A 64951-nucleotide genomic window follows, 5' to 3' on the forward strand; every position below is an offset into this window, starting at 1 on the left:
AGCTCTCCCACTGTGCCGACAGAGGGGCTGTGACCACACGCCCACGGCCCCGCCTCGGAGGAACCAGACAGGCACAGGGAAGCCCTGAGCCCCAGCCGTGGCAGAGCAGAGAGGACTTTCCTTTTCAGGCCCTGCTGCTCCACCGAGGGCTTGGCAGCTCCGCCACGAGGCTCAAAGGCCGGGCCCTGTGCTCAGCACTGCCCCTTAAGCCTCACGCTGCCCACTTCCAGGGGTCCGGAGTCAACAGGCTCGAGAGGCGAGCACATGCTGCCTGAGGTCTCACAGCCAGGAGGCACCACCCCAACCGCCCCTTAGCAAACAAAGAACCTTAGAAACTGCAGGGAAACCCCACGGCTACAGGGACTGCCAGAGCTGAGGACGCCCCAAGGCGGCCCAGCCCCAGCCTGGCCAACAGGCGCTCTGCTCCCCTGGACTGTGGCCCCGCTCCTAAGGGAGACAAGGCAGGCACAGGGCAGAGGCCCCTCAGACGGCTGAATGCTGGGGGTGGGGGTGGGGGGCAGGGAATCCCAGTTTGGGTCAAAATCAGTTTTCCAGTGCCCACCCAGCACTGCTCTGCTCCTCCCTGAGCTGTGCCCAGCACAGGAAGGGCCAGCGCCACAGGGGGACGCAGCCTGCCCCAACCATGGAGACACCTGTCCCTCAGGGGCCTTGGCTCTCAACTCCAGCGCTGTTTATTTCACTCATTGACCACAGACAGGTGCTCACCCCACCCGTGCCCCAGGGGAGATGACAGCCCGGTGGGCGGCACCTGCTGGTGACCTCAGATGTGGGGGTGGGGAAGGCCAGGGACTGGCGTGCTGGGCCCCAGGGGGCCGTCTGCTGGCCATTTCCTGGAGAGTGTAAAGTGCCACGAGTGAGTCCAGGGACTGGAGACAGGGCTATGCCACGGGCGGGAGACAGGACACGGCCAGGCCCTGCCCTGGTCCCTCGGTCCTCCTTCTACACCTCACTCCTCCCCAGCTCTTCCTCTGGGGCCCTGGGCCAAGTCCGCAGGCCAGTACTGGTCTTCCATGTACTGCTCCATGTCAGTGCTGCTGTCAGGGTCCCCGTCCTCACGGTGGGCCTGGAGGCCGCTGGCCACTTGCTGCTCCCACTGTGCCTCCACCAGTCGGTAGAGCTCCATGGCTGCTGTGGCATCTTCCACAGACGAGTGCCCGTGCCGGCCCACCTGTGGATGAGACATCTGCCTGCAGCCCTGGCCAGAGCCTCCTCCTGCAGCTCTTGTACAGGCCTGAGAACACGTGCCCACCTCGGGGTGCAGAGAGAAGGGCCAGAGCGCCAGCCATCCCCCCAAGGCCGCCCGGCCTCTCTGAGCACCAGCCATCCCCCCAGGCTGCCCGGCCTCTCTGAGCGCCAGCCATCCCCCCAGGCTGCCCGGCCTCTCTGAGCGCCAGCCATCCCCCCCAGGCCGCCCGGCCTCTCTGAGCGCCAGCCATCCCCCCCAGGCCACCCGGACTCTGAGCGCCAGCCGTCCCCCCCACCCAGGCCACTGGCCTCTCTGAGCCTGTTCTCCTGAGACGGGAGCCACGACAGAAATCTGCTCGAGGCTCAGGCTGTGGGGCAGGGGCAGGGGCAGGAGTCAGGAGGGGGCTCATCTGAGACCAGGCTGGAGGAACGTGGTGATCATAGCATGATAGGGAAGGGCTGAGAGACACCATGGCTGCTCCGCAGGGGGACTGAACCATGTGCAGGGCCCCCAGACCTGGGCTGGCAAAGAACCACAGGAAGTGGGGCTTTCTCCCTCCACGTACCTGGATCCTCCTGTGCAGCAGCTGCAGAGCCAGGTCCTTGAGAGAGACCCGCGCCCGGGCGTGGAGGCTGGGCTGGCTGAGGAGGCTGGGGACACACGTGGTGTCCCGGGTCTGGCTCCGAGGGTGCACGTACTTGAGGGCCTGGAAGTCGTTGTGCAGGGCGTGCCCCACCACCACCTTCCCCTTCAGGAGCTTCAGGATCTGAGGGTGGAAGCGGGAGTCAGAGGCCCCGGCAGCGGCCACAGCCAGGCTCCGAGCGGAGGCTCGGCACAGGAACCTGCACCTGAGGCCGGGCCCACGACCGCGCAGTCTCCTACAGGACCAGCACAGCAAACAGCACCCGTGTGTGTGGGGGGGGGGAGGGGGTTCGCGTTACCGGACTCCAGCACTCCAGGCCTTCTACATGCCTGGGCGCCGCGCCTCACCTCGCCTGCCTACTCTACACTGGGCTCCTCATTCTCCCCTGCAGTGGTGCCAGCACCCGGCTCAGCCACCCCATCCCCTCCCGCACGGCAGGAGCCGCATCTGACTTAACCAGTGAGGCTCCAACAACAGCACTTCACCTGATCGCTGATTACTCACTCGCCTAGCGGGTGAAACCAGAACCGAGCCTGGCGCAGTTCTTGGGTAGCCAGCAGCCCGGCCCTGTGGTTGGGAGTCTGCCCCAACCCTCCCCATACCCAGGGAGGCCAGGGCAGGGGCCTGTGCCCCATCTTCACATCAGGTGTCGCTCTGCTCTCATTCAGGCAGCTGTCCTAAGACTTCTTTTGAAAATACGCATCTGTGGGGCTGGCGCTGTGGCACAGCAGGTAAAGCCACTGCCTGCAGTGCCAGCATCCCATATGGGTGCCGGTTCGAGTCCCAGCTGCTGCACTTCTGATCCAGCTCTCTGCTATGGCCTGGGAAAGCAGTGGAAGATGGCCCAAGTGCTTGGGCCTCTGCACCCACATGGGAAAACCCAGAGGAAGCTCCTGGCTCCTGGCTTTGGATCGGTGGAGCCATTGCAGCCAACTGGGGAGTGAACCAGCAAATGGAAGACCTCTCTCTCTCTGCCTCTCCTTCACTGTGTAACTCTTTCAAATAAATAAATAAATCTTCAGAAAAAGAAAAAAATACACATCTGTTCCAAGGCAATTGACATGCTGGGAGGAGACCTGCACTCTGCTCACACCTGCCTGCATCCTGAGAAACACCCAGCAACGCTGCCGAGCCCCACCCACAGCACCCCTCCATCCAGGGAACCGCCCACCCACAGCACCCCTCCATCCAGGGAACCGCCCACCCACAGCACCCCTCCATCCAGGGAACCGCCCACCCACAGCACCCCTCCATCCAGGGAACCGCCCACCCACAGCACCCCTCCATCCAGGGAACCGCCCACCCACAGCACCCCTCCATCCAGGGAACCGCCCACCCACAGCACCCCTCCGTCCAGGGAACTGCCACCCACAGCACCCCTCCGTCCAGGGAACCGCCCACCCACAGCACCCCTCCGTCCAGGGAACCGCCCACCCACAGCACCCCTCCGTCCAGGGAACCGCCCACCCACAGCACCCCTCCGTCCAGGGAACCGCCCACCCACAGCACCCCTCCGTCCAGGGAACCACCCACCCACAGCACCCCAGCAGCAGCCCTCACACCTGCTCTCACAAGCAGACAGGTAAAGGGTTAATGCATTTCCTAACCACTTAACAGGCCCAAAGGGTGCCCCATTGTTATCAGGGTTCTTTTCATCCTGGGTGTCACTGACAGTCCTGTGAGGGTGTGCCCAGCCCAGTTCCCACGTGAGCCTGTCTGCTCCGTGTGCGACCTCAGGGACACAGAGTCACAGCCCTCTCAGGACAGCTGGGCTTGGAGCCCACCAGTCGGGTGCTTCCTGCGGTCGGGCATGGCTGTAGTCACAACCAGCAGAAAACAGAACCTGACCGCCGGCACCGCCTTTGTCCAGATCGCCCACGCGGGCCCCGGCTGAGTGGATCAGGGTCAGGGACTGTAGTCACAGAAGCCTTCCGAGGACTCCGCCCACCACCAGACCCCCGCCGGCCCCCAGCCCTGACCTCCTTCTGGGCCTCCTTGAAGGGGATGGCCTTGCGCATGTGCTGCCGGGTGACGCCGCTCCAGCGTGTGCGGTAGTCCGTGATGGGCATCTCCGGCCGGATGTACTTGTCGTAGAGCACGTCGCCGTGGTAACTCACCACGGAGCAGCGGGCCAGCTCGCTTACCCGCCCCCGGGGTCCCGTGCCCACCATCTCGCAGTCAATGGCCACACACTTGCTGGGCACGAGTCCCGCGGCCTCCTTGCGGGTGGGCTTCCTACTGCACGGGGCACAGCCAGAGCCGGCCCCCGGGTGCTGCCCCTGGCTGTCGGGAGCCTGGGTGCCCGGCAGCGGCTCTGGCTCCGGAGGCAGGTTCAGCGGCCCCTGTCCCTGCAGCAGGGCCTTCCGCGCCATGAACCGCTGGTGCTGCCGGCTCCTCCTCTTGTGCCGGTTCCGAAGCCCATCCTTAGCATTCAGGCCGCCAAGGGTCGGGCACAGGCACGGGGCAGAATCCGGGGCCTCCCGGGGCACCGTCCCCATCAGCTCATGGCTCTGGACAAGGGAGGCCTGGGAGGTGCTCTTGCCTTGGGGCAGCGGCCTGCAGAAGAGACAGGGAGAGAGGCTGGCTGAGGAGTGTGCCCGGCCCCAGCCAGCGGGCCGCCCTGCGGCCTGTGCTGCAGCGGGGGGTGGCAGCTGCCCGAGGACACGCTGCCAACACCATCACTGACAACAGCACCTGAACAACCCACACAAACCCGACGACCCCCACTCCACAGGAAAGAACCCGAGCGGCTGCCTGACTCCTAGGCGACACCTGTCAAGTAGAACCCAGAATCTGCCCTCCATCTCGATCTCAGGCGCTCCCCTGGACACGAAAGGTTTCCAGCTACACAGTTACCAGCAAACAGCTTGTAGGAGGGCGCAGGCGGTTATGCTGCGAGCTACTGTTTCGGGTCCAGCTCCCCGCTGACGCACTGGGGAAGTCAGCAGGTGACAACCCAAGTAGTTGGGCCCCCCACCCGGCATGGGAGACCCGATGTTGTTCTGGGCGCTGACTTCTGCCTGACCCAACCTGGGCTGCTTCAGGCGTCTGAGGAGTAAACCACCAGATGGACAAGCTTTTTCTTTCCAATAAACACATCTTTAAGGAAAAAAGCAAGTCACAGAAAGTGCCCAGTGTCCCTGCGGCAGCCCTGCCCCTCCCCCCAGGCTGCAGGGACCAAGCCCCCTGCTCTCCGCTAGGACGGCAGAGCGGCCGCGGCCAGAACTCACCGCCCCTCCCTAGCCCGCAGGCCCGGGTCACTCACATCGCGCAAGGCCGGCTGGGCGGGTACGAGGGCGCTGGAGCCCGAGCGGACGCGGAAGCCGCAGGCGCCTCCGTCAGGGACTGCGCTGGAGACGGTGCAGGCCGGTCCCGGAGGGCTTCCCGGAGGAGTGAGGCCTGCGAAGGAGGCACGGTGAGCTCCAGGCGAAGGCGCCGGAACCCGCGCTCCGTGCGGGGCCCGTGCGACCCACGGCGTCCGTCCCAGCACTGGGCAGCCCGGACTTAGGTGCCCTGCCCAGTCACGGGCAGGCCGGGCCCCGGGCTCGCCCAGAGTCCCCGGGGCTCCGGGCGGCTCCCACGTCGCTGCGGAAGAGGCCGGGGCGCCAGCCCCACCCGCGACCGAGAGCCGGCTCGACCTGGTCCCTACGACCGCACCGCCCGCGGACAGCGACGCGGCCTCCCGGTGCCGACTCAGCGCCGGTCACGCCCCGGCCGCGCCCGCCCGCAACAGGACCCCAGCCCGCCCGGCCCGGCCCCGCCGGCCACGGCCCACTCCCCGAGGCCCCCGGCCCACTCCCCGAGGCCCCCGGCCCACCTGGGCTTCTGCTCACCCACCGGCCTGGAGTCGCCTCCGCCCGCACGTGGAGGCCCTGCCGCCGCAGCTCCCGCATGCCCGGGCAAGCCCGGCCGGCCGCTCGCCTATTGGCCGGCTGGTAGGCAGCGCCCGCCTTCGTCCTCTTCTGATTGGCCAAGGCCGTCTAGCTGACGCTAGGCTACGAGAGCAGAAGGGAGGGACTCCGTAGGGTCGCGGCGGTGTGCCAGCAGGCCACGCCCCCGGTGAACTGAGCCGTCGTGGGGGCGTGGCCTCCGCGCGTCCCAGCCAGCTCCGGTCTGCGCCTCCCTCCCCAGGCCCCCTCAGCCCCCTCCAGTGCCCCGCCCCCAGCGCCCCGCCCCTCCAAGTGACCCGCCCCCCGGCGCCCCGGCCCCCTGCCCCCTCCACCCCGATTTCTGAGTCACGGGGTGTCCTGTGAACTTGAGGCCGCAGGGACTGATGACTAACAGCGCACTCGCGTCTGTGGGGGAACAGGAGCCCCCTCCTCCCGGGTTATGCCGTGAACGGTACCGCTCGCGGGCCATGGTCCACACTAGACGAGACCGCGTTTGCACCCTGGCTGCTGCTTTCCCATGCGTTCTTTCGCACACCTGGAGCTGACTGGGAGCCGCACTTGGCTGGCAGGTGGCAGCCGGCGTGACTGACAAGTCAGGGCTGTGTGACCAGAGCAAGAACAAGATGCCATCGCGGACCACCGGTGATGTCCCAGGCCTGTCTCACAGGTAGGAAAGCTGACGCTTACGGAGGGTGAGAGAGCCACCTCTGTCCCAGGGGAGGGCCCGACCTGAGCAGCGGCCCGCACTTCCTGCAGGCCTGGGATGCGGCGGGACTGAGCCTTACCCAGGGGACATTGGACGGCGTCGGTCCTGCTACGCCAATCCCCAGAGGCTTTTGGGAGACGGACGGGCTGAAGCCACAGATGCTACTCCAGCAGAGCTGCTTTCTGGGGAGTCCACTGTGGCTGTGTGCAGGGAGAAATGATGGGTGTGGGGACGGCCGCAGGGACCTGGGGGAGGGGGCGTGGGGACCTGGGGGAGGGGGCGTGGGGACCTGGAGGAGAGGGCATAGGGACCTGGGGGAGGGGACGTGGGGACCTGGAGGAGGGGGCGTGGGGACCTGGGGAGGGGGCGTGGGGACCTGGGGGAGGGGGCGTGGGGACCTGGAGGAGAGGGCGTGGGGACCTGGGGGAGAGGGCGTGGGGACCTGGAGGAGAGGGCGTGGGGACCTGGAGGAGAGGGCGTGGGGACCTGGGGGAGGGGGCGTGGGGACCTGGAGGAGAGGGCGTGGGGACCTGGGGGAGGGGGCGTGGGGACCTGGAGGAGAGGGCGTGGGGACCTGGGGGAGAGGGCGTGGGGACCTGGGGGAGAGGGCGTGGGGACCTGGGGGAGAGGGCGTGGGGACCTGGGGGAGGGGGCGTGGGGACCTGGGGGAGAGGGCGTGGGGACCTGGAGGAGGGGGCGTGGGGACCTGGAGGAGGGGGCGTGGGGACCTGGAGGAGAGGGCGTGGGGACCTGGGGGAGAGGGCGTGGGGACCTGGAGGAGGGGGCGTGGGGACCTGGGGGAGGGGGTGTGGGAACCTGGGGGAGGGGGCGTGGGGACCTGGGGGAGGGGTCGTGGGGACCTGGGGGAGGGGGCGTGGGGTCCTGGGGGAGGGGGCGTGGGGACCTGGGGGAGGGGTCGTGGGGACCTGGGGGAGGGGGCGTGGGGTCCTGGGGGAGGGGGGCGTGGGCACCTGGAGGAGAGGGTGTGGGGACCTGGGGGAGAGGGAGTGGGGACCTGGGGGAGGGGGAGTGGGCACCTGGAGGAGAGGGTGTGGGGACGGGAGCAGAGGATGGAGCTAAGGACAGACTCGAGAGTTGCTCGCTCTGAGCAGCTTGGATGATACAAAGTTAAGCAGAAAAAACAACGTTGTGCACAGCACAACACGGAAAGCGACCTGGCTTGGGAAGGAGACTGTCCTTGGAAGGATTGTTCAGGGTGCAGAGAGAGTCGGAAGTGGGGTGAGCGGGGCTGCATGGACGTCCAGTGCTGGGGCCAGCCTGTTCCTGGGGGAGGGATCTGGGAAGAAGGGGTGTGTGATGGCAGAGGCTGAGGTGAGCCAGCGTCCTGGCACCTTGGAGAACCCAACTATAGCCACACTTTGGCCAACAAGCATTTTGGTGCCGTTGACTAGTGGGCCGAGTAGAGCAGCCAGTCACTTAGGAAGCAAAGAAGAACGTTGGGGGCTGGCGCTGTGGCATAGGTTAAGCCTCCACCTGCAGCTGGTTCCAGTAGATGCGCTAAGGGTTCCAGTCCGGTTCCAGTCCCAGCTGCTCCACTTCCAAACCAGCTCGCTGCTATGGCCTGGGAAAGCAGTGGAAGGTGGCCCAAGTGCTTGGGCCCTTGCACCCGCATGGGAGACCTGGAGGAAGATCCTGGCTCCTGGCTTTGGATCGGCTTAGCTGCAGCCATTGTGGCCATTTGGGGAGTGAACCAGCAGATGGAAGACCTCTCTCTGTCTCTTCCTCTCTCTAACTCTACCTCTCATGTAAATAAATAAAAATCTTTAAAAAAAATGGCAGAGTGAGGGACAAAGATCTCCCTTCTGCTGTTTCATGCCACAAATGCCTGCAACAGCCAGGGCTGGGCCAGGCCAAAACCAGGAGCTAGGAATTCAATCCAAGTCTCTCCCGTCGGTGACAGGATCCAAGTACTTGAGCCCTCACCTGCTGCCTCCCAGGCTGTGCGCTGCAGGGAGCTGGGCCAGAGCAGAGCTGGGACTCGAACCCAGGGTGGGATCGAGCCTCGAGAGTGGCACCTTAACCCCGGGCCGCTCGCCCCACCCCTCAGCCACTGCTGCTGTAGAAGCAGGGTGGGTGGTGAAATCCCAGTGGTGAGAAGTTCCCACGTCCTTGAAAATAAACCATGTTGGCTCCAAGTCAGACAACATTCAGACTCCCCTGTGTTCTTTAAAGTCTACACTGCAGCTTTGTAACTACATGGAATTTTGGTAAAAATATATTATCAAGCAGAATTGTGAGGCCCAGTGTCCAACAGGGCGGTTGCCCAGGTGCCGCCCACAGGTTGGGCTGGGGCCTGGGTGGGACCCCCGACCTCTGCTGGGTCCCTACTCTTCTCCTGCAGGTTTTCGGCTGGAAGCACTCCGCACAGGACTTTCCCTGGTTCTGTCTGTCCTGCCGTAGTCACGGGGCCGGCTCTGCGGCACCCGTGTGATAGGCCAGCTGCAGGCTTGAAAGGACACGCTGGCCTGGTCAGTTTTGAAGCAGTGGCTCTCCAAGTGTAGTGGCACAGCAGCCTGGGTCTCTGCCCCGGGGCCCCGCATTATAAAGCCACCCGTTGCCGCCTGTGAGGGTGCGAAGCGGCCGAAACGGGGCCGCAGGTGTGCGGAGGACTCGTTCACACGGGCAGCCCCCTGCATAGAGGCTGCACTCCGGACCCGGGCCGCCAGTCACCCTGAAACCTTGACAGCGGCGTCCGCAACTCGTGCGCTCCCAGCACCCTTAGCGCAAAGCAAGGCTTTCATGTGGTTGATTTTTATGGAGGTTCGGATTGGATGCAGAGAAATTCTACTGTGTGCTATTGCAGGCTCGCTTCAGACTGGAGTTAAGTCAGTAGTGCCCCGTTGTCGGCTGAACGTGGGGACCTGGACAACGCCCTGAGGCCGGGATCCTGAGTTCCCATGGCCCGGGATTCTGGGTTCCCACGGGCTGGGACCCTGTCCTCCAGCCCTGGCTCCGCAGCGGGGCGCGCGGCCCCAGACGGCAGAGACGCAGCTGCCCAGCGCGGCCGGCAGAGGGCGCCGCAGGCCGCGCGTCTCGGGAGCGGCGGGGAGGCCTTCGCGCGGGACCCCAGGCAGCCTCCCGCCCCACCCCCCGCCCACCCGGCCCGGATTCCGCCAGCCGGACCGAGGCGGGCACGGGCTGCGTCCATTCGCGCGGAGGGGGTGCCCTGAACCGGACGCGCCCCCGCCTGTCCCACTTCGGGGAGGCCCCGTGTGGAGTCTTTGGCGGCCCCGACAGCCGGCGGACCCTCTGGCGTGAGGACTGGGGCGGTGGGCGCGGGGTCGGAACCTCGACCGAGTCACCTCCGCAGGGGCCCGCCCGTGGCTTCTCCCACGCCCCTGCGGCCCCCGAGGGCCCGCGCCGCCGGCGGGGAGCGGTTGTAGTGGGGCGGCTGCCAAGCCCGCGTCCCTGCCGTTCGCCGGACCGGAGCGTCCGGGCGCGGTTCGCGGGGGGTGGTGCGGATGGCACAGGCCACTGGGCTTCTGCCTGTCATGCGCGCGAGACCTGAGTGTGTTCCACTCCCGGCCCCGGCTCCCTGCAACACCGCATGGCGCCAGCGTGGGCCTCTGGGGAGTGAACGTGTGGCTGGGAGCCCAAATAAACAAATTTTTTATTTTTTGAATTAATTTACGTGAAAGGTAGAGTTAGAGAGAGATCTCCCATTAGCTGGTTCACTCCCTTTCAAATGGCAGCCAGACCTGGCCCAGCCTGAAGCCAGGAGCCCAGAACCGTCAGGGTCTCCCATAGGGCAGCAGGGGGCCTTGAGCCTCCACCTCCGCTGATCAGGAAGCAACGTCCCACACAGGGCTGCCGCCACTCTGATGAGCTCGCCGACAGGGGATACCCGGTTCACCAGTGTCCTCTGGTCACCTCTGCTGGGGCAGGGGGCTTCCCCAGCCCCACTTTCCCTTGGTGACATCTCTGGGCCAGCAGCACTGGGGCAGGTTCTGGGCCCTGGACGTCCCCTGCACCCCAGTCCACTCCCCTCTGGTCTCGTCCCCTGCTGCAGATACTGTGCTCTCCAGGGCCAGACAGCCGGGTCCCAGGGTGAGACCCCCGGGTCTCTCACTGCGGGTGCCTCGAAACAGCTTAGGAGGAATGAGGGACAGTCATGAGGCTCCCTCTCCCTCCTTGTCCTGGGCCCCTCCTGGGGTCACAGGAGAGTGAAGGAGGCGCTGTGTCTGCTGAGCTGTTTCCTAGGAAGTGTGGGGGTGGCGGCAGAAAGGGGCACCCGCTGCATGGCCAGCACCGTGCGGCAGACTGGGACTTGTTGTTGAGCACAGCGAGACAACAACAAAATCACTAGTCTTCCAGACGGGGCTGGCCGGTCCAGTCCTGGGGGCCGCACCCAGAGCCCTCCACATGCGCGCGCGCGCACACACACACACACACACACACACACACGGGTGGCTGGCTGGATGCTTCTGCAGGGCCAGCCTCAGCCCCCTCCTACCACCACCACTCCCCCACCTCGGAATTCTCCTCTGCTGGAGCTGGGGCAGAACTTATTTTCTTCTTTCTTTGTCTTTTCTGGAGAGTTCTACCGCGGTCAAATCCTCCCTTTAGTAGTCGGGGATCTTACTTTCAAAGGAAGCAGGCAGGGGCCATTTCTCCTCCTTTTCACAGAGCACTAGAGAACAGAGAAGGGAGGGGAAAGAGCTCCAGGTGGTGCCGGCCCCCGCCAGCCCCTCCCCTCCTGCACTGCACCGTCAGGGCAGGGGCCGCCCGCCCAGGCTCACTGAACCCGCGCTGAGAGTGAGGTGCCTGTGCCTGGCAAGCGGAATAAACAGCCAGGAAGGGGTGCGAGCTGGCAGGGGGGTGGTCTCTCCCCTGGACCAGGCTGGGCATCCAGCTAATTTCCCCTGCAGCAGGCCCTGCGCCAGCCTCTGACTGCACTGGTGGGCACCTCCACTCCCTGACCAGCAAAAGCCACAGCGTCCTGGTGGCTCAGCCGGCAGGGCCCTGCTCCTGGAAGTGACCTGCACACAGGTGCCGTGTGCAGCCTCAGCCCTGGGTTTTGTCCTCCATGTGAGGTGGGGAGGACTTTCCTGGATGCGAGGAACCCAGGGGCCCAGGTGCGACAGGGAGAAGATGGCAGAGCCAGCTTGCTTTGGGCTTTAGAGGTCCTCAAGTGGACAGATCCTCCTCATGCTGCAGCTCCCCCACGTCAGCCTTCAGGGACAGAGAGGGACGCGTGGTCTCTGGTTTCTTCTAAAATAACATACCTGCACCTCCTCTCCTGCCAGAGAGCTGTGATGTGGAGAGCAGGGTGACCAGGGACAAGGTGCTACAGGGGAGGAAGACCGGCCTCTCAGGGAGCTGGAGCTCAGCGCCGGGCGGCGAGAGACGAGCTGAGAGCTGAAGCACCCAGCTCCCTGGACGGCCGCCTGGACATGCACACAGCTGCTCTCCGCTCCTTGCTCTGCCTGGACACGCTGCCTGGGCAAGCAGGCGGAGAGGGAGAGGGGCAGCCAGGAACCCACTTCACCGGCCCTATGCAGATGGATGAAAACGGACTCCACGGGTTGGGGGAGATACAAGGGGCCAAAAGGCTGCTCTGGTCTCCAAGGAACACGCCTTTTTTTTTTTTTTTCTACAGGCAGAGTTAGACACTGAGAGAGAGAGACAGAGAGAAAGGTCTTCCTTTTCCGTTGGTTCACCCCTCAATGGCCGCTACGGCCGGCACTGCGCCGATCCAAAGCTAGGAGCCAGGTGCTTCCTCCTGGTCTCCCATGTGGGTGCAGGGCCCAAGCACTTGGGCCATCCTCCACTGCCTTCCCGGGCCACAGCAGAGAGCTGGAATGGAAGAGGGACAACTGAGACAGAATCCGGCGCCCCAACCGGGACTAGAACCCGGGGTGTCAGCGCGGCAGGTGGAGGATTAGCCTAGTGAGCCGCAGCGCCCGCTGGAACACGCCTTGAAAAGAGGACCTGCCCTTCAGCCCGCAACGCCTGCTCCCCACCACAGTCCTCAGAAGAGTCCTTAGCAATACCAGTTTCCATGGTTCTCCGTGACCACGATCCCCAAACCCCTCCTGTGGGCGATGGCCACTCTAGGTAACCATGGTAACAGCTACTGAGCTCTCTCTTCCAGCTGATGGCAGGGAGGGGCCAGGGCCAGGCCAGGGCCAGGGCTGCCTGTCTCTGACAGAGGCAGATAGGTGATGTGTGTTGACGCCCAGCCCCACATATAGCACAAGAAGCACCTGGGGAAGCAGGTGCACCAAACGCAGCCAGAGGGAAAGGCTGACAGTCCAGCCCCAGGGCTCCCGGTGCCACTAACCTGTGCCCAGAGTGGGTCAGCAGAGGAGGCAGCTCCTCACTAGGCATCTGCCTACTCCAGCACCTCCACCACCAAGAAGCAGGGAAAGACCCGGCAGTGCTGGCCTGGGAAGGCAGGCCCAGGGGGCTGAGAGCATGCTTTGGTTCCAAAGCCGAGAAGCGGTGTGTTGTGAGGGCAGGCTCCAGTGAGGGACAAACAGCCAGGTGGGAAAGTTACCCCCACGGTGCACGCGCTCTGCAGTGGCCGAAGTGAAGACCAGACCCTGGGCCCTGGGATTCCCAGTTCTCCTGGGCTGTCAGAGGGGCCCGCATGCCATCCCTGTGGGTACCCTGCTCCCCAGCCAGTCCGCAAGGGATAAATGGCAGCTTCTTATTGGCTGGCGAGGCAAGGCACACCGACCAATGAGAGAGCGCTTCTCCCTCTTGGCCCAATGAGATCTCAGTCATCATGGTGAACGGAAAGTGGACTCTGTACAGAAAACGTGCACAAAAGGGACAATAGTTAAAAAAAAAAAAACAAAAACCTCTTGTTGCTATGGGGCATTAGAGATGTGAGAACGCAGAGGGCACCAGGCCAGCCGCGCGGTGAGGCCCAACAGGGAGGTTGCCTGGTGAGGAACAAGACAGAGGAGAGCGGTTTTGCGTGAATGCCGCAGAACTGCGGGCAGCCGGCCGACGACGGCCTTAATCTCGGGCTGAAATTCTAATGCTTCAGATGTCTGACTCAATCATTCTCAGGATTCAGGTGTCAGCGACGGCCCGAGTGGGGCGGGCGCTGGCACCGCGGGCTGCGCCCCAGGAGGTCGCGGGGCCCGGGACGCACGACTCAGGCGCTGCAGGGCGCAGACCGACCCAGCAACGGGGCCCTCCTAGGGCGCTCGCGGCGGCCTTTGGAAAGCCACGGGCAAAGTCCCATCCGGAGGTTCAGCGGGATGCAGGCAGCGAGGCTGGGAGGGAAGCGGGCGCAATAATCGCGAGGGAGGAACACCAGAGCGCAGAGCGCGGGGGAAGGGATCCAAGGGCGCGGAGGCGAGCGCGGCGGACGCTGCGGAGCGTCCCAAGAGCCGCGGTCGGGGCTGCAGGTGGAGGCAGCCCCGTGCTTTCCATGTGGTCCGGCGGCCGCTTGTAGGGGGCTGGGGGCAACCTGAACTCAGCGCCGCGCGTTCCTCGCCTGGGTCAGAGCCCCGGCCCCTTTCATCCCCGGCGGCCGAAGGCCTTCCCCGGTGGCCGGCAGAGGGGAGAGGGGCGAGGGCCGGCCCCGCGCCCGGAAAACGCGGCTCGCGGGCGACCTCAGGATTGAACCGGGCAGGGGGGCTGGCGCGACCTGGTCCCGCGCCCTTGTTGGCACTGGAAGGTTCCCCGCGCGGGTCCCGGACGGGGTGCGGGAAGTGACTCAGGGCTTGCGGGAGCTGTACCCAAGGCAACCAGAGGCGGGACCGTGGCGGGCCCTTGGGCAACCGCTCCTGGCTCGCCGCCTCGCTCCGGCGGTGCGGGCTCTGCTGCGTGTCCTTCTACCGGGGCTGCTTTGCGTGAAAACGCGAGCCTCCAAGTCCGCTCAGGACAGTTTCTGTCCACTGTCCAACGTAGGCGCCCAACAAACAGCCTCACCCTGGCCTCTGCGGCCTCCTCTGCCAGCGCGTTTTCCCTCGGTTCACGACGGGATCGCGGGGGCGGGGGCTCGCGTGTCCGCCCTGAGCTCCCCTGCCACGTGCTAGAATCAGGTCCCAACCCCGGGGCCACGAGGACGAACCCCCGTGCTTTCCGTGGGCCTGGGCGGTCAGGCGCGCGTGGAGCCGTCCCGCACCCAGACAGGGCGCTGGCGCGGGACCTCACGTGGTGCTGTCTGACCCCGAGGGGCGCCGCGTGGGGGCATGCCCTCGGCCTTCGGGGAAAGGCGAGGCTGGGAAGGGTCCTCGCCACATGTGCTTCCCCACTCCCGGGCGCCCCGCATGCCCGCCGCGAGCGCAGAGGGGGTTGGGGCGCTCGGCGCCGGGTTCGTTACCCATCCCGCGTTCCTCCCGCTCTGTATGCTTGAGAGGTCTCCACCAGGGACCTGAGGCCGTGGCGCCGCCAACGTCGGTGAGCCCAGCTGCAGGCCGGCTTCAGCGTGGCCAGCGGGTAGACAAGCGTAAGAGAAACGGCCGCCCCGGCACTCGAGATGGCGAGCACAGGCCGGAGCGCTCCGCCGCGGGCCCCGGAGCCGCCTCGCCTCCCCGCGCCGGGCGCGCACCTGCGAGGACTTCCGGCAGCCGGCGGAGCAATTCTGGGCTCAGCCAGCGAACCTCAGCTCACAACCCCGAGCCTCCCGCTAGGGTCTGGGCCGGGGTGACCTGGCCCGACCCGCCACGGCCGTCAGGGAAGCAGGACCCTTGCTGTCGAGTTCTCCGGGGAGAAAGACCCTGGCCGCGCCGCCCGGGCTCTCGCTGCGCCCCTTCCTCCCTCAGAGCTGCCGAACAGGGTGCAGGAGAGGCGCGGGTCTGGAGGTTCGGGGCGCGCCCTGGAGCACCCGCTTCCCGCGGCCGTCGGTCCAGTGCGCAGGAGTCTGCAGAGGCCCCGCGGGCGGCGGCTTTAAAGCTGAGTCAGGGCCAGGAACGCTCCTGACGTCACTCTTGAGGCGAATGGTGAAGGGGGCGTCACCGAACTTCGCTTCAAAAGTCCCCCGTGACCATGGCGACGGCTGGGGACTGGGGTCCTAAGGCCCGCAGCCTGCGGCATTTCGGTCCGTTGGGTCCCAGAGGGTGCGGGAGCCGGCCCAGGTCCACCTATCTGCCCTGGGTGGTTCCGCTGCCGGGCTGCCAGGACCGCAGAGAGGCCACCTGATCCCAGGCCACGTGGGGCCCTGCGGGCAGTCATTGCGCAGCAACCACAGTCACTCTGAGGGGACGCTTCCGCCCGCCCCCGCCTCAGGGCCAGGCCGGGTCCACCTGCCCAGACAGAGCGGTCCCCTTGGGCCCAGGCGTGTGCGCCGCTTCCCCGCCCCGGGGCCCCACGGCCTCCGGCGGCCCGCCTGCGCGAGAGCAAACCCCGCCCAGCCCTCTGGGTTCATCCCCGCAGGGGCCAGGAGAAAACCGACCACAGCGCGCGTTTCCTGGGCTCTCAGAGCACTAAAAATATGATTGATACTTGTCAAAAAAAGTTCACTAGAAATCCGATTCTCCACAACTTAACATTTATTTATTTCAAAGATTAATTTATTTACTTGAAAGTCTGTTACACACACACACATACACACACACACACACACACACACACACAGAGAGAGAGAGAGAGAGTCTTCCATCTGTTGCTTCACTGCCCAATTGGCGCAACGGCCCTGCACCGATCTGAAGCCAGGAGCCACCGGGGCTCAAGGACCTGGGCCATCTTCCACTGCCCTCCCAGGCCACAGCAGGGAGCTGGATCGGAAGTGGAGCAGCCTGAACTTGCATTGGTGCCCATACGGGATGCTGGCACTGCAGGCAGCAGCTGTAACGACTACTCCACAGCCCCAGCCCCAAACATCTGTTTCTTTATTCGCGTGTTTATTTGAAAGGCAGAATAAGAGACACACACACAGAAATCTTCTGTCTGCTGGTGCACTCCCCAAATGCTGGACACAGCCAGCAGCCAGGAAGTTCATCCCACAGGAGCCAGGAGCCCAGGCTCTGGGGCCTCTGCTGCTGCTGTCCCAAGCCCATCAGCAGGAAGCTGAAAGGAGGTGGAGGAGCCAGGACTGGAACCGGCCTCTGATGCAGGATGCAGCAGTGTAACCCACTGTGCCACAGCCCCTGCCTAAGTCAAATAATCCTAAATACAGGAAGTGCTGGGCACGTGGAGATGTCCATCATGGCACGGCTTCGCATTCTATGGAGCACACAATACACACCCAAGAACAGGGAGCTGGCAGCGCACCTGCGGGTGGAGTGGTGCGCCCAGCGTGCAGTGCTCTGCAGGCACAGGACAAGCAGATGCTGGGGAAGCAGCGTGCAGGGAGGGAGTGAGCCGTGAGGTCTTCTCCACAGCCACAGTGGGGGAGAAGCAGGCACACAGGACCCGTGTCACCGCCTTGCTTCTGCATGTTTTCTGAAATGTGATGATGTGGTGTTTGTAATTAAGAGTAACAGGAGTAGATGGCATTTGTTACTGCTCCAGTGAGCTGGTGCAGACAGGTGTGGGGATTGGGTCTCAGGCCCTGCAGTCTGCTGCAGATCCTGCCTGCGACAGTTGGGACGGCTTGATCTTATCAGCAAAGGGCTGATAAGGGACATTTGGTTGTCACTGGACTCAGATGCATCATCAGCCCAGCTGGCCTCCTCCTCGGCCGTGGGCTTGCGGGCGTCCTAAACCCCACTAATCACTGAGCCAAATGCGCCCATGGAAGACTGCTTTTTGAAAAGAAGACACAGGGGCCAGCGCTGTGGCCTGGCCAGTAAAGCTGCTTCCTGGAACTCTCGTGTCCCATAGGGAGACAGGTTCAAGTCCTGGCTGCTCCACTTCCAGTCCAGCTCCTTGCTAATGGCCAGGGAGAGCAGTGGAGGGAGGCCCAAGTATTTGGTCCCTGCACCCACGTGGGAGGCCTGGCTTCCGCCTGGTCCAACCCTGGCTGTTGTGGGCATCTGAGCGAGTGATCCAGCAGATGGAAGATTTCTCTCTCTGTCTCTCTCTGCAACTGCGACTTTCAAATAAATAATCTTCTTTAAAATAAAGGTGTAAAAAATGATATTGACAGTGGTGAGATGAAGCATGATAAGATATTGGAGTAGAATCTGAGGGTAGCCAGAAGGACACTGTAAAGGTTTGAGGTCTCCGAGAAGTTGACTAATTTTTAAAAGAATTGAATTGAGAGAAGCACAAACTTTAATAACTGATGGCAATGGAAAGCCAGGGCAGGCCACCGACCACTGGTGGTGGCAGAGATGAGTGGACAGGCAAACCCAGGGCCAGGAGGCCCAAAGCGTCCCTGACATCTCACCCAGACGAAGATTTACTTATTTATTTGACAGGCAGGGTTACAGAGAGACAGATCTTCCATTCTCCAAAGGGCAGTGACGGCCAGGGCTGGGCCAGGCTGAAGCCAGGGCCCAGGAACTCCATCCACGTGTCCCCCACGGGTGGCTGGGCCCCAGTACCTGGGCCATCTTCTGCTGCTTTCCCAGGTGCCTTAGCAGTGAGCTGGGTGGGAAGTGGTTGGGCCTTGGAGGTGGAGACACATGAAGAATTGACAGGTGCTGTCATGTGGGCTGTTTATACACAGCAGTGTCCGAGGTGGCCTGTGGCCAGTGGGGATGACCAGCAGGAGAGCATGCGGAGGGGCTGCTTGGTCTGCAGCCTTCCTCTGGGACATGAAATGAGCTGGAATTAGCACTGAATATGTAAAAGTCATTGAACTGTACACTTAGAGGATGAATTCTATAGAACGTGAATTATTTCTCAATTTAGAAAAATCAGTAGCAGTTAACAGGTAATTTAAAATGGTCTTATTCTGAATAACAAGAGAAGTCTTAAATGCCCGGGAGTAAATCTATTTCTGAGGAGATGCCCATAAAGGCTGAAGGAAGGAGGAGACGTTGGATACGTGTGGGCGGAGGCGTGACATTGTCCATCTCCCTGTTTAGTTATAAACTTATCACAGGCGTGTAGGAAGCCAGCAGATCACTTTGTATGTGAATGGACACATCAATTTTAAGTTTTATATGAAGTTAGAGTCAAGAATAGACCCGAGGATTCTAGGAAGTGGACAGGGATTCCTCCCCCGCAGGTGTGAGGGCTTACCATGTAGCAACGCAGGACACAAGGCAGCGGGCCAGCACCCAGCAGAAGAGAGACAGCAGGACCTGGAGGGACACTGGTCTGTGGGTTCTGGCAGTGGAAGCATTTACGTGAAAAATAAAATTAGTTTCTAAACTCACATCATTCTCCAAAATAAGCCTGCATTTAGGACTGAAAGCAAAAATGTGAAAAACTTTTGGAGAAATAGTCAGGAAAATGTCTCTTACCCCCAGGAAAGGTACAAGATATAAAAAGATCAATAACACGAAAATACCAATTTTACTGAGGGCAAAAAATGTAAACCAAGTTAAGATCAAGATAAATATCAGGAAAAGATATTGGCAAAACTTATCAAGAGGAATTAACATCTAGAATGCCTAAAGTACTTGTATAAATCAACACAGAAAAAGCTGAAAAATATTGAAAACTGACTCAAAGATGTGACCGAGTGAGTCCCAGGGAAGGGACACCCGTGTGGCCACAGAGTTCGGGTGAGGGCGAGACCCAGCCTGGCGAGGCAGGCCCGAGGGCAGTTCGGCTTCTCATGGTCGTGGCAACTGAAACACCAAGCTGGGAAACTGAACAGGACTGCGGCTCTGAGCCGTGGTGGGGATGTGGGGCTGCTGGAAGCATGAGCTGCAGTAGCCACCCTGGGGTGCACTCGACTGGCGGGCCCTCGGGTGTGCTCCCCGGGACCCAGCGGCCTCCTCCCAGCACCAACTGGGGTGTCTTCAGCATGGTCTCAGGCAGGTGCTTGTAAGCAGAGAGAGCACAGCTTCCGCAGCCTCCGAGGGAGAGCAGGCAAATGGGCCCTTTATGCCCCTGGCTGCTGCAGTGCCGTGAGGATACCAGACAGCAGCTGGTACAGCTCGACAGGCATCAGCTTGAACATCTAGAAAACATCGTGTTAGAGAAGACTCAGGGACCAGGATCCCAGGCACCTGGGCCATCTTCCACTGCTTCCCCAGGCCATGAGCAGTGAGCTGGATGGGAAGTGGAGCAGCCGGGACTCGAACCGCCACCCATACGGGGCGTGAACCAGTGGATGAAAGATCTCTCTCTCTCTCTCTCTCTCTCAATCTCTCTCTCTGTCTCCTAAGTCTAACTTTCAAATAAATAAATAAATCTTTTAAAAAGTACATGCGGAAAAGTCTGCTGAGATGCCCACGGGTCCTGCACTTTCGCAGCCCCGGGCCCCAGTTCTCACTTTATGTCCGGTTCCCCCTTTCTGGAATGGGAGCCCTCTTTCACTCCCTGGAACCCCCTTCCTGGAATGGGAGCCTTCTTTCGCTCCGTTTCCTACAGCCCCGTCCCACCCCACTCCCTGGGAATGAGCCTGTGTCTGGGATATGAACTGCGGGTTTTTTTCTCAGCCTATTGTTGGCTTTGACTGTGAGGGTTTTTGCCACATGGAGTTTTTTTTTAACTGAGGTGACCGAATGTGCACATATGTTCCCCAGAATCTCTGAGGTTTGGGTCATATTTTAAAGTCCGTTCTCATGCAAAGATTATTTTTTAATTACCAAAAACTTGTCTAGTTTGTTTCCTTTTAAGTCTTCAGACCAAGCAGCCATCTTTCATTTCTAAATAAACTGAAATTTTCTTTTCTCTTAATATAAGAGTTATTTAGAATATTTTAATTATTTTTCTAAGCAGATAATATTTCAGTTATCCTTTAAAATTACTAATCTTAAGTGTTATTTCACTATTTTCAGAGCTTTAGTTCTTTATGATTTTTGAGTTTGAGGATTTTTCCAGTTTTCCTTTGTAACCCAAGACAGGGTCAGTTTTTTGAGATTATGGCCATGTACTGTGTAGGTATAATTTTATCAGATTTGTGTGTGAAGACATGTGTGCACACGTGTGTGTGAGAATATGTATGAATATGTGGGCCGGTGCCGAGGCTCACCTGGCTAATCCTCTGCTTGCGGTGCTGGTACCCTAGGTTCTAGTCCCGGTTGGGGCACCGATTCTGTCTCGGTTGCTCTTCTTCCAGTCCAGCTCTCTGCTGTGGCCCGGGAAGGTAGTAGAGGATGGCCCAAGTGCTTGGGCCCTGCACCTGCATGGGAGGCCAGGAGGAAGCACCTGGCTCCTGGCTTCGGATCAGTGCAGCTCCGGCCATAGTGGCCGTTTGGGAGGTGAACCAACGGAAGTAAGACCTTTCTCTCTGTCTCTCTCACTCTCTAACTCTGCCTGTCCAAAAAAAAAAAAAAAAAAAAAAAAGACTGGAATATGTATGTGTGAATGTATGTGTTTGTGAGAATGTGTGTTTCAGAGAGAATGTGTGTGTGAGGAAGAAAGTGTGTGAGTGTGCATGCACATGTCTTAACCCACCCAGGCTGCCATCACGAGCAACACACGTTTGCTCTTGTCCGTCCTGGGTGTGGACAGCCGGGGTCCAGGTGCTGATGAGCGTGGCCGGGTGGGGCCTCCCCCTGAGCTGAGACGGGGCTTCTGTCTGTGCAGGCTGTGCACAGGTGAGGGTGGTGCTGTGGACACCTCCCCTTGCCCTGGACAGAGTGGACACAGCGCTGTGGGGGGCGGGGGCTGGGCGTGTTCCACCGTCCTGGTCCACCAGCTGCTGCAACAAGACCTAAGCTGCTGGCTTCCTCTCACCTTAGCAGGTCAAGTGGGGTCCAGGGGCAGCAGGTCCAGGTCATGGGTCCCTAGCAGCGCCTCCTGGCTGTGTCCTCCCTCTGTGACCAGGGCGAGGGCACTCGTGCCTCCCGGGGCTCCTGGGTCCATCTCCTGACATCTCCTTAGGGTTAGGATCTCAACATTTGAATTTGGGGGACATGAACATTCTGCTTTTTAAAGAAACAGAGAGAGAGAGGGCTTCCATCTGCTAGCTCACTCCTGCAACGGCTGGAGCTGGGCAGACTGGACGCCAGGAGCCAGGAGCTCCTTCCAGGTCTCCCACATGGGTGCAGGGGCCCAAGGACTTGGGCCATCTTCTACTGCTTTTCTAGGCCATCAACAGGGAGCTGGATTGGAAATGGAGCAGCCAGGACTCGAACCAGCGTCCATGTGGGATGCCGGCACTGCAGACAGCAGCTTTACCTGCTGCACCACGGCACCGGCTCCAGACACAAACATTCTGACCACAGCTCCAACTCCACCCTGGACCCTGCTCTCCACTGCAAGAACTCCTGCATTCCCCATGCCCCCAGGTAGGACCAGGGCTGTTGCTGGGGGCACCAATCACACAATGAGCCTGGGGTGGCTTCAAGGGATGGACAGGGTAGGTGCAGTGTAAGCACAGACAGCAGCAAGAGGGACCAGGAACCCCGGAGCCGATGGGAGGAGGCACAGGGGTGAACAGGCACCTCCAGCATTGATGTGCACTTCTGATGTCGGGTGTGGGGCAAAGGCAGGGACAGGTAAGGCAGGAGAGGCTGGCCACGCGGGGTGCGTCCACCAGCTGCCAGGTGTTCCCTCTGAGTGCCTGCTCATCACAGCAACCCCACTTTCAGGGGGGAAACCGAGGCACCAGTGCGTCCTTCAGGAAGCGGTGGTCAGGGCTCTCCCAGACATGCCTCCCCCACCCCCCTCCTGTCTGCCTCGATGCCACCTGGCTTGAGTGGCCAGAGAAGCCCCTGGTGGTGGTGTGAGCTCCTGACTATGAGAGCCAGGGCCACCCAGATGTGTGTTTCCCTCTTGCTTTGTGGCTGTACTTATTATTATTATTATTTTTTTTTAATTTACAACCAGAGGGGTGATGGAGGGTATGCATCACGGGTACTGGAACCTCCGCTGGACAGAACGCCGCCTCCCAGCCAGGACATGCGCTGTCCCCAGCAGCTCCAGCTGTGTTTTTCTGAACACAAATCAGAGCTCTTGGAGCAGCTAAATACATTCAGTAACGGGGCACGCACTGCCGGGTACAGCCGACGAGGTTTTCTCCCTGCACTCCCGAGGTCAGTGCCCTGCAGGTGAACCTGGAAGCCCGGCGCCTGGGGTGATGGATGGCCCTGGGGCTGCTGCTCCCGCCCCGCTGATGTGGAGAGAGGTGCTGTTCCCGCCCCCCCAGCCCCCACCGCGAGGTGAGAATCAGCTGGGGTCAGCCTAGCCCCCCACCCCTCGCCGGTCAGGGTCTGAAGCTTTGCCGGGGAAGCTGTGACGCTGCTGGCGGGGCCAGGAGGGAGGAAAGCGCCAGATGGCTGGGCAGGTGTTCCTGCTCCGAAGCCTTATCAGATGCACCCGGGCCAGCCCTGCAGGCGGTGAGGATTGTGAAAGCGAGGGAGGGGATGTCCCCCTTCCCTCCCCCCACCCCTTCAGCCTGCCCGTGCTCGGCAGAGGGCCATCCAGTGTCCTCGTGGCCACTGCCACGTGGTGATTCTGGCCCTGGTGTGCCACATCCTGCCCGAGGCCGTGGCCTGGTCCCTGAGGGACCCTGGCTCTCCCCAGCTTGCCACTGGGAGAGATTCCTGCTGGGCCCTCGGGGGCTCCTGTCCTCATGCCCCAGGGCTTTGCCGCCCTAGGCCCCTGTGCAGTGGGCTGGGCCCAGGCCTCTCACCTCCTGCCTTTGTCCCGAGGAGCTGCTCAGTGGGGCGGGAGGTGGGGGAGTAACTCCGGCTGCCTCCCCACTTGGGGGGGAAGGGACTTGGTTTCCAGTCACGGACATCAATGTTCAGTTTCTTTTTCCTTGCCCACCCGCCCCACTTTGTTGGGCGTATCCCTAAAACGAGGGGCTCCCTTCCCTCCCAGCTCCCCGTGCCACAGAGACAGCAGCTCCAGGCCGAGGCAGCACCACAAACAGCGCTGTCCTCCAGGGTGGAGGCAGGGACGGTAGAAGGGAGTGGCCCCGGGGCGGATCGGGGCGGGTCTGGGTGTTGCAGCCCCTGGTCCTGGACTACGCCTCTGCCAGCAGACTGGGAACTTCTCTGAGGCAGCGCTGGGTCTTAAGCAAGTGTCTCCAGCTGTGCCGGCCTGCGCCTGTGCTGAGCACACAGCCTGGCTGCACAGCGTCTGACTGCCTGTGCTGAGCACACAGCCTGGCTGCACAGCGTCTGACTGCCTGTGCTGAGCACACAGCCTGGCTGCACAGCGTCTGACTGCCTGGCTGCACAGCGTCTGACTGCCTGTGCTGAGCACACAGCCTGGCTGCACAGCGTCTGACTGCCTGGCTGCACAGCTCTGACTGCCTGGGGCCTGCACGAGCGGAGCCTGGGTCTGCTGAGAGGCAGGGTTGGAGGGGCCGCGGGGGGCGCTCGGCCCCTTCCCTCCGGGAGGAGCAGCTGCTGCACCTGCAGCACAGCTCAGCAACGTGACAGGGAGCGTGGCAGGGGTGCACGTGGCAGGCTGGAGGTGTGGGCAGAGATGCAGCCCCGGAAGGACACTGTCCCTGGTCCCTGAAGTGGCCGGGGCCCAGGCCACACAGATCAGCCGCAGGGAGAAGCTCTCTTCTTCCAGACCAAGGCACAAGGTAGACGCAGAGTGGATCTCACTCAGCAAGGCCACCGGGGAGGGCGGGGACTGGCTGGGGGAGGCAACGGCTGTGTGTCCCCTCCAGGCCAGTAGCTGCCCCTCAGTTGCAGGGGCTGGAGCCCTAAGAGGGGCAGCCGAGACAGCTGGGGGAGCCCTAGTGGCCCGACCACCCCCAAGGCACCTGCCTCCCCCAACCACCAGCCCACTGCTGACTCTGGGAGTCCAAGAACCATGGCGCTGGGCCTGCCCTGGGCAGGCGCTGATGGGGTGGCCAGGCTGGAACATGAACCACAGGCCACCAGACCTGGGAGGACACAGGGCTGTGAACCAGCAGGAGGGGTGGGAAGCTGGGTGACCCCGGCCAAAGCAGGAAGGTGAGAGAGAGGCAGAAGGGGCTGGAGGGTGAGAGCCTGAGGCGAGTAGCGCCTGGAAAGCCCACTGCCCTCTGTGGGTGGACCTTGAGCGGGTGTTGGCCAGAGGGCCTGGTCAGGACTGACAGCTCTGGATGCTCACAGCCCCGGCAGGACCAGGCCACAAGTCACAATGAAAAGGGCCAGGGGGGTCCAGGCTGCGCCACACCCAGGGTTGGGGTTCAGGGGAAAGTGGGCGAGGGGGCGGGGAAGAAGCAGGCCTGGGACCCCGCACTGTTTAACGCTTTGTCGGTCCTTCATGTCACCCGGACTGAGGACAACGGGACACTGGCCGGGAGGGGCTTCGCGAGTCACGGTGGCTTCAGGCAGTGCCTGCAGACGGGGACCCTGGCTCTGGCGAGGGGGGACGCCGCGAGGGGCGGCCTGGGCAGGGGCGGCCCCGCCCAGCGACCGGGTGCGCAGGGAGACCAGGCCCTGTCCGTGGTGCTGACCGTGCCCGCAGCTTGCGGGTCCGGGCACAGGGCGCGCAGGTGCTGAAGAGGTCGCGAACACGCGTGTTCCTCTTTTGGCAGCGGTCACGTCCTGCAGGGAGGGGGAGACCCCGAGTCCCCAGAGCCTCCGTTGCACGCCCGCGCTCTGCGCCCGAGTCTCTGGCCGTGCATCCCCCCTCTGTGCCCCGGAGCCTACGCCCAGCACCTTTCCCGCAGCTTCTGTTCTCGGGGGCTATTCAACGCTCCTCCCGCGAGCTCGGGTTCCCCAAACCCCGCGGAGGTCACCTGCAATCCCCTGAAGTCTTCTCGGAGGTCGGACTCTCGGTGCAGCCTCATGACAAGCGTGACCTCTGAGCTGTGCGTGCTGCTGCTCCTGGCCCCGGATCCCTGCACACCGGGCCCCCCGGATCCCTGCACACCGGGCAGGTCTGCACCCAAGCCAGGCTGATCCAAAAGGTTCTCCGCCTTGGGAACAGCAGCAGGCATCCTTCGTCCTCAAGCCAAGGGAAAGCCGCGGTGAGAGGTTTGTAGCAGGAAACACGTGACACGGGAAACGCGGGCACAATCTGGAAACCCCTCCGGTGTCCCCGGCCTGAAGGGGCAGCAGAGGTGAGGGACATGGAGGACAGGGAGAACCGAGCGACAGGGCGGAGAGCGTGGAGCCAGCCGGGCTGGGACCATAAAGGACGGGAAATTCCTGCAGAGCAACAGAGGCCTCTGTGGCAAGAGTGAACCATGCAAAGCAGGATGGAGCTGGAGAGACCGAGGCTCAGTTTGGGCATCTGTGAAATGGGCTCCAACATCCTCCTGACAGGGATTCAATGAAATCTCCCAGGTGACGTAACCACCCAGCGTCTGGCACACAAAAGTCTTCCCTGAGGGGACAGTGTTGTGGCGCCTCCGGCTAAGCTGCCGCCTGCAGTACCGGCATCCCACTTGGGTGCTGGTTAGAGTCCCAGCTGCTCCACTTCTGATCCAACTCCCTGCTAATGGCCTGGGAAAGCAGTGGAAGGCCATCCAAGTCCTTGGGCCCCTGCACCAGCGTGGGAGATCGGGAAGAAGCTCCTGGCTCCTGGCTTCGGGTTGGCCCAGCTCCAGCCTTTGTGGCCATTTGGGGAATGAACCAGGGGATGAAAGACTCTCTCTCTCTCTGTCTCTCCCTCTCTGTCTGTAACTTTGCCTTTCAAACAAATAATAAATCATTAAAAATATGTGCCAGGACGAGTGCTGAGAGTTCTACACGCAGCAACCCTCTCTGCTCCTCCCGCCTGCACCCTCACCCCAGTGCACAGGCGGGAACCCGGGGCACAGGCAGGTTAATTAACTCGCAGGTGGGACGCACTGGCGGTGAACAGAACCAGCCTCACCCCAACCCCTGCATGAAGACCCTCAGCCTGGCATGCGGACACGGGGCGGGAATCCAGCCCTCCCGGAGCACCTGCAGGTGGACCCCGTCCGGAAACAAGCCGACGCCCCTACAAGTCAGCACAGAAACCAAAAAACCAAAGCCAACCAGTCGGCTGGGGTAGCGCGCTGTCCCCCGAGCGAGGACGCGCTCCACTCCGAGGCAGGCGCTCACCTGCCTCACCTGCCGTCCCGACTGCACCTGCTGGCACGGGAGGGAGCCGCGGGCACGCACATCTGGCCCGGGGCGCTCGCTGTCGGGAGGCCGGGGAGAGCAGCGCTGCTCAGCCGGGGAGACAGTGCGGAACCGAAGCTCCGGTCCACGGTTTCGGAAACGTGTCCTGTAGCGGCCTCCGCACATATAGCCTCCGCCTGGCCGGAGCGGCCTGCTCGCCCTCCACCGCCCGCCTCCAGGGGGCGCTGCAGCCCTTGGCGCCCGAGGGCGGTGCCGCGCTGCCCGCACTTCCCCTCTCGCTGCGCCTCACTTCCGGTGGCGGTGGCGACGGCGGCACCGGCGATGCGGCGGAGCATGGCGGGGGCGCGGCCCGCGTCGGCGCGCACGGGGCGGGCTGGGGCGTTCCTGTCCCCGGCCCCTTGAGCACGACGGGACAGGTGAGGACTTCTCCGCCTACCCAGGCTCTCAAGCTCATGCGACCTTTCCGGGGCGTTCTCGCCGGCGTTTCTTCATGGGGTGGTCTCCGGCCACCCGTGCCGCACCCCGGGCACCTGCCCCGTGCCCTGGACCCCCGTGCCGGCGCTCGGCCACCTGTGTCCCTCACGGGACACCCGTGGCCCCTCCCCTCCCCTGGACTCCCGTGCGTCCCGCTGGGCACCTGTGCCGTCCCCTCTGGCACCTGTGGCCCCTTCCCTCCCCTGCAGCCGTGCCGCACCCCGGGCACCTGCCCCGTGCCCTGGACCCCCGTGCCGCCGCTCGGGCACCTGTGTCCCTCACGGGACACCCGTGGCCCCTCCCCTCCCCTGGACCCCCGTGCGTCCCGCTGGGCACCTGTGCCGTCCCCTCTGGCACCTGTGGCCCCTCCCCTCCCCTGGACCCCCGTGCGTCCCGCTGGGCACCTGTGCCGTCCCCTCTGGCACCTGTGGCCCTTCCCCTCCCCTGGACCCCCGTGCGTCCCGCTGGGCACCTGTGCCGTCCCCTCTAGCACCTGTGGCCCCTTTCCTCCCCTGCAGCCGTGCCGCACCCCGGGCACCTGCCCCGTGCCCTGGACCCCCGTGCCGGCGCTCGGCCACCTGTGTCTCTCACGGGACACCCGTGGCCCCTCCCCTGGACCCCCGTGCGTCCCGCTGGGCACCTGTGCCGTCCCCTCTGGCACCTGTGGCCCCTTCCCTCCCCTGCAGCCGTGCTGCACCCCGGGCACCTGCCGCGTGCCCTGGACCCCCGTGCCGGCGCTCGGCCACCTGTGTCTCTCACGGGACACCCGTGCCGCACCTCGCGCACCTGTGGCCCCTCTCCCTGCCCTGCTCGCGTGCCGCACCCCGGGCATCTAGACCGTGCTCTGGCCCCCCATGCCGCCCCTTGGCGTCCCCTCGCGCTGGAAGCCATCACAGGATGGAAGATCCGCGCCCCTGTTCCCTGGGAAGCACTGGCTTAGCATCTGCCCCCGCCCCCCAGCTTCAGCCAGGCTCTCACCTCTGCTCCGGAACACCCAGAAGGACCTGTGCCCCCACCCGCCAGGCCCGGTACTGGGTGGCTAGGGCGGCTGTGGTTCTTTCCTGTTTGGAGCCTGTGAGGGTCTGGTGTGGGTGGTGACAGCAGCCGGGGATTGCGAGATAAAGGGTGGCCCCAGTTAGCTGGGGTGGCCAGGGAGCACTTCCTGACCCGCAAGGGCAGGCAGAGGGGACGGATGGCCCTTAGACCCCCCAGTTGGCCAGGGCTCGAGGCAGTGAAGGCGAGGGGAGAGTTGGGGCGATGGTGGGGTCACCGGGAGCAGTGTGTGGGTGAGTGGTGTGGCTGCATGGACATCTGCAGCCTGACCCAGGTGTTTGTGGAACATGAAATTAATGGAGGAGTTTATTTTAGTGTAAAAACTTGTGAAACCCGCACGGAGAGCTGTGAGGAAGTGCAGGGTGCTGCCCTTGGTGACGGCGTGTCCGGCCTGGGGGCCCAGGTTCCTGTGAGTGTTAGCCGACGGCAGAGGCCCAGCGATGCCGCCTACTGTGGACGTGGGTGTGCACATTCCTCTTCAGGATCTCAGCTCCAGTTACCGTGGATTTACAGAGAGGAATTGTGGGTTATGTGGGAATTCTGTTTTTAATTTTTTGAGGAACCTCCGTACTGTCTTCCACAGCCAGTACCATCTTATAGTACCAGCACCTGAGTTCCGGTTTCTCTACACCCTTAACCATACTTGTTTTCTGTTTTTTTTTTTTTTTTTGGTTGTACAATCCTTGCTGAGTGTGAGTGTGAGGTGGCATCTTCTGGTTCTGATTTGTGTTTCTCCGCGACCTTGAAGAGCATTCTGTCGGCTTCTTGGCCGTTTCTGTATCTTCATCTGAGAATTATCTGTGCGGGTACTTCATCTGCTTTTTTTTTCTTTAAAGATGTATTTATTTATTTGAAAGAGTTACACAGAGAGAGAAGGAGAGGTAGACAGAGAGACAGAGAGAGATAGAGAGAGAGGCCTTCCATCTCTTCACTCCCCAGTTGGCCACAATGGCTGGAGCTGCGCCGATCCCAAGCCAGGAGCCAGGAGCTTCTCCTGGTCTCCCACGTAGGTGCAGGGGCCCAAGGACTTGGGCCATCTTCCACTGCTTCCCCAGGCCACAGCAGAGAGCTGGATTGGAAGTGGAGCTCCCGGGACTCGAACTGGTGCCCATAAGGGTGCTGGCACTGCAGGCGGTAGCTTTACCTGCTACGCCACAGTCCCGGCCCCCATCTGCTTGTAGATTGCGTTATTTTATTGTTGGTTATGTAAATCTTTGTGATCTGAGTATTAGCTCCTTGTCGGATTTAATGTCTGCGGATGGTCTCTCTCCTCCCCTCTCTGGGCTGTGTTCCGGGAGGCACGGGGGTTTTCCAGTCTGATCTAGCTGTGGTCTGTTTGTCCTGTTGCCTGTGCTTTAGGCCCTGTGTTGTCGCCAAGTCTGGCGTCACGAAGCTCTTCTGTGTCTTCTTCCAGGAGCTGTGCATTTCCCTCAGGTCTGTAATTCATCCTGGCTTGACTTCGGTCAGTGGTGTGAGGTCAGGATCCGCGTTGTGCTTTGCATGCGGAAATCCAGTTTTTCCAGCACCATCTGTGTCCTTTTCCTCTGGCCACAGGCTGCGGGGCTCTGATTCGCCTTGAAATCAGAAGTGTGAATCCTCCAGCTTGTTCTTTAAGATGAGTCTTTATCTGCAAAAAACACCCTTGGGACTTTGATGGCGCAGCGCTGAACCCACTGCTGCCCTGGGCGTGTGGGCACCTTGCCCAGGGGATGCACAGGACTCTGACACTCTTCCTCCCGGTGGACGGTCCCAACAGCTGAGCACACGTGGAGGGGACTCCTGCCTCCGTTCTGTTTCCAGACGCGGAAGCCCACTGCCGACTGCTCTGGGAAGGGGAGGGCCGAGGGATCTGGTGGGAACCGGCGGTATGCTCGCCTAGACCTGTGCTGTGGCAGACTCTGCTTCCTTCTCTTGACCTCTGGACTTCTCATGCAGAGATGTGACGATGGATCACCATGCTTCCACCATCAAACCCCGAAGAATCCAGAACCAGAATGTCATTCACCGCCTGGAGCGCCGGCGGATCAGCTCGGGCAAGGCCGGCACCCACTGGCATCAGGTGCGTGTGTTCCACCAGAACGTCTTCCCCAACTTCACGGTGGTCAACGTGGAGAAGCCTCCGTGTTTCCTGCGCAAGTTCTCGCCTGACGGACGCTACTTCATCGCCTTCTCCTCGGACCAGACGTCTCTGGAGATCTACGAGTACCAGGGCTGCCAGGCAGCCCAGGACCTGCTGCAGGGGTGCGGGGGCGAGATCCTGTCCAACGGCAGCGACCAGCGGGCGGTTGGCATCAGGGGCCGGCTCTTCGAACGCTTTTTTGTCCTGCTGCACATCACCAATGTGGCCGCCAACGGCGAGCACCTGAACCGGGAGTGCAGCCTGTTCACCGACGACTGCCGCTGTGTCATCGTGGGCTCGGCTGCCTACCTGCCGGACGAGCCCCACCCCCCCTTCTACGAGGTGTACCGCAACAGCGAGTCGGTGACCCCCAACCCGCGGTCCCCGCTGGAGGACTACTCGCTGCACATCATCGACCTGCACACCGGCCGTCTGTGCGACACGCGCACGCTCAAGTGTGACAAGGTGGTCCTGTCCCACAACCAGGGGCTGTACCTGTACAAGAACATCCTGGCCATCTTGTCGGTGCAGCAGCAGACCATCCATGTCTTCCAGGTGACCCCCGAGGGCACCTTCATGGATGTGCGCACCATCGGCCGCTTCTGCTATGAGGACGACCTGCTCACCGTGTCGGCCGTCTTCCCCGAGGTGCAGCGCGACAGCCAGACGGGCATGGCCAATCCCTTCAGGGACCCTGTCATCAACTCCCTGAAGCACCGCCTGCTGGTGTACCTGTGGCGCCGGGCAGAGCAGGACGGCAGTGCCATGGCCAAGAGGCGCTTCTTCCAGTACTTCGACCAGCTGCGGCAGCTGCGCATGTGGAAGATGCAGCTCCTGGACGAAGACCACCTTTTCATCAAGTACACGAGTGAGGACGTGGTGACGCTGCGGGTCACAGACCCCTCCCAGGTAGCCCCGCCCCTGGGCTGACCCCCAGAGCACATCTTTTTATTTTTATTAAGATTGATTTATTTATCTGAAAGGCAGAGTTACAGAGAGGCAAAGGCAGAGAGAGAGAGAGAGAGAGAGAGGGAGAGAGAGAGGTCTTCCATCCGCTGTTCACTCCCCAAATGGCCACAATGGCCGGAGCTGGGCCAATCCGAAGCCAGGAGCCAGGAGCTTCTTCCGGGTCTCCCACGTGGGTGCAGGGGCCCAAGCCCTTGGGCCATCTTCTGCTGCTTTTCCTGGGCACTTGAGCAGGGAGCTGGATTGGAAGTGGAGCAGCCAGGACTTGAACCCGCGCCCATGTAGCATGCAGCCATCACAGGTAGCGGCCCCACCCACCACACTACGGCACTGGCCCCAAGAGTACATTTTGCATAGTCTGAATTTTTGCTGTCCCCAGGCTCAAACTTAAACTCGGCTCCCTTTGCCTGGCCTCCGTGGAAGCTGAAGCTGAAGCTGTTGACCTGGCCTGGTCTCTGCGGTTCTGTCCGATTCTCCTGCAGGGCGTTTTCATTTCCTGTAGGGAGGTCCGGGTGCTGCCCGGCCCCTGCCCTTGGAGGCTGTGCCATCCGTCCTGGCGTGGGGACGAGTGTGCTGAACAAAGAGGCAGACCCTCTATGGGTCTGCTCAGGGGTCACGTCAATCCCTGCCCCATGAGCCCTGTGCTCTTGACCTGTGATCTTGACCCGAGTTTGCCTGTGTCCTGTGGGAAGGGCACTGGAGAGCTGGGGTTTCTGCCCTCCCAGGCCCCACAGGGCTTTCAGTTCTGGTGAAAGCTGGGGTGTTGGGGGCCAGGCTCTGCTCAGACTCGAGGTTGGGTTCGGGGTGTTTTGTGATCGAGTTCTCCACTTAGCACTGACCAAGGGAGAGGCCGACCTTCCTGCCCTTTCCCCTGTGAGGCCGGAACGGCCAGCGTGAGCTGGGTCTGCTCCACGCTGATCTCTGGTGCTGCTGGCTCTGCCCTAGGAGCTTGCCGGTGCCTGTGGCGGAATGTCTTGTCACCTTCCCTGCTGAGTCAGCCCTCTTGTGAGACGGGGAGTTCCGAGTAGAGATAAGCCTTCTTTTTTACCCAATTTCTTTCCGGTCGGTCAGTGAGGAACTCACACATTGGGAGGTCTTGTGCGTCCAGTCCTGGGACTGCCCTGGAGGGTGGGTGGGCAGGTGTTCCTTGTGAGACTGGTGGAGCCTGGCAGGACGCAGTGTCGCCCAGGGCTCGGGAAGGGAAGGACCCAGACTGGTTTAGGTCTGAGCTGTAACTCCCTTGTGTTCTCTGATTGCTGCCCAGGGTGACCTGGTTTTTGATGGCTGCTGTGGCTGTGGTCCCTAATCACCTGCATCCGTCCCTAGTCACCCTGGATCCGTCCCTAGTCACCTGCATCCATCCCTAGTCACCCTGGATCTGTCCCTAGTCACCTGCATCCGTCCCTAGTCACCTGCATCCGTCCCTAGTCACCTGGATCCGTCCGTAGTCACCCTGGATCCATCTCTAGTCACCCTGGATCCATCTCTAGTCACCCTGGATCCGTCCCCAGTCACCTGGATCCGTCCCTAGTCACCCTGCATCTGTCCCTAGTCACCCTGCATCCGTCCCTAGTCACCCTGCATCTCTCCCTAGTCACCCTGGATCCGTCCCCAGTCACCCTGGATCCGTCCCCAGTCACCCTGGATCCACAGGTGACCTCTTCTAAGTGTCCTTTAGATCCATTTGCCCAGCTTGTCCTCCTCACCCTTCTCCCCTCTAATTCGTGGGTTCCAGCAAGGCATCCTGGCTGGAGCCTTGATGATGGACAGGTATCGTGCTCGGTTAGCATCCAGCCTCTGTAATGAATGGCCAGATGTAGCTTCCGGGAGACGGAGAGAGCCTGCAGCATAAACCTTGGGAGGGGCTGAGCCCTGGTAAGGCGGTGGGCGGGGTCCAGAGATGGTGCAGTTCCGAGCTCCCATGGGAGAGTGGGATGCTGAGTGCGGTTTAGTTCTTACTGCTCTCCTCAAATCAGGCTTGGGGCTTGTCCTCCGGGGGCTCTTCTGTCTCCTGTGGCATCTGAGGCTTTTTAGGGTCCCCTTCTGATCCTCGCTGCTGCAGACCTCACATGTAGCCACACCGCAGATGGGGAGGAAACCGAGGGCTCTTGGTCCAGCAGCGCCCTGTGGGGATGCAGCCGCCTGGGTGGTCTCTGCGTTGGAGCTATCCTGAGGGGACAGTGACCGCCTCTCAGTGGAGCTGTCAGCTGTGCACACACGGGAGGAAACAGTGTGCCAGCAGGCAGCCTGGCTGCAGATGACGTTCTCAGCAGGAGAGAAAATTAAGTCTGGCGTTTTAAGAAATTTCTTTTAAACTCATGGTGGATTTGGGAAACAAATAGGAAATAAACACTTGGAAGGAAAAATACTGATTTGTGTAGTTTGAAAAGTGAAAGGTGGAAAACTTGTGTGCACCCATGCTGCGCGCCTGGTGATTTCAGAGCTCGGAGGCAGTGGGCAGTCCGTCAGTGCTGGGCCTCACCGAGTCCTCCTCCTTCCCCAGAACCCACAGAGCCACGTTTCCCCCTCCCACAGAAGCCGTGGTGCTCCTTTGGGCGGCTGAGTCTTAACCCTGGTGCGCTGGGTGTGGCGCTGTCTTCTGTGCAGGCATCTTTCTTCGTGGTGTACAACATGGTGACGACGGAGGTCATCGCAGTGTTTGAGAACACGTCGGATGAGCTTCTGGAGCTCTTCGAGAACTTCTGCGACCTCTTCCGCAACGCCACCCTGCACAGCGAGGTCCAGTTCCCCTGCTCGGCTTCCAGCAACAACTTCGCAAGGCAGATCCAGCGCCGGTAAGCCGCTCCGCCAGGCTGAGCAAACTGAATTTCTCTGTAGAAAAATGGCTGGTGCTGGGCCGGCGGCCATCTCTTTCAGGAAACCTTAGTCTGTGTCCACTCGGCCTTGGCTAGCACCCTGGGCGCTGTCCTGGCCAGCCCCTGTGGAGTTACTGCACGGCGCTGGGTGTCCTGTGCTGTGATGTGGTGCACGGTCACACACTCAGCTGTTTGCTGAGGGAAGGATCGAGGACGTCGTTTAGAGCTTCGGCTAAACATGGTGTGTTGAATATGTGCGTGTTCCTCTGCTGCATCCCAAACCCACTAAGATGACGGAGGGAGTAAGAGGGGCAAATTTCTAAGGACAGAGAAGGGAGAGGAGATGATTGGAGGCAGGAGTTGTGTGTGTGTGTTTTTTTTTTTTTTTTTTTTTTTGATAAGACAGTTTCTGTCTTTATTATTATTTTTTAAAGATTTATTTATTTATTTGAAAGGCAGAGTGACAGAGAGGGAGGGAGAGACACAGATCTTCTACTGACTGGTTCACTCCCCAGATGCCTGCAGCAGAACAGCAAGGTCCTGGCTGGGCTGAAGCCAGGAGCCAGGAGCTGCATCTGGGCTTCCCACGCTGGGTGCCGGGGGTCCGTAACCTGGACTGTCTTCTGCTGCCTTCCCGGGTCACCAGCAGGATGCTGGATTGGAAGTGGAGCAGCAGAGACTTGAACTGGCACTCCAACATGGGATGCTGGGATCATGGGCTGTGGCTTGACGTGCTGGTCCCCAGGAGGCAGGGGATTTTGACAGACTTGGACACTGAAAATCCAGTGAGTGAGTGATGGCTGACCTGGAAGGCTTAGAGCAGAGGCTGAGTCTGCAGAGCTGAGTCATCACGGAACCAGAGGACTCGGGGTGGGGCCCTCGTGTCCCTGCAGGCCTCTGTGAGGCAGGTGGAACCAGAGCTTTGCCGATGTTCTGGAAGGAGCAGTTGGGTCTCCTGCATCTGTCCCTAGTGACCTGCATCCGTCCCTAGTCATCTGCATCCGTCCCTAGTCACCTGGATCCGTCCCTAGTCACCTGGATCCGTCCCTAGTCACCTGCATCCGTCCCTAGTCACCTGGATCTGTCCCTAGTCACCCTGGATCCGTCCCTAATCACCTGCATCCGTCCCTAGTCACCTGGATCTGTCCCTAGTCCCCTGCATCCGTCCCTAGTCCCCTGCATCCGTCCCTAGTCACCTGGATCCATCCCTAGTCACCTGGATCTGTCCCTGGTCCCCTGCATCCGTCCCTAGTCCCCTGCATCCGTCCCTAGTCACCTGGATCTGTCCCTAGTCCCCTGCATCCGTCCCTAGTCACCTGGATCTGTCCCTAGTAACCTGCATCCGTCCCTAGTCACCCTGGATCCATCTCTAGTCACCTGCATCCGTCCCTAGTCACCTGGATCCATCCCTAGTCACCTGGATCTGTCCCTGGTCCCCTGCATCCGTCCCTAGTCCCCTGCATCCGTCCCTAGTCACCTGGATCTGTCCCTAGTAACCTGCATCCGTCCCTAGTCACCCTGGATCCATCTCTAGTCACCTGCATCCGTCCCTAGTCACCTGGATCTGTCCCTAGTCACCTGGATCTGTCCCTAGTCACCTGCATCCGTCCCTAGTCACCTGGATCTGTCCCTGGTCACCCTGGATCCATCTCTAGTCACCTGCATCTGTCCCTAGTCACCTGCATCCATCCCTAGTCACCTGGATCTGTCCCTGGTCACCTGGATCCGTCCCTAGTCACCCTGGATTCGTCCCTAGTCACCTGCATCCGTCCCTAGTCACCTGGATCCATCCCTAGTCACCCTGGGTCCATAGCTTCCCCCCTCCGCCCAGGACGGGGCCTCTGAGGAGCCAGAGCTCAGTGAAGGGAAGCCTTCCTCGGAGCCTGCTGAGGTCAGACAAGGCTCAGACTGCAGCTGCCTCAGGCGTCCCTGGCCTTAGCCTCCTGCAGGGAGCATGCTCTGGGGAGTGAGGCAGGTCAGAGCTTGCGGCACTGGTGCCCAGGAGCAGAGTGGCCACGCCTGAGTCGGAGGTGCTGGTTCCTGGACAGCGGACGGCCCTTTCCTCTGTCCTTGGGTGGCCAAGTCCACTTTTTTGCATCCCCGTTCAGTGTAGAAGGGATTCTGGGAGTAGAATGTAAATCAGATTGTGCTTTTTCCAACGTGAAATGAATTTTCTTTTAAGATCAGAGAGAGAGAGGGAGAGGGAGAGGGAGAGGTCTTCCATCCAATGGTTCACTCCCCAATTGGGTGTAAATGTGTAAATGGCCGGAGCTGGGCTGATCTGAAGCCAGGAGCCAGGAGCTTCTTCTGGGTCTCCCACACGGGTACAGGGGCCCAAGGACTTGGGCCATCTTCCACTGCATTCCCAGGCCACAGCAGAGAGCTGGATCAGAAGTGGAGCAGCCGGGTCTCGAACCCGTGCCCATATGGGATACTGGCACTTCAGGCCAGGATGTTAACCTGCTGCGCCACAGCGCCGGCCCCTTTTGTTGGGTTTTTGTTTTCTTCTTTTTGGCTGTGGAGAACAGTGCTGTGGGGAGTGCATGTCGGAGGTGCGGCAGGGTCAGCTTCTGGCCCGAGCACTCCGAGCTGGCGTTCCCTGCATTCGGAGGGGCTGGACTTCCAGAAGCTGGTGTCCCGCAGGAGGGAGTGGCCGGTCCACGCTTCATCCCAGCAGAGGACCAGGAGGTGCCCCAGGAGGGTCAGAGGCAGCCCCGCCCCAGTTCCCAGCACCCCACACACCTTCCCTGTTCGGTCTGAGGCTGTCATTTGGGAGAAAGGACGTTGACCTGTTCCGTTGACGGACGCCACTTCTCCTTGAGCTTGTTTGCAGGGTCCTTGCTAACATTTGGAGCCTTTGCAGCCAGATGCTCGGTGTTTGAGCTGCCGTTCACAGTCGCAGAGCGAGTTGTCCTCAGGCTGGCATTGTCAGGTTAAAGCCCAGGGCAGGTTTGTGCCCCTGTCGAGAATGCCTTCCTCACAGGTGCTTTGTTGTAGGTTCAAAGACACCATCATCAACGCCAAGTACGGGGGGCACACGGAGGCCGTGCGCCGGCTGCTGGGCCAGCTCCCCATCAGTGCCCAGTCCTACAGCGGCAGCCCCTACCTGGACCTGTCTCTGTTCAGCTATGACGACAAGTGGGTGTCAGTCATGGAGCGCCCCAAGACCTGTGGAGATCACCCCATCAGGTACAGGCGTCCTCTGGACGTTTCTCTGTGACTGGCTGCTTCTGTAACACCTGTGCCTCTGTCTCGTGAGTCCTGGTCTCACAGATCTCTCCTGCTTTTTGCTCCTCAGCTGAACGTTACGTTGAGTCAGTGCTTTGCACTGTCCTATCCCACACGGTGCTCAAACACATTACAGACGTTTCTGATTTGTCCCGTCTCTTACAGTCTGGGGAGCCGGGGACTGGGGGAGCCCCACGCCCCATGTGAGGAGTGCTGGACGCACACTGCTGTGTTGTAAGATTTATTTGAAAGGAAGAGTTAGAGGGAGAAAAGGAAATAGGTCTTCCATCCCTTGGTTCACTCCCCAAATGGCTGCAATGGCCGAAACTGGTCAAGCTGAAGGCAGGAGCCCAGAACTCCATCCGAGTCTCCCACGTGGGTGGCAGGAGCCTGAGCACCCTCCCAGGTGCATTATCAGGGAGCAGGATTGGAAGTGGAGCAGCCAGGACTTGAACCTGCGCTTATGTGGGATGCTGGCATTGTAGACAGGAAGTGGAAGAGGTCGGAGCAGTAGTGTCAGCCATGTGTGGTCAGTAGCCTGTGGCCGCCTTATTCTGTGCCCGTGGCTGCTCCTGGCCCAGCCTCTGGTACTGAGCGTGTGCCACCTTCCCGCCCCATTAGGTTGGAGTGAATGTAGCCCTGGCCCTCCTCAACTCCTGAGCCTACTTACTTCATGACTTCCTTGAATTATTCCTGGGAGTGGGATTGTTGAGTCAGCAGGCATGAAAATCTTTTCTTTCTGGAGGGGGAATCGTGAGGTCTCAGTTCAGGGGGTCTTCATTCTGTGGAGCCCCTCCCCCGATTCAGTCCCACCCTGCTACACCTCTCTCGTCCCTGACAGCACGTCGCTGTGTTGCATCTGCACACAGGCGCTTGTATCGGGAGGGCTGCCAAAACCTGCCGTCTCCCTGTGTCACATCGAAAGTTAAAAGCTGTGTGAGAAAGGAGAAATTCCCCAAAGACTTGGTCCTTAGCAATGAAAGACTCATAGGAGTGCATTTGACACAGCGGACGACACTGCCGTCCCACACCGGATGGCTGGTCTGCACCCTGGCTCTGCTGCCGATTCAGCTACCTGCGAGTACGCACCTTGCGAGGCAGCAGATGAAGGCCCAGGTAGCTGGGTCCCTGCCACCCACGTGGGCGCTCTGCAGTTCCCAGCCCCTGTCTTCAGGCATAGCTCTGGCCAGTGTGGGCATTTGTGGGGGACACAGAGGATTGGAGCCCTGTCTCCTTCTGGCTCTCCTGATAAAAAGGAGCGAAACTTAGCTGGGCCTGATCTGCCTGGAGCTGTGTGGAGCCCCGACCGTGGGTGGCCTCTGAGCCCTTAACTTAGTTTGAGCAGGCTGAGGGACTGCAGATTCCGTGCAGAGAAAACGGGAAGTGCCTCCCTGTGGGTTTATGCTGAGTGCGAGCTGTCGTATCTCAGGTAGGTCGGGTGAAACGCAGTCACTTCTGTTCTCCACGTGACGGCCTAACAACGCGGAGCTCACTTTCCGTTTCCCGCTGTCTGTGGCAGGAGCTCTGCGAGGGGCAGCTGATGGTGGGTGGGGCGGCGTGCAGCTCAGGTGGCCGACCCCGGCTGCTGGGGCCGGGGGGCTCCCTCGTCAGCCCGGCGCTCTCCCCTGTCCCCGTCTGTTCAGGTTCTACGCCCGCGACTCCGGCCTGCTCAAGTTTGAGATCCAGGCGGGCCTGCTCGGCCGCCCCGTCAGCCACACCGTGCGGCGCCTCGTTGCCTTCACCTTCCACCCCTTTGAGCCTTTCGCCATTTCTGTGCAGAGGACTAACGCCGAGTACGTCGTCAACTTCCACATGCGACACTGCTGTACGTAGGCACCTCCGAGGCCTCACCCCTCCCCTCAGGGGGCTCCAGAGAGGCGCCAGGCTTCGTGGACTCCCGCCTGGCGGGGCTGTGCTGTGCACAGGGCCCCCGCCGAGGGCTTCAGGCCCACTTGCCTCTTTCTTGTGGGCGTGCCCAGCGGTGACTGAGCCCATTTTGTTCTCTGGGCGGCTTTTACTGCTCTGAAGAAGGGCGTTGCATCTTCCAACGCGCACGGCCGCCGCTACAAGAAAAATAAAGCCTTGGTATTTTCTTACCTAAATACCTGCCGTTGGATGAGTGCCTCATCTCCGGTCACACGCCCTGGGTTCCAGGAGGGACTGAAAACAGCTGGAGGCCCTGGCCGGAACAGCAAGTGGTGAGTGCCAGCGGGGAGACGGTCGCCTGCCAGGGTTCCCCGGTACTCGTTTGCCCCGGGGGAGCTGCGGCCCTTGCACCCTGTCCTGTGGAGGCTGGCGTGTCCCCTCGGTGCACACGGGTGGAGAGTGAGCTGCTCACAGGAGCCTGCGTAGGCCGTTGTGTGAGTGGTGGCAGCTCCCAGCTCCAGTGGCCCTGAAGAGAGCAGACTGGTGGCTCCTGGGAGGCTGGGCAGCCGCCCGTCACGTTCCCTTTCCCGTCGTGGTGGGGAGGGCAGTTGCTGGAGCGAGTCTCGTGGGTTCTTTTCCTCAACTCAGTATAGAAATAAAGAGCCGGGGAACAATTTGCAGACTTACTTGACAGGAAAGAAACTTTTATTTGATTGGCAGGCGACAGAGAACGCGTCTGGCCTGAGAGGAGCCCAGGCAGAGAGCCCGAGGGGGACGCGGGCTCTGAGGAGGTGTCCCGGTGTCTAAGGCATCACTGTGCTCACTGGGTGGGGGTGCCCATTGGACGGGGTTTCTCACACGCATGTTGATTGGCTTGGGGCTCATGGAGGTAGCGGGTGGACGTGGGGATTTCCTGGAGATGTCTGTGTCCTTAGGGCCCAGCCCCCTCCCCTGCCAGCTCTGGGTCAAAGATGGCAGCCACCTGGAGGTGTGGCTTAAAACCCCAAGGTCACACAAGATAACCAGGGTCTCCTGGAGCCAGTCCCACTCTCCCCAGGGAGAGCCCCCTCCTCTGCCAGCTCTGGGTGGAAGATTGCACCCACCCAGGTGTAATTTAAGGCCGTGAGGTCACACACGCAGCACAGAAGCTATCAGTGGGAGAGATGCCGGTCGGTGTGGAGACAGCTTTCCAGCCGGCGGCCTGCTTGTGGAGGATGTCCTACCTGCGTCTGAGGGGCCACAGACCCCAGCCCCACTGCACGGCATCATTCTTACCCAGATACCAGAGATCTGGGGCTCTGTGTCTGACCTCATGGTGCACCTGCCAGTGAGGTTAGCGTCATTCCTGTGAAACAGGCCGTTCAGGGTGGGCCGTGTGCCACATTCTTTCCACCACCAAGACCACTTCCTTTGGGAACTTGAACAGGGTGACCCGAGGGGCCAGGTCCCATTGTCCCCAGCATTGAATCGCCAAGTTCATGTTTGGCACAGAATTTGAGCACCTGCTCAAATTCAAACTCGCTGTGCTAGTATGCGGAGGCTGAGACCAGAGATGGAGTTCAGCTGCCCCGCCCCATCCGGGTTTGTTCTGTCCGTCAGTTCTGTGTCGCTGTCTCCACAAAGGTCCGGGGAATCTCAGGAAGCCTGGGAGAAGTGAGCTCTGGAGAGCCCTGGAGCCGGTCAGGCAGAGCTGCCTTGTGGACCACACTTGTTGATCAGCCCTGCTTGGTCAGCGCCTGTTACCAGAGGACGGGGGAGGAAGGGGGCGCGAATAGGTTTGGACCCTGTGCCTTGGGGCCCCAGTAGGTTGGGGAACAGCACAGCACATCCCGGGGTGTGCGGAGCTGAGTGTCCTGCGGCAGAACTCTGCCGGACGGGGGTGCTGGCGCAGGCAGGCGTGTGGGAAAGGTGGAGAATCAGCCTCAGATCCAAGCTGGGAGGGGGTGGGGGTGGGGGCACTGCACCCCTGGCTGGCGTGGGTGCTGCGTGCCCAGCTCCACCCAACTGCAGTTTGCCTGGCAGAGCGCCTGCTGCCAGTGGCGACAGCACCTGGGCCCTTCCAGGCGCTCCGAGTCCTGGGCGCAGCAGGGGTGACATCGGGAAGGCCATGGCTCCCACATCTCCATGGCCAGGCTCACCCAGAAAACATCTGCATTTCAAGAGTGGGGAGTGAAACGTTTCCAGGTTATCCACGAGCCTCTCCCTTGCCCCCTTCCAGCCAGGAGGGGCGGGCCCAGGGCCTGTCCCAGGAGCGCACATCCCGTCCGGACCTCCACCACACCCTCCTGTCTTGTAATCTGTGCTTCCTCCCTCCTGCCAAGTTCCACACGGCCTGGAACTGCTCTGACACACGTGTGCGCTCTCAGGGCAGGGGCTCACTGGGCCTGACGCCACTCTGACACACGTGTGAGCTCACTGGGCCTGATGCTGCTCTGACACACGTGTGAGCTCTCAGGGCCTGACACCGCTCTGACACGTGTGAGCTCTCAGGGCCTGACGCCGCTCTGACACGTGTGAGCTCTCAGGGCAGGGGCTGGCCCTGGTGCAGGATGCATGCACTGCACATGCAGCTCATTCACTCCATCCACAGCTACTGGGCCCAGCCTCTGGTGCTGCATTCCGGCTCTGGTTCTGATCCAGTTTCCTGCTCTTGAATGCATCCTGCCTGGCTGGCAGCAGTGACAGACCGAGGCCTGGGTCCCTGTTGCCCACCTGGGAGAGCCGGTGGAGTCCCCAGCTCCTGTTTTGACCTGGTCCAGCCCTGGCTGTTGTGGGCATTTGAGGAATGGACCAGTGCACGGAAGACCTCTCTCCCTCTGCCTTTCAAATAAAATAACAATGTAAACCTGCCAACTGTGAATCAACAGAACCCAGACAGTGGCCAGAGTTCTCACTCTGGGGCCGAAGTGCCACAGTGAGCTCTGGCAATCTTGGTGAGGGAGCTACCGAGGATGGAGGCGTCTGGGAACAGCAGCTCCTCACTGACTGTGACGCAGCAAGGGCACTGCCCGCGGCCGTGCCAGCACAGAGCTCCGTGGCCACGACATAAGGCAAACTCTTTATTCCTGGAGCAGAGGCTGCAGCCTGGGCCACACTGCCTGCTTCCGTCTAGACTGCAGCTCGGGCCACACTGTGCGGCTTACCCACCTCAGGCATCTGCCTGACTTCCCCGAGAGTCCGAGAGTCTCTGCCCCCTCAAAGACAGCCGAAAGGGAGCTTCCCACGAGGTCCAGCTGGGGGCCAGGGCAGGGCAGTCCCTTCCCTCACAGCCTCCTGGCCTTCCTGGGACGGCAGCCGTTGTGTGGGATGGGGGTGTTGTCTGTGATGGAGATCACTTCCAGGCCCCCCATGGTCAGCCCCTTGATGGCAGACTGGAAAGAGCAGACACGGCGGTCTCAGCCAGGGACCCGCGTCTCCAGGCAGGGCTGGGGGTGGGGAAGGTAGAGCCAGTGGCCCCTCGACTGACCCTGACTGCGACCCGATGCTGTCCACTCTCAGGTCTCCCGCCACGGCTCTCACCCGCCCCTCGAGGCTTCTGCAGGTTGACTCGGGCAGTCTCCTCCCCGGAAGACCCCCACCCTGCCCTGCCCCCAGCCAGTGCTCCTTACGCCCAGGAAGTGAGAGGTGCCACCTGCTGCAGGGGCAGAGGTCACTGCTGTGGGTTCCCGGCGGCTGGGCACGGGCCATGAGGCCACACTCGCCTGCAGAGGGATGGCCTTCCCCTTCCCAGGGCCCAGCGGTCACTTACCAGGCGTCCTGGCCCCAGGCCCTTCACCACCACTCGGACGTGGGTCACACCCTTCCCTGAGGCTTTCTGGAAAGACGTGTGCAGGAGTCAGTACAGCAGAGCGGAACAGGCCTTGGGGCACCAGGGCAGCCAGCAGGGGACAGGCGGGGCCCAGCACAGCACTGCCACCTACTGGACACTGCTGAACACTGCTTCGGCTTTTCAAGGACACCCTGGAGGGGCTTCACATGGAAGCCACCTGTGGCCCTGAAATCGTGTGGGCATCTCACTGGTGGTGCTCTGCTTCCAGTGGGACCGTGTGCGAGGCCTGTGCCATGGGCGACAGGCGCAGGCTTCGGTCCACAGCCAGCTGGGTTCAGCTGGGGCGGGGGAGTGGCTGCAAGACTCTGAGCCCCACACTCTGAGCCTCCGCAGGCGCCGCCGAAGACTGCGGACCACGAACGCAGCCTGCTTCTGGAAAGATCCTCACTCACCCACGTCCCCCCGCACCACGGACCCCACCCCATCCCCATGCCTGTTTAAGGGGAGGGGTCTCAGCGCCCAGGCCTCACACCCTGGCTTCTCCTTCCTAGGTGAACCGGCAAGTGCAGGGGGGGGGGGGCCCTTCGCACAGGCCCATTCAGGCCACCAGCCCGCGAGCCACGGGGGACGGAGACACTTACCGCGGCTGCGGCTATGCCTGCGGTCTGAGCGGCAATGCCAGTGCCCTTCTTGGCGTTCCGAAACCCCTCTGTGCCACAGGAAGTGCGGGCGAGGGGCTGGTTGGCGGCAGACACCACCTGGATCTGTGTGCTGGGAAAGTGGGGAGGTGCGTGATGTGACTGAGAAATGGGAGGGGGCTCAGCGCTGCCCCCGCCGGGAGCACAACGAACTCCAGCTGCTTCCACTCGGAGCCCACGGAGGAACGGAACCCCGGTGGGGTAAGGGGCCCGAACCACCGCGGCCCGATGGGAACCCAGGCCTCCTGCCACCCATAAGGAGCCACGCCGGCCCTCCGGCGGGGGTGGGGGCATCGGCCCCTAAATCAGGCACCGCGACCCTGTCTGCCCCTTGTCCAAAGCTTAGTTTTGCACATCGGGTAGTTTCCAGAGAGACTTTCGTGAGGGAAAGTTTTGGACGCACAGCAAAGCTGAAGGAAACCCTGGGTCCCGCCTGGTGCAGCTCCCCGCCCAGCCCCGGCCAGGCCTCTCCGTCTGGACGGGCACCCGAGCCCCCGCCCAGGCCTTGCTGCCTGTGGGGTGGGCAGCCTGGCCATGCTTACTTGTTGTAGGACGCCTTGATGTGAGCGATCGGGATCTCCTCAAACCTCTTTCCTGCCCACCTCAGCGAGCTCTCCTGCCCTGGAGCGGGAGGGTAAACGCTGCAATACAACAGCGAAGAAGTTACTCTGGTTTCCCCTTAAATCGCGGAAGTACAGCACCGGGATCCAGCGGCCAGTCGGCGACAACCGCGCAAACGTGAGCAGCCCGTCGGCTCCTCCCTCCTCGGGCCTCCTCGGACTCCTGGCCGCCCGCCCCGCAGGAGCCCTCGGCCCTGCCTGCAGCCCCCGAGCTGGCCGACCGCCCTCGAGGGAAAGCGCTCGTCGGAACTTCCGGTGCCGTCTCTGGGCTGCCCGACCTCCCCTGAGCTTCCTGCCACTTCTGTCCCCTCCGGGGGTCCGCTTCTTGAACCCACGCGGGTCACATGTCGGCCACCAGGGGCAGGGCCGGCACGGCTGACAGGCCCACGCTGGCCCACGGTGGTCTTCCCTGGGGCTGGCCACTCGTGACCCGGCACTCGACGTCAGGGCCGGTTCAAGCCCCCTGCTCACGGCCTGGGAAGGCAGCGGAGGCCCAGTGCTGGGCCCCTGCACCTGCGGGAGACCCGGATGGAGTCCTGGCTCCTGGCTCTGCGGCTGTCTGGGAGTGCAGTCTCTGTGGCTCTGCCTCTCAGACAAATAATTTTTTTTAAAAGGCTTTCCTGGTTTTCTTACTGCCCACTCTGCTTCCTCCTCCTCAGTCCACAGTGCTCTGCCCTCCGCCCTCCGCCCCTGTCCGCTGCCGCAGCTCCTGCCTGGCGTCCGCCACCCGCCCGCCTGTCCCGGGACTGGGCGCCCCCCCCCCCCCATCTTCACAGGCGCAGCTCCATCCTCCTGGTCGCTGAGGCCGACATGTGGGGTCTTCCTTCACCCCGATATTAGCAAGTCCTGTTGGCCTGACTTTCCTTCCACACCCAACGCTGGGCCCACACCCCCTGCACCCCTGCTCGGGCCCCCGCGCCCTCACCGCAGCCTTGCACACTAAGCACTACCCCGCGCCCTCACCGCACCCCCTGCCCTTTCACCGCTCGGAAGCCGCTCGAACGCCGGCTCCCACTCTCCTCGGCTCAGCGTCCACCCTGAAGACGGCCGCAAACCCGGCCAGCCCTGCCCGGCGCTGTCCACCGCACTCAAGTCCGCTCCGCCGGCGCCGCGGACCGCGACAGAAGACACCCGTAGCCCCGGGAGGCTGCGGGCGGGACCCGGCCTCCGTCCCCACCCCCGCGTGCCCTGCTGCGGACCCGGCTCCTCACCTGAAGCCGCCGCGCCCCGCGGATGCCTGCTGCGCCTGCTCCGCCGCCTCCGGCTGAGGCGCGCCTTGCAGCGCCCGGGCCCCGGCCACGCGCCTGCGGGGAGGGAAGCAAAGCTCGGGAGTCGGGCCCGACGGCTCCTGCGACGGAGGCCGAAGCGCGAGGGGTCGCCTGCCTTACCCGGTTGTCCGGGGCAGAGCCCAGGATCGCAGCAACCAGGACCCGGCACCCCGCACGACCTGCATGGCTCGAATTGGTCCCGCTCGGCTCCCGTCGGCGGCGCCGGCACGGTTGGGACACGGCCAGCACCATCGGACGCCTGTGGGAGGTACAGGAGGCCAAGTCCTGTTTTCTCTTCGTAAGAGCCATTGAATATTCTCGTTCAAATTCAGGTGCTCTACAAAAACCAGAGTTTATGGCCAGCCTGGGAATTCCTCCATTTTTACTGTTAGAATAGATCTTCGTCTACCCCTCCACATTGGAATGGATCATTCCAGTACGTCTGGGTGCTGAGCGGACCAGGCATGCCCTCCCGCGCTGCCTTGTGGGATCACGGGATTGGCTGAGGCCCCCGGGTGCCGCGGAGCCTTGTGGGAGGGCGGAAAGATGGCGGCGCCCGTGAGGCATGTTGTGTTAGGGGCGACGGGCGTCTGGAGGCGGCTGGAGAGGCCGTGGGCGTCTAGCCTGTGTTCTCGCAGCCTGACGCTTGCAGCTCTACCCTCAAGGACTAAGTCACCATGGCGCCTATGGGGAGCCTTATGCCTGCAGCGGCCTCCGCTGATCTCCAAGCCGCTGACCCCGCTGCAGGAAGAGATGGCGGCCCTGCTGCAGCAGGTACTCTTCGGAGGCGTGAGGGGAGCAACGGCGGCGCGGGCCTCGGCCCGCCGCCAGCCCACTTGGCCTGAGTGACCTCAGCCCGGGCGGCTGGGAGGCGGGAGGCGCGCCGCAGGAATCCGCAGCGATCCGCAGCGAACTAGTCCGTCCCCGGCACGAGAGGCTCAGCCTGAGCGATGCATGGAGAGGGGGACGTGCGGGGGGCAGCGGCCACGTTCCTAGGACGTCTGGTGGTCCTTGGGTGCGGGGCGCGCGGCGGCGCGCCGGGAGGGCGTTCAGTCCTGCAGGGGTGCACCCCGGGCCCTTGGTCTTGGGCTACCGAGAGCGGTCAGCCTCCCTCGTGCGGGCTCTCTAACCTGACAGGCGCTGATGGGTCTGGCGCAGTGAGGCCGCGGTGCAGCTGTTGTAGGGTAAAATCGGTCGGGTTTGTGAACTGGAGACCTCGCCTTCATCGCGCCCGCCGTGTGAGCTCAGTCCCTACCTGTCCGCACCTGGGCCGCCCCCTGCCCATGTAACCACGCCCTTCTGGAAAGCGGGGCCCCAGCATCGCCTCCGCCTCCGCGCCCGCGATAAGCTGTTAATAGCTGCGGTGGCTTCTGGCCTGCTTTCTGCTGGTGTGGACTCCAACCTAATTTCCAGACTTCCCTTCCCCCTCAGACCCGACTGACGCCCTCGCTCTCCCATGCATTTCTCTCACTGAATAGAAAGCTTGGAAGCTTACGGTTCTGCCTGGTCTGCTTGTGCCGGCATTCAGAATTCTCTGATGTGAGGCACGAGCCTTACTGATTGTGAATTCTCAGTGAGCGAGCGGCAACGCAGCCTCTCAGTCCCGGTGCTCTGCCGCTCTGGACTCCCAGCCGCGCGCACTTTCTGGCAGGTGCAGCTGAGGCTCAACGCGCAGGCCGTGTTTTTTATTCGTCTCTTCTCTCCCTCTGTAGTGTTCTTGCCGTACCTCTAGTGCCGTTGCGCGATGAACTCCGAGCCTGCACAGGTCGAGTGTGTGGTAGCTCTGCTTTTTTTTTTTAACCTTCATCGCTAGAGAGGGAGTATCCAGGCACTGCAGCAGGAGCATCCTGCTGGCTTGCGCCCCGAATGCCTGCAGCGGCCACAGCCGGGCTAGGCCGAAGCCGGGAGCCTGGAACTCGGTCCAGGTGGCAGGGACCCAATATTCGAGCCATCACCTGCCTCCTGCGTTAGCAGGGAGCTGGAGTCAGAAGTCAGGCACCGCGGTGTCGTAACAGTGTCTCCATCGCCAGGCCAAATGCCTGCGCCACAGCTCTGTGTCACTGTCCTTTCAATGCCCAGGTGGAGACAGAGAAAAGCCTGTATTCGGACCATGAGCTCCGTGCCTTGGGTGAGGCCCAGCAGCTGGCCAAGAAGAGGGCCGACCTCCATGAGGAGGAGGACGAGCCGGGGATCCTGCTGGTGCCGGACCTGGAAGAGATGTGGGAGCAGGCATTCCTGCGCTTCAGGCCTGGGGCCCGCACCACAGGTTTGTGATCCACCTAGGCCAGCAGGGAGGGGGTCGGCGGGTTCTGGTGTCCACGTAAACGGTGTTTGCTCAGCCCCTGCTGTGGGTTTTAGAAGCTACCATTTCAGGTAACATGGGAGCGAGTAAATTCTTTTTATTCCGCACATTACCCTAACACAGCACTCCTTATTTATTATTAGGGTATATTTGTGTGTGTTCATCTCCTTGAAAGGTTGAGTGGCAGACAGACAGGGCTTCCCTCCGCTGGGTTCCCTCCCTGAATGCCTGAAACAGCCAGGGCTGGCCACACCCAGGAATGTTGACATGGTGTTTTCCCTCTCAGTTAAACCTTGCAAATGTTATGTGAGTTGACTCCTGCTTTGGGACTGAAAGTGGAGAAACTAAGCCTTTTCCCACTGGTTCCTGTGTTTGATCTGAAGTCTCTTAAAGCGGGCATTGGGGCTAAGCCTCTGCCTGGGGCACCGGCATCCCTTGTGGATGCTGGTTCGAGTCCCCACTGCTCCACTTCTGATCCAGCTCTCTGCTATGGCCTGGGAAAGTAGTGGAAGATGGCCCAGGTGTTTGGGCTCCTGCACCCAGAGGAAGCTCCTGACTTTGTCCTGGCCATTGTGGCCACATGGGGAGTGAACCAAACCAGTGGATAGGAGATTGTGTCTCTGTCTCTCCCTCTGTCTGTCTGTAGCTCTGCCTCTCAGATAAGTAAATAAATCTGAAAGAAAAACAAGACCATAAAATTCAGTGCCCCTGGTTCTGGGAGGTCCCGGTCTTGTCTCCTCTGACCCTGTTCTCTTTGTAGAGGCTGATGAGAAGAATGACCGAACTTCACTGCACCGGAAGCTGGACAGGAGCCTTGTGCTGCTGGTCAGAGAGAAGCTGGGAGGCCAGGATGTGTGGATGCTGCCCCAGGCAGAGTGGCAGCCCGGGGAGACCCTCCGAGGAACCGCCGAGCGGACCCTGGCCACGCTCTCAGGTGAGTCCTCTGCTCTCCTCTAAATCCACAGGTTTGCTCACCCAGACCCGGGGGAGGGTGGGTTCCGGGCTGTGGACAGGAGGGGTACAGACGTCTCAGCCAGAAAACCCCGGGCAGGTGTGCAAGGGCCACGGCCTCACCGGGTCTGTAGGCCTCACCAGGGTCTGTAGGCCTCACCGGGTCTGTAGGCCTCACCGGGGTCTGTAGGCCTCACCGGGGTCTGTAGGCCTCACCGGGTCTGTAGGCCTCACCGGGGTCTGTAGGCCTCACCGGGTCTGTAGGCCTCACCGGGGTCTGTAGGCCTCACCGGGTCTGTAGGCCTCACCGGGGTCTGTAGGCCTCACCAGGGTCTGTAGGCCTCACCGGGTCTGTAGGCCTCACCAGGGTCTGTAGGCCTCACCGGGTCAGTAGGCCTCACCGGGTCTGTAGGCCTTACCAGGGTCTGTAGGTCTCACCGGTGTCTGTAGGCCTCACCGGGTCTGTAGGCCTTACCGGGGTCTGTAGGCCTCACTGGGGTTTGTAGGCCTCACTGGGGTCTGTAGGTCTCACCGGGGTCTGTAGGCCTCACCGGGTCTGTAGGCCTCACCAGGGTCTGTAGGCCTTACCGGGGTCTGTAGGCCTCACTGGGGTCTGTAGGTCTCACCGGGGTCTGTAGGCCTCACCGGGTCTGTAGGCCTTACCGGGGTCTGTAGGCCTTACCGGGGTCTGTAGGCCTTACCGGGGTCTGTAGGCCTCACCAGGGTCTGTAGGCCTCACCGGGGTCTGTAGGCCTCACCGGGGTTTGTAGGCCTCACTGGGGTCTGTAGGTCCGGCCCGTGACAGTGACTGCCGTTCTCTCAGCCGCTCCTCACACCCTGAGCTTCCCTGTCGGCATGGCCACTTGCCTGCCTTCTCCGCCGAGACCTCAGGGTTACCCTGGCCTCGTTTCCGCACCGCTGGCTCCTGGAGTGAGGCTGGTCAGCTCCTGGGCCTCAGCGTTCCCTCAGCCGCCACTTCCCGGGGTGCAGGTGTCTCACCTGTGGCGCTCGTGCTGTGTGGGACTGGCTCGTTCTCGGTGGGGGCTGCCCTGGCGTCGTAGGTGTTGAGCACCGTCTCTGCCTCTGCCCCTTCCTCCTCGCCACCTCTGCGCCTCAGAGCGACAGCAGAAACCTCTCCAGACCTTGTCAGGTGCTGCCCGGGGGCGGGGTTGAGAGCCACCACGGTGGATTACAGAAGCAGATGCCAAAGAATTCCTTCCTTGCTTTTGTCACGTGGCCTTCAAGGCAGCTGAAAGATACAAACCCGTGTCACTTCTCCGCAGAGCGTTCTTACAAGGTTAAGCTCAGGTGTGGCCCATGAGCCCTCTTTGTCTGGTCCTACCCTCGTCAGTCTTGGCCTTGCTGCTTGCTGATGCAAATTCTGGGCTCTCACCCAGCAAACCCTTTGTTCCCTTGAGAGCTGGCATCTTTGGTCTGTGCCTGGAGGTGCTGGCCTGGCTGAAGCTGTGTGCTCCCAGGCCCAGCTGCCCAGTATCCAGGACTCAGTTTGCACTTTGCCTCTTCCACGCTGGACCTTGCCCTGTGCCCCTGGCCCCACAGCACGCACAACCCTCCTCCCGTCACGTCTTCTCCAGGCAGTGGGGCTGGGCCAGGCCAAAGCCAAGAGCTTTGAGCCTCACCTGCTGCCTCCACGTGCACATCAGCAGGAAGCTGGATGGAAGCGGAGCCAGGACTTGAACCCAGGCACCAGCTGTGGGCTGCGGGCCACCTGTGCCTCCCTGCCGAGCCCAGCACTGGCCTGGTCCATCATCTGGCGGTGGCCCTGACTATGACAGTGTTCTGCCCGCGCTGCCGCCAGTGCAGAAGCAGCCGCGCGGTCTGTGGCAGTGAACGGGTTGGGTGGATCGCGTGAGCCAGCAGTGCCTGGATTGAGAGGAGGCGGCTCTTCCAGGAATGGCCCGGCCCCAGCTCCTCAGGGTGGGCAAGGTTCTCTGAGAGACCCCCTGACTGGGGAGAAAGAATTGGTATATCCTCATCGCTAATTCCTGCTTTTCCCTAGGAAACAGCATGGAAGCCAAGTTCCTTGGAAACGCACCGTGTGGGCACTACAAGTTCAAGTTCCCCCAGGCAGTGCGGACAGAGAGCAACCTTGGGGCCAAAGTATTCTTCTTCAAAGCGCTGCTGCTGGCCGGAGACTTCCCGCGGGCAGGGGAGGAGGCCCGGCACGTGTGGGTCAGCAAGGAGGAGCTGGGCGACTATTTGAGCCCACGCTACCTGGCCCAGGTGCGGAGGTTCCTCCTGGATCTCTGACACACGGAGCTGCCTGTGGGCACTGCCGCCTGGGGCTGTGGCTGCCAGCTGTGCTCTGAGACGGGATGAGGTGGTCTCTGCCCACGCCAGTCTCCACCGATTTGCCCTCCCAGGACTCCGGGCCTCAGCGTCTGTCTCTCGTCGTCTGTTTCCCGAGCGGATGGTTGCAGCTCCCCCCGTGGTAGGGAATCCACCAGCTTCCCAGGCCCTGGAGAGAGCACAGGAGATGGAGCCCAGAGCCACAGGTTCCCGAAGAGCTGGGCCCTGGGCCCTGGGACAGAGGAGGCTCCGCTGCATCTGTTTCCCTTCCCTTCCCTTCCCTTCCCTCTGGCTGCCTCCCGCCTCCCTCAGAACGGCGTGGGACACGCCACGCCAACTCCTCCCCTTTCTGCTGCAGAGTATTGCCCTGGTGGTGCTGACCTGGCCTCCAGGTGGCCTCTGGTGTTCAGTGCCTGGCACGCAGGGGCCGCCGCTTGTACGCCCCTGCTGCCTGGAAGTGGAGGGCCAGGAGCTCAGGCAAGACGCTGTGCCCGGGCAGCCCCGCATGGAGGCACTGTCTGGACCCCGTCAGACCCCTGCCTCCCTGGGTGGACAGCTGGGAGCCTGTGGGCTGAGAGCCCCGTTTCTGCGTCAGCTGTGGCCGTGCGCTCCTGCCCCCATGGGATCAGGGAGGATGTGTTTCCCTCCCGTGGTACTGGGGGCAGCTGGCAGCAGGCTGGGCCTCCAGAGCGAGCCTCTGGGTCTGGAGAGGTGGGGTTGTGAGGTGCTGTGTGGCCTGCCGGTAGGCAGGGGCTGGAGTCCAGCTCACCCAAGAGCGGGTGCCTCACCTGCCGCCTGCCTCTCATCTGTAAGGATCTGGAATGAGAATGATGCCACTTCTCAGGTGTGTGCGGTTTGTCTGAAAGCCGTGGGGCCAGCGTGGCCTGTTACCTTCAGTAATTGTTCTCCCTGGTCCCTGAATGCAGCGTTGTCATCTTTGACTTTAAAAAAATTTGTTTGAAGATTTATTTGTTTATTTGAAAAGCAGAGTTACGGAGAGACAGAGACAGAGGCAAAAGAGAGGTCTTCATCTGCTGGTTCACTCCCCAAATGGCCACAATGGCCGGAGCTGGGCCAGGCTGAAACCAGGAGCCAGGAGCTTCTTCCGGGTGCACCTATGTGGGCACCTGGGCTGTCTTCTGCTTTCCCAGCATAGCAGAGTGGAGCAGCCGGGTCTCAAACCATACGGGATGCCAGCACTGCAGGCAGCGGCTTCATCCGCCGAGCCACAGCGCCAGCCCCCAGCTTTTAAATGTCTGTTGTTTTATTTGAGAGGCAGGGCAGCGAGCAGTAAGGTAGAGTTCCGATTTATGGTTTGCTCCCTAAATGTCCACAGCAGCCAGGGCTGGGCCGGCCAAAGCAGGAGCCCAGAACTCAGTCTGGTCTCCCAGGGGGTGGCAGAGCCCCAAGCACTGGGGCCATCACTGCTGCCTCCAAGGGCTGCATTAGCAGGAAGCTGGCACTGGCAGTGGAGCTGGAATCTCAGCCCAGGCGGTGTGGGGTTGTTACCTGCCGTGTGCCGTGTGGGGTTGTTACCTGCTGTGTGGGGTTGTTACCTGCTGTGTGCGATGTGGGGTTGTTACCTGCTGTGTGCGGTGTGGGGTTGTTACCTGCTGTGTGGGGTTGTTACCTGCTGTGTGCCGTGTGGGGTTGTTACCTGCTGTGTGCCGTGTGGGATTGTTACCTGCTGTGTGCCGTGTGGGGTTGTTACCTGCTGTGTGCCGTGTGGGGTTGTTACCTGCTGTGTGGGGTTGTTACCTGCTGTGTGCCGTGTGGGGTTGTTACCTGCTGTGTGGGGTTGTTACCTGCTGTGTGCGGTGTGGGGTTGTTACCTGCTGTGTGGGGTTGTTACCTGCTGTGTGCGATGTGGGGTTGTTACCTGCTGTGTGCGGTGTGGGGTTGTTACCTGCTGTGTGGGGTTGTTACCTGCTGTGTGCCGTGTGGGGTTGTTACGTGCTGTGTGCCGTGTGGGATTGTTACCTGCTGTGTGCCATGTGGGATTGTTACCTGCTGTGTGCCGTGTGGGATTGTTACCTGCTGTGTGCCGTGTGGGATTGTTACCTGCTGTGTGGGATTGTTACCTGCAGTGTGCCGTGTGGGGTTGTTACCTGCTGTGTGCCATGTGGGATTGTTACCTGCTGTGTGCGGTGTGGGGTTGTTACCTGCTGTGTGCCGTGTGGGATTGTTACCTGCTGTGTGCGGTGTGGGGTTGTTACCTGCTGTGTGCCGTGTGGGGTTGTTACCTGCTGTGTGGGGTTGTTACCTGCTGTGTGCGATGTGGGGTTGTTACCTGCTGTGTGCGGTGTGGGGTTGTTACCTGCTGTGTGCGGTGTGGGGTTGTTACCTGCAGTGTGCCATGTGGGATTGTTACCTGCTGTGTGCCATGTGGGATTGTTACCTGCAGTGTGCCGTGTGGGTTTGTTACCTGCTGTGTGGGATTGTTACCTGCAGTGTGCCATGTGGGATTGTTACCTGCTGTGTGGGATTGTTACGTGCTGTGTGGGATTGTTACCTGCTGTGTGCCGTGTGGGATTGTTACCTGCTGTGTGGGGTTGTTACCTGCTGTGTGCGATGTGGGATTGTTACCTGCTGTGTGCCGTGTGGGTTTGTTACCTGCAGTGTGCCGTGTGGGATTGTTACCTGCTGTGTGCGGTGTGGGATTGTTACCTGCTGTGTGCCGTGTGGGATTGTTACCTGCTGTGTGCCGTGTGGGATTGTTACGTGCTGTGTGCCGTGTGGGATTGTTACATGCTGTGTGGGATTGTTACGTGCTGTGTGCCGTGTGGCATTGTTACCTGCTGTGTGGGATTGTTACGTGCTGTGTGCCATGTGGGATTGTTACCTGCTGTGTGCGATGTGGGATTGTTACCTGCTGTGTGCCATGTGGGATTGTTACCTGCTGTGTGCGATGTGGGATTGTTACCTGCTGTGTGCCGTGTGGGATTGTTACCTGCTGTGTGCGGTGTGGGATTGTTACCTGCTGTGTGCGGTGTGGGATTGTTACCTGCTGTGTGGGATTGTTACCTGCTGTGTGCGGTGTGGGATTGTTACCTGCTGTGTGCTGTGTGGGTTTGTTACCTGCTGTGTGCCGTGTGGGATTGTTACCTGCTGTGTGCCGTGTGGGATTGTTACCTGCTGTGTGCTGTGTGGGATTGTTACCTGCTGTGCCGTGTGGGATTGTTACCTGCTGTGTGGGATTGTTACCTGCTGTGTGCCGTGTGGCATTGTTACCTGCTGTGTGGGATTGTTACCTGCTGTGTGCCATGTGGGGTTGTTACCTGCTGTGTGCGGTGTGGGATTGTTACCTGCTGTGTGGGATTGTTACCTGCTGTGTGGGATTGTTACCTGCTGTGTGCCATGTGGGATTGTTACCTGCAGTGTGCCATGTGGGATTGTTACCTGCTGTGTGCGGTGTGGGATTGTTACCTGCTGTGTGCCGTGTGGGTTTGTTACCTGCTGTGTGGGATTGTTACCTGCTGTGTGCGGTGTGGGATTGTTACCTGCTGTGTGGGTTTGTTACCTGCTGTGTGCGGTATGGGATTGTTACCTGCTGTGTGCCGTGTGGGATTGTTACGTGCTGTGTGCCGTGTGGGATTGTTACGTGCTGTGTGGGATTGTTACGTGCTGTGTGCCGTGTGGCATTGTTACCTGCTGTGTGCGATGTGGGATTGTTACCTGCTGTGTGCCATGTGGGATTGTTACGTGCTGTGTGCCGTGTGGGATTGTTACCTGCTGTGTGCCGTGTGGGATTGTTACCTGCTGTGTGCCGTGTGGGATTGTTACCTGCTGTGTGGGATTGTTACGTGCTGTGTGCCGTGTGGGATTGTTACCTGCTGTGTGCCATGTGGGATTGTTACCTGCTGTGTGCCATGTGGGATTGTTACCTGCTGTGTGCCGTGTGGGATTGTTACCTGCTGTGTGCGATGTGGGATTGTTACCTGCTGTGTGCCGTGTGGGTTTGTTACCTGCTGTGTGGGATTGTTACCTGCAGTGTGCCATGTGGGGTTGTTACCTGCTGTGTGCGATGTGGGATTGTTACGTGCTGTGTGCCGTGTGGCATTGTTACCTGCTGTGTGCCGTGTGGGTTTGTTACCTGCTGTGTGGGATTGTTACCTGCTGTGTGCCGTGTGGGATTGTTACCTGCTGTGTGCCGTGTGGGATTGTTACGTGCTGTGTGCCATGTGGGGTTGTTACCTGCTGTGTGCGATGTGGGATTGTTACCTGCTGTGTGCCATGTGGGATTGTTACCTGCTGTGTGGGATTGTTACCTGCTGTGTGCCATGTGGGATTGTTACCTGCTGTGTGCCATGTGGGATTGTTACCTGCTGTGTGCGATGTGGGATTGTTACCTGCTGTGTGCCATGTGGGGTTGTTACCTGCTGTGTGCGATGTGGGGTTGTTACGTGCTGTGTGCCGTGTGGGATTGTTACCTGCTGTGTGTGGTGTGGCATTGTTACCTGCTGTGTGCCATGTGGGATTGTTACCTGCTGTGTGGGATTGTTACCTGCTGTGTGCCATGTGGGATTGTTACCTGCTGTGTGCCATGTGAGGTTGTTACCTGATGTGTGCGATGTGGGATTGTTACCTGCTGTGTGCCGTGTGGGTTTGTTACCTGCTGTGTGGGATTGTTACCTGCTGTGTGCCGTGTGGGATTGTTACCTGCTGTGTGCCGTGTGGGATTGTTACGTGCTGTGTGCCATGTGGGGTTGTTACCTGCTGTGTGCGATGTGGGATTGTTACGTGCTGTGTGCCATGTGGGATTGTTACCTGCTGTGTTTTGACAGCTGCTCTTTCTGGGGTACAGACTGTGGCTTCAGTATGTCTGACCTGTTTGGAACAGACTTGGGTAGTGTAGACATCATAGGAGTCCATTGGCCAGCTTCACTGGGACCTTGGTTGGTCCCACAGCTTCCCCAGCCCTGCCCCACCCAGGCCAGGAGATCCAGGGCCACTGCTAAGCACAGACTTGGGCCCAAAGACCAAAAGAGCCTCCCTGCCCTTTTGTCCACGTCCTGGGGTGGCCCCAAGAGCCAGCCTTGGCGTTGCACACACCATTGATTGCCTGTGTGGCTGCCCGGTGGGTGCAGGAGGGGCTGAGGTGGGGGAAGCCCTGGTACCCCGTGGTCAAGGTGGGAGTAGCTAGGTCCAGGGAGAGAGAGAGATCCCAAGACCGAGAAGCCAGACGAGGTGAAGCAGGAGGTCCTGGCGGGTGGTCTGGCACACCCGCACGGTGCTGGCATGGTTTGTGCGCAGGCTGTCCCTGGAAACCCTCACTGCACCTGGCCTTGGACCGCTCCCTTGGGAGAAGCCTCAGGCTGGGCGTAGCCACTGTGCCCAGTCCTCTGCCACTGGCTGGGGCAGGTGGAGCAGTGGGAGCCACCTCTGCAGCTCGTCAGACCCAGACGCGTGCGCCTCGGCCGCTGCGTGTCGCCTGTGCCGGGCCTGCTGGCCCAGGATCTGCCTGACCTCGTTCTGACGCCAGCCCCATGTGGCAGCTCTGGCTCTTGGTGTCTGCATCAGCAGACAAGCTTGGGAAGGCAGCAGATTCCATGGAGGCTTGGGCGGGATGGAGGCAGGATCTGAACAAGAGCTACTGGATCCTTTTTTTTTTTTTAAGAGATTTATTTAAAAGGCAGATGTTATGTATTTCTGTTAGGCCATCACAAAACACACCAAACACCAGAATAAGGGACAGGGTTTATTGGGAAAATGCCAGCGTGCTGGAGGGAAGGGGCAAAGAACGCAAAAGAGAGGAGCCTGGAAGCGACAGAGAGGAGAGAGATGAGAGAAGAGCAAGAGAGCCAGGTGTTCAGGAACAGATCCTTTTGGAACTTTGCTGGAGGGCGGGCAAGGAAGCAGGAGCAGCGAATCCTATTAGGGTGGGGGTGGAGCTTGACATTGGTGGTTGGGCCATGTGGTCACCTGGCTTCCAGCAATGGGGGGTGGGGGCGGCTAGGGCCTAGGATGTAAATCAAGGTGCAGATCACGCCATAGATAAAGCTGCGCCAGTTTCCTAACAGCAGAGATCCAGAGAGAGAAAGCGTCCATCCACTGGTTCACCCGCCAAATGGCTGCAATGGCCAGGGCTGGACCTGACCAAAGCCAGTACCAGGAGCTTCTTCCAGGTCTCCCACATGGGTGCAGGGGCTCAAGCCCTTGGGCCGTCTTTTGCTGTCCAAGGCCATTAGCAGGGAACTGGATTGGAAGTGGAGCAGCTGGGACATGACCCGGTGTCCATAAGGCATGCCAGCACTGCAGGTGGAGGCCCAACTTACGCCATAGCGCCCGCCCCTGCTATCAGATTCTGAGACACCTGTGGCCCCTGAACCAGGGAGGTTTGTGAGAATCTGAAGAGGTCTGGGTGGGGAACCAGGAGGAGGAGGGATGGGGGGGGGCGGTGAGCTTCCCAGCCTTCAGGTGCGTGTGAGTCAGGCGGTGAGCTCAGAAGCTGCGGGGGAGGCACAGAAGTCACACATGGAAGCGTTCTGGGGTTCAGGGTGCTGATGCTCCAGCTCTGCCCAACACCTATGGAGGAGCCGTTCACCGCCGAGAGTGGGGAGAAAACTGCCTCCGTGGCTGGGCCCCTCCCCCTGAGAGTGGTGGGGTGTGGGGGTGGGACTGGAGGCAGAGCTGGCAGTGGGCCCTGTGTGCCCCCAGCTCTGCACCTGACAGTAACTGGAGGAGGCCCAGGCAGGCCACTCAGAGGCCTGAAGAGCCCCTGAGGCCACAGGGCAGCCCTCAGGGCAGGGAGAAAAGTTACCTAAAAGCCAGGCCTGGGGGCGGGATTCCAACGTCAGTGTGTGAGTCAGCAACCTCTGGCGTCAAAGCTGCCCAAGTTCCCTGTGGGAAGTGGGAAGCTTCTTCGGTGGTGCCGGCGCGGCCAGTGTTTCCTCTGTCGCTGAGCCAGTCCTGCTGAGTTGTGGAGCACAAGGTTAGTCTGCTCAGGGCCACAGTGAACCAGGGGCCCTGGTTCATCAGCTTTCAAATCTTCAAAAACAAATTTTGACTTAGAAATATCTTATTTACGTATTTGAGAAGTAGAACCACAGACGGAGGGAGGGATAGAGAGAGGTCTTCCATCCACTGACTTGCTCCCCAGATGGCTGCAATGGCCGGAGCTGGGCTGATCTGAAGCTTCTTCCTGGTCTCCCACGTGGGTGCAGGAGCCCAAGCACTTGGGCCATTTTCCACTGCTTTCCCAGGCCACAGCAGAGAGCTGGATCAGAAGTGGAGCAGCCGGGACTCGAAGCAGCGTTCACATGGGATTTCAGCACTGCAGGCGGAGGCTTAGCCTACATCACGGTGCCGGCCCAGAATTTGGGTTCTTCACGTGGCTGGTGCAGGTGACATGCATCTGGAAGTATGTTTGTAAAAATCAAGTTTGTGGCCAGCACCATGGCTCAGTAGGCGAATCCTCCACCTAGCGGCGCCGGCACACCGGGTTCTAGTCCCAGTCGGGGCACCGGATTCTGTCCCGGTTGCCCCTCTTCCAGGCCAGCTCTCTGCTGTGGCCTGGGAGTGCAGTGGAGGATGGCCCAAGTGCTTGGGTCCTGCACCCCATGGGAGACCAGGAAAAGCACCTGGCTCCTGCCATCGGATCAGCGCAGTGCGCCGGCCGCGGCGGCCATTGGAGGGTGCAATGGCAAAAGGAAGGCCTTTCTCTCTGTCTCTCTCACTGTCCACTCTGCCTGTAAAAAAAAAAAAATCAAGTTTGTTTCTTGTCACACCTCATATATAATCTCTGCACACCACCCTCCGAGCCTTCCTGTGTGCATATGTGAGAGTGACAACACATGTGTTTGTCTCTAGCAAAGACGCACAGTGCATTTCTGTGCTCCTCTGGCCTCCTGTCTTCTTGCAGTCTCTCGCACACCCAGAGCTCCCAGCGTTCACAACACACACTGGCATCTTGGCACACACATGTGTTGAGTGTGCGTGTCACACGTGCGCAGGCCCGCTGGGATGCACGTGTGTATGGAGAGCCTGGGTGAGCTGACCCCTGAACATTTCATCTCTGAGCTGTTTTGCCAACTGCGTTCCAGCTGGGTCTGCCCCCACGGGCAGCCTGGCCAGTCAGGGCTGCTGGGAGCACCGCCTCCTTCCTCAGGGCCCGCAGTCCCTAGGGTGGGAGAGGCTCCCAGCCTTGCTGTTTGCTTGTTTTAGAGTTTTTTTCTAACTTTATTTGAAATGCAGAGACAGCTCAGACTGCTCCCTCCCTGGCGGCAGCCTTTCCTGAGGCTGTGGTCACATCCTGCCTGCTCCGTGTCTGCCCCTCCCTCCCCCTCCAGGGACAGAACCCCTAATGGCTAAGGGGCACCTTCACGCTGTCCGGGTGGGAGCCAGGTGGCCACAGTGACGGGACCTGGGCTTCCAGGAGAGCCCTCGGGAGGCGCACGGGGAAGAACGGGGTTGTCTGCCCCCGAGATGTAGGGGCGCTTGTGGGCGGAGTCCCCGAGTACGAGTCCTGAAACGATGTGGGCAGTGTCCTGCGATTACTGGGGCCCCTCTGCTGCCGAGCAAGCTGCACCCCCACCGTGCGCCTCGCAGCAGCAGGAGAAAGTGGGACTCCAGTCCCCAGGGATCCGGGTGCGTTCTGGGCAGTACCCACGGTGTCCACAGTGGGGCGCCACACACAAATGTATGGAAGCCGGCGGCGGGCACCTCAGGGTGGCCGGCTTCGTTAAAGGCTTCGCTGCTGCCGTGGACGCACTGCAGAGAACTGATGGGGTGAGGGGACCCCGCAGGGCTGGGCTCGGTGGAACTGGGAGGAGCCCTAGCCAGGCTGAAAGCAGTGGCACCAACAGAGCAAAGCCCGACCTGCTGTGTCCTCCCCAAAGGGCCTGTGAGACACGGGAGCCTTCCCCACCCCCAGCATGCAGTCTGGTTCACCCCGGGGTGCTAGAAACAGCCACTGGGGGTGGCCTGGGTGACTGGCGGGCAGCTCCTGGCATGGAACCAGCGCCTGCTCCCCCTCCTCTCGCTGTGCCTGGGGCTTGTGTGAACCCTCACGAAAGTGCACGCAGAGGCCAGCGACACCCTGGTTCTGACTCCCAGCTGGGGCGCTTCCCAGTTGCCACGTGGGGCCCCGGGGACCTGCTGAGGCCTGGCCCATGCCCTCCAATACCAGGCCCTGGCTGCAGCCCCTGCTCAGCCCTGGGGCCCGTGGAGGCTGAAAAACTGGTGCTGCCTGGGAAGAATCGGCTCACCCCAGCCGAGGATTGTGTGGGAACCAAGCCATAGCCGTCACTCGGGCTGTAAGGTCCCGGTGCTGCCCGCCTCCAGCTCCGGTGCAGGGCTGCTCAGAAGTGCTGGGCAGCTGGCCGGGTGTGTGCCCAGGCTGGTGCATTCTGGGTATGGGCCGGGGAGGGGACTGGCCGCGAGGTGGGATGCGTGCTGAGTAAGGCCTGAACAGCCCTGCGTGTTTAGAGCACCCAGCCTCCCCTGTCCCCGGGTGAGGCGGGGACCCCAGGCAGGGCTTGCTGTCGTCCTGAGCCTGGGTTCCTCGCTCGGGGCTGCTGTGAGGGCTCAGTGCGTGTGCGTTTGAAGTCCCAGAGCTGAGGCCAAGGCAGGGCTGCGGCAGCACTGCCAGCGCAGGGTGGCTGCTTTGCGGCCCTCGCCGGCTTCCGTGGTGCAGATGCTCCCAGCGTGGCTGGTTTTGAGTCACAACTGTGAGACCACCAGGTGCAGGACTTGGAAGTGTGTGAGCCTGTCCCAGCACCGTGTCCTGGTGCCTGTGCGGTAAGGAGCCGCTCCAACAGCGCCAGAGATCCTCAGCGCCCCGGTCCCTCCCCAGTGCCAGTTCTGAGCGGGGCTGGCCCTGCCGCAACCCCCGACAACTCGGTGGAGTCTCGGGGTCAGTGGACTGAGCAGCCAGGGGCGGCCGCTGTGTGAGGCCGGTCCCCATATGGCCGCCCAGCAAGGGCTCAGACAAGGGCGGGGCCCTGCGTCTGGACCTGGAGCCGAGGCAACAGGGCGCGTCCATCTGCTGCAGGAGAGCTCACACATGATTTGCTCAGATGATTGGAAATGTGACCGATGCGACCGCTCCAGCAGCTCGGAATGCAAACACCACACGTTTCTTTTATTTCTCCAATTAATTGCTTGGGCGGCGTTCCTCCCCCAGAGGCTCAGGGTCCGACTTCGGGGGATTTCTGCCCAGCGAGCTGTTGTCGGCTCCGTGTGACAGAGGCTGACCTACTTCCAGACGGGAAATGGCAGAGTCTGGGGGTCCCCTGGCTGTGGGGGCCATGCTCAGGGCCCCCAGCCCGACCAGGGGCCAGGGTGGCCAGGCCTGGGCGGTTGTGACACGCAGGTGTGTGTCCCCCAGCCTTGCCTGCAAGAGCCCGCACGTGGGGGCGTTCCTGAGAGCCTGTGGGAAGTGAGGCTAGAAGCCTGCTTTGTGGCAAGTGGGGCTCGTTCCTGAGTTGTTTTCCCAGTGGGTGCAGCTGGAGTGACAGCACCAGGCCAGTGTCACTGCACTGCCTTCTGAGCCCGCGAGCTCTGTCGGGAAGTTTGCTCTACATTTGCAAATCTCGCGGCTATTCCTCTACAATTAATGTCTTTTTTTCTTTGCCTGTTTTTAGTGTGTGGCTGGGATATGCACAGGTCTAACCTGGCTTTTATCCAGCAGGGGGTAGGGGACCGCTGAGCCTCTTGTATCTGTGGGCTGGTGGGCATCAGAGCGTTTTGAAAATCCTGTGTCATTTTTCACTCCGAGAGCCTGCCTCCTCTTCCCGGAGTCCCTCCGTGCTCGGATTGTTCTGTTTGGTTTCTCCAAGGACTCTGGGGCCACGTCTGGTCCCTTTAAATTGTTTTTTCTCTTTGTGCTTTGGTTTCTCAGTTTTCCTTTTGGCCTCCTTTTGAGTTGCTTGATCCTTTTTTTCTGCTGCATCCAATCCACTATTAAGCTACTTCTTCATTCAGAAATTTATTTTGCTAGGTCTGAAATGTCCATTCGATTCTTTCGAGCTTCTGCTTCTCTGATGAAATTCTTTTGCCCATTATTTTTATGCTTAATGTTAATTTCTTAAAATACCTCAAAGTTTTTTTTTAAGATATAAGTATTTATTTGAAAGGTAGAGTTATACACACACACACACACACACACAGAGGTCTTCCATCTACTGGTTCACTCCCCAAATGGCTTCAATGGCCAGAGCTGTGCCCATCTGAAGCCAGGAGCCAGGAGCTTCCTCTGGGTCTCCACGTGGGTGCAGGGGCCCAAGGACTTGGGCCATCCTCTATTGCTTTCCCAGGCCATAGCGGAGAGCTGGATCAGAAGTGGAGTAGCTGGGTCTCGAACCCTTGCCCACATGTGATGCCGGTGCTGCAGGTGGTGACTTTACCCGCTGTGCCGTGGTGCCGCCCCTCCGGGTTCTTTATTACTGTCACTACGTGGGTCAGCTGAGGATCATTGATTGTTCTGTGCTCTGTTGGGATCCAGATGGCAGCTGGATGCTGTGCATGGGATCGCAGTGGAGACGGACGAGCCCGCTCCCTCCAGGGGCAATGGTCTCGTTCTCCGGTGATGTCTTGAAGATGGGATGGAGCCTCTCCCTCGGGATCTAAATAGTGAAGGATTCCAAGGTCTTTCCTCCCTGAGTTCTCCCCACGCCTCAGACTCATTCTGTGGGAGGTCTCCCGCGTGGCTCCCCAGCCCAGGTCTACACAGGACAGCACCTGCCGTGACAGCCCCTGGGGAGAGTGCCGGTGCTACTTGGAAGGCTCCGCCCACATCCAGTCTCTCCTCATGGCAGCTGGGTTCCCCTAACTCGGCAGAGCTCCGTGTCCATGTGCCTGGCCACGTCCCCGAGTGAGGACACCGCCGGTCCCTGCCCACGGGGGAGCGGCCTCCCTCCTGCTGCACCTGCAGCACTCTGGTGCGTTCACAGAACATGACTTTCGTTTGTGTGGTTCTCCTTGCCGTGGTGTGAGTGACCCCGACTTTTGTGACCTCGTCCACCTGGCTGGAGGCCCATGTCGACATTCCTTTTGTGTGAAATCATCTTGTTGTCCAGCTAGCAAAAATGTCAAATATTTAAAAACAGATTATGGGGGCCAGTGCTGTGGCACAGCAGGTAAAGCTACCACCTGCAGCACCAGCATCCCATCTGGGCGCCAGTTCGAGTCCCGGCTGCTCCACTTCCAATCCAGCTCTCTGCTATGTCCTGGGAAAGCAGTGGAAGATGGCCCAAGTGCTTGGGCCCCTGCACCCACATGGGAGACCCAGAAGAAGCTCCTGGCTCCTGGCTTCGGATCAGTGCAGCTCCGGCCATTGAGGCTATCTGGGGAGTGAACCAGTTGATGGTAGACACTTATCTCTCTCTCTCTCTCGCTCTCTCTCTCTCTGCCTCTGCCTCTGCCTCTCTGTAACTCTGCCTTTCAAATAAATAAATCTTTAAAAAAACAGATTATGTCAGCTGGAGGAAATGCTTTCTGCTTGTAGCCTCTGGGCTGAGTGTGCAGCCTCGGATCCACACGGACCCTCCATTAGTGCTGGGGTCACCACCTTTCCTCTCTGAAGACAGTTTAAGGTTTTGCTGGGCTCTGCTTGTCCATAGCAGTGTTTCCTAGGTTTTAGGGTTCTCTCAGTGGGGCCAGCAGTGCTCCCAGGTGGGTCCTCCAACCACTGAAGCCCTTGGGTCCCAGCCAGCCCCAACCAGGTGCAAACAGATGGGCCCTCCTGGAAGAGAGGAGAGAAAGCCCTGAAGTTTTCAGATTTGCTTGTGTGTGTGTGTGTGTGTGTGTGTGTGGTACACATGTGTGCATGTGTGCCTGGTACGTGTGTGTGTGGTGCGGGTGCACACGTGTGCATGTGTGTGTGGTGCACGTGTGCCTGGTATGTGTGTGTGCATTGTGTGTGGTGTGGCCTGTTGCCATGTTCTGTCCCACACACTGGACTTCATGCCAGGCCCAGGGAGTGTGGTGGCATGTGTCAGGGCATCTCTCAGAGGACCAGCAGCCCTGTCTGCTGCTACAAAATCATAAATTTTTAAAGCAATTTTATTTACTTGAAAAGCAGAGTGACGAAGAAACAGAGAGAAAGAGAGACAGAGACAAAGAGAAAGAGACCTTCCATCCTCTGATTCATTCCCCAAATGCCCACAACAACCAGGGCTGGGGCAGGCAGCCAGGCACCAGGAACTCTATACACGTCTCCCACGTGGGTGCGGGGCCCAAGTCCTTGGGCCATCTCCAGCCGCCTTCCCAGGTGCATTAGCAGGTAGCGTGACCAGAAGTGCAGCAGCTGGGACTCGAACCGGTGCTCCAATCTGGGATGCCAGCACCACAGATGTTGGCTTAACCAGCTATGCCACAGTGCCAGTCCTGCAAACATCATATCCTCAAGCCTGTGTTTCTGTGGACAGTTAATCTTCCTCTTCTCCAGTATCACCCGTAGGAGTCCAGTGACCCCTGACCTCTCACCCTCCAGGGAGTGCGTCTGTCTCACTTCCCTGGGCTTGCAGCTGCTCCCGGAGCAGACCAGGAACCTGTCTTCATGACTGGAGGGCGAGAGGCAGATGGCGCCTGTGGTGCTGCACCTGCTCCGTGTGCCGTGCTTGATGTGGGCCGTGGCCGGGGCACCGGGGCCTGATGAGCCTGCAGTGGTCTCCTGTCTTCACTCCTGCGCCGGCACCCGTCTCGTGGCTTCTGGCTCAGCTCTTCCACTTGCCGAGCCATTGTCACCCTCTTCAGTTAATTAATTGCTAAATAAATGCACACACGTTTGTGATCAAGTAGATAAATGGTCAAAAACAGTGCAGTTCTCATGAAGGTCCTTATCACCGTGTTCAGAGAGGAAGTGACACGCTTACCAGGGCGCCGTACAGACACGCCCAGCTGAACTCGGGAGGCCGAGTAACTTGGAGATGCGCAGGGTTCTTACAGACCCTCCTGTCCGCAGGTTCGGAGGAGGTGGCGCGCGTGTGATAGCCATGCTGTAAGGATTCTGCATCTCATTTGGAAACGTTAGAGAAACAAATGCTGCACAGCACGTCCATTCTGTCAGGGGCAGGCACCAGATAGACAAGCGTGTTTCCAGTGGCTGGGATTGTTTCTTAAAAACGTGGGCGCAGGGGCCCCTCGGGGAGCTAACCCTCTGCATTTGATGCATCAGGAAGTGATT

At 60.9% G+C, this 64951-nt stretch overlaps 4 protein-coding genes across 16 annotated transcripts; 2 read left to right on the forward strand and 2 right to left on the reverse strand.

Annotated features, from left to right (window-relative positions):
* Positions 1-669: 669 nt before the first annotated feature.
* AEN (apoptosis enhancing nuclease) lies at positions 670-5840 on the reverse strand. Of its 9 annotated transcripts, none has more exons than XM_051841344.3 (5): positions 5688-5840; positions 5081-5249; positions 3830-4406; positions 1773-1973; positions 670-1189 (listed from the first exon to the last, which is right to left on the reverse strand). In XM_051841344.3, exons 3-5 carry the CDS (start codon positions 4346-4348, stop codon positions 968-970), a joined length of 942 nt encoding a protein of 313 aa, XP_051697304.3. In that variant the 5' UTR covers positions 4349-4406; positions 5081-5249; positions 5688-5840; the 3' UTR covers positions 670-967. The 9 variants fall into 9 exon arrangements, with proteins under 9 accessions (XP_051697304.3, XP_051697299.3, XP_051697300.3 ...); XM_051841339.3 differs by having other exon boundaries at positions 5668-5825; XM_051841340.3 differs by having other exon boundaries at positions 5116-5249; positions 5684-5823.
* A 20809-nt stretch (positions 5841-26649) lies between these two features.
* On the forward strand, positions 26650-39144 carry DET1 (DET1 partner of COP1 E3 ubiquitin ligase). 2 transcript variants are annotated; one of them, XM_008251727.5, is made up of 5 exons: positions 26650-26802; positions 29849-30941; positions 33606-33793; positions 36812-37003; positions 38686-39144. In XM_008251727.5, the coding sequence occupies exons 2-5, from the start codon at positions 29859-29861 to the stop codon at positions 38873-38875; spliced, it is 1653 nt and encodes a 550-aa protein (XP_008249949.1). In that variant the 5' UTR covers positions 26650-26802; positions 29849-29858; the 3' UTR covers positions 38876-39144. The 2 variants fall into 2 exon arrangements, with proteins under 2 accessions (XP_008249949.1, XP_089167170.1); XM_089311044.1 differs by having other exon boundaries at positions 26669-26802; positions 29468-30941.
* Positions 39145-39582: 438 nt separating this feature from the next.
* On the reverse strand, positions 39583-45464 carry MRPS11 (mitochondrial ribosomal protein S11). 3 transcript variants are annotated; one of them, XR_515688.5, is made up of 7 exons: positions 45384-45464; positions 45207-45299; positions 43918-44016; positions 43319-43448; positions 42657-42722; positions 42056-42279; positions 39583-40644 (listed from the first exon to the last, which is right to left on the reverse strand). XR_515688.5 is itself a non-coding variant. In XM_017339421.4 (6 exons), exons 1-6 carry the CDS (start codon positions 45446-45448, stop codon positions 40624-40626), a joined length of 474 nt encoding a protein of 157 aa, XP_017194910.1. In that variant the 5' UTR covers positions 45449-45464; the 3' UTR covers positions 39583-40623. The 3 variants fall into 3 exon arrangements, 2 of the variants coding, with proteins under 2 accessions (XP_017194910.1, XP_008249950.1); XM_017339421.4 differs by lacking the exon at positions 42056-42279; XM_008251728.5 differs by lacking the exon at positions 39583-40644 and having other exon boundaries at positions 41955-42279.
* Positions 45465-45793: 329 nt separating this feature from the next.
* Positions 45794-51788, forward strand: MRPL46 (mitochondrial ribosomal protein L46). 2 transcript variants are annotated; one of them, XM_002723375.6, is made up of 4 exons: positions 45794-46037; positions 47343-47529; positions 48326-48499; positions 50537-51788. In XM_002723375.6, the coding sequence occupies exons 1-4, from the start codon at positions 45810-45812 to the stop codon at positions 50785-50787; spliced, it is 840 nt and encodes a 279-aa protein (XP_002723421.3). In that variant the 5' UTR covers positions 45794-45809; the 3' UTR covers positions 50788-51788. The 2 variants fall into 2 exon arrangements, with proteins under 2 accessions (XP_002723421.3, XP_089167171.1); XM_089311045.1 differs by lacking the exon at positions 47343-47529.
* Positions 51789-64951: the final 13163 nt, after the last annotated feature.

Source organism: Oryctolagus cuniculus, chromosome 12, assembly GCF_051225735.1.
Source record: "Oryctolagus cuniculus isolate XC-2025 breed Fujian yellow rabbit chromosome 12, ASM5122573v1, whole genome shotgun sequence".
NCBI classification, from domain to species: domain Eukaryota; kingdom Metazoa; phylum Chordata; class Mammalia; order Lagomorpha; family Leporidae; genus Oryctolagus; species Oryctolagus cuniculus.

Bases quoted from the DNA above. Each gene is read 5' to 3' on its own strand.
- DET1 (XM_008251727.5), top strand. From the start codon at position 29,859: ATGGATCACCATGCTTCCACCATCAAACCCCGAAGAATCCAGAACCAG. The intron at 30,942-33,605 runs GTAGCCCCGCCC...TCTTCTGTGCAG, and splicing joins GGGTCACAGACCCCTCCCAG to GCATCTTTCTTCGTGGTGTA. The intron at 33,794-36,811 runs GTAAGCCGCTCC...GCTTTGTTGTAG, and splicing joins GCAAGGCAGATCCAGCGCCG to GTTCAAAGACACCATCATCA.
- MRPL46 (XM_002723375.6), top strand. From the start codon at position 45,810: ATGGCGGCGCCCGTGAGGCATGTTGTGTTAGGGGCGACGGGCGTCTGG. The intron at 47,530-48,325 runs GTTTGTGATCCA...TTCTCTTTGTAG, and splicing joins GCCTGGGGCCCGCACCACAG to AGGCTGATGAGAAGAATGAC. The intron at 48,500-50,536 runs GTGAGTCCTCTG...GCTTTTCCCTAG, and splicing joins GACCCTGGCCACGCTCTCAG to GAAACAGCATGGAAGCCAAG.
- MRPS11 (XM_008251728.5), bottom strand. From the start codon at position 45,448: ATGCAGGTCGTGCGGGGTGCCGGGTCCTGGTTGCTGCGATCCTGGGCT. The intron at 44,017-45,206 runs GTGAGGAGCCGG...GTTGTATTGCAG, and splicing joins GCGGGGCGCGGCGGCTTCAG to CGTTTACCCTCCCGCTCCAG. The intron at 43,449-43,917 runs GTAAGCATGGCC...CCACTTTCCCAG, and splicing joins ATCAAGGCGTCCTACAACAA to CACACAGATCCAGGTGGTGT.
- AEN (XM_051841339.3), bottom strand. From the start codon at position 5,743: ATGCGGGAGCTGCGGCGGCAGGGCCTCCACGTGCGGGCGGAGGCGACT. The intron at 1,974-3,829 runs GTCAGGGCTGGG...TTCCACCCTCAG, and splicing joins TCAAGGAGGCCCAGAAGGAG to ATCCTGAAGCTCCTGAAGGG. The intron at 1,190-1,772 runs GTACGTGGAGGG...TCTCATCCACAG, and splicing joins TGCTGCACAGGAGGATCCAG to GTGGGCCGGCACGGGCACTC.